This window comes from Hyaena hyaena, unplaced genomic scaffold (assembly GCF_003009895.1).
Source record: "Hyaena hyaena isolate Hyena2069 unplaced genomic scaffold, ASM300989v1 scaffold_19, whole genome shotgun sequence".
Lineage (NCBI taxonomy): Eukaryota > Metazoa > Chordata > Mammalia > Carnivora > Hyaenidae > Hyaena > Hyaena hyaena.
The window spans coordinates 6,534,654-6,606,742 of NW_024080651.1; the positions used below are offsets into that span (position 1 = coordinate 6,534,654).

General features: G+C 39.8%; 1 protein-coding gene and 1 pseudogene across 4 annotated transcripts; both read right to left on the reverse strand.

Moving 5' to 3' along the window:
• Positions 1-4,154: 4,154 nt before the first annotated feature.
• LOC120227871 (zinc finger protein 280B-like) lies at positions 4,155-55,525 on the reverse strand. 4 transcript variants are annotated; one of them, XR_005527358.1, is made up of 4 exons: positions 55,425-55,525; positions 54,546-54,603; positions 7,950-8,020; positions 4,155-4,336 (listed from the first exon to the last, which is right to left on the reverse strand). XR_005527358.1 is itself a non-coding variant. In XM_039225914.1 (4 exons), the coding sequence occupies exon 4, from the start codon at positions 35,992-35,994 to the stop codon at positions 34,366-34,368; it is 1,629 nt and encodes a 542-aa protein (XP_039081845.1). In that variant the 5' UTR covers positions 35,995-36,065; positions 37,205-37,344; positions 54,546-54,603; positions 55,425-55,525; the 3' UTR covers positions 33,638-34,365. The 4 variants fall into 4 exon arrangements, 2 of the variants coding, with proteins under 2 accessions (XP_039081845.1, XP_039081846.1); XM_039225914.1 differs by lacking the exons at positions 4,155-4,336; positions 7,950-8,020 and adding exons at positions 33,638-36,065; positions 37,205-37,344; XR_005527356.1 differs by lacking the exon at positions 7,950-8,020.
• Positions 55,526-60,311: 4,786 nt separating this feature from the next.
• LOC120227884 lies at positions 60,312-61,202 on the reverse strand (annotated as a pseudogene).
• Positions 61,203-72,089: the final 10,887 nt, after the last annotated feature.

Here is a 72,089-nt window from a genome sequence, read left to right on the forward strand (position 1 = left end):
TGTGATGTTGGCATCCCATGTCCAGACACCTGAGTTCTCAGGTTAGCCTAAATGTTGACCTTCATAGAGACAGTGATGCAGAGAGTCTGGATTGCTTCCCATTCCTGTTCGAGTCTTAAAGTGGAGCAAATATATGAATGGCTTGGGAGGAACTGGTCCACAAAAAGCAAGTTTCAATTATTTTGCATTAGATAAGGAACAGTATGTGCCTGGATCAGAACTAAAAACTGAGGCCAAACACATTTCCTCCTGAAAAAAAAAACAGTTCCAATATTCCTTGTTAGCTAAGAACAAACAGAGGAAACTCTCATTTTGTATATTTCCAAAGTTTATTGGGACACCTGTCTGGCTCAGTTGGCAGAGCATGTGACTCTTGATCTCAGGGTTGTAAATTTGACCCCCATGTTGGGTGTAGAGATTATGTAAATAAATAAACTTAAAAAGTTATTTCTAAATAAAGTTTATCATACTAGGTTGCATTTTAATGCAATGCAAGAATCTTGTATATTTTTTAATATTAAAAATTATAAATAATTTTTGCAAAGAATTATTTTTCCATAATATTCTGGGTCAAATTGTATCCTCCCAAAGAACATATATTGAAGTCGTAGCCCTTAGGACCTAGGAATATGATCTTATTTGAAAATAAGGTTGTCATAGATGTAATTAATTAAGATGAGATGATACTGGGGGAGGGTGGCCTCCTAGTCCAGTATGTCTGGTGTGCTTATAATAAGGTAGCCAGCAGAAGCCAAGGAGAGTACTGTGGGAAGCTGGAGGCAGAGTTTGGGGTTTGCGTTCACAACCAGGGAATTCCAAAAATGGTCTTCAAACCACTAGTAGTCATGGGGAGGCATGGAAGGGATCCCCTACTGGTTTCAAGGGGAATGTGGCCCCACCCTATGGACCTGGGGCTTTGGGCCTCCAGATCTGTGAAATAATAACTTCTTGTTGAAGCCACCCTGCTTATGATATTTTGTTCTGGCACCCCTAGTAACCTAATACATCAAACAGTATATTTCTGAATTTGAACAATTTCTCTCTAACTGGTTTTTATTAATTACTCAATTGTGATCATAGTTTCACTTATATTTCATATTTTTGTTCATGTTTCAAGCACTACTATTGACATTAAAGGCTAATATAAGTAAGTTATCCTGAGTTCAGAAGTCAACAATAATTGCTTAATATTTTAAAGCTAACAAGTTTACAATTATTAATAATTGTATTAAGAAGTTAACAATTATTGGTTAATATTTTAAAGTTACATTAAAAATAAAGATAGTCATTAAGTATTTCCAATTGTTTACCAGTTGTAAAGATTGTGGAGTTGTAAAGTTGTAAATATTATCTTGTTCATATTAAAACACATGTGGATCTAGTGAGAGAAAAGGTAGATGTCTATTATTTTCAATGGGAAGCCCTGAGTACATTATTCTGAACAAAAAATTCACAAATTGATAAAGCAGAGAGTTCATTTCCTGAAGAAGTTGGTTGGAAACAGAATAGAAACATGAGAAGTGATCAGTGACCAAAAACAAAACATGTCCTTCTGCATATGTTAGATCAGTTAGTCTCAAACTTCAATCTGCATATGAATCATATGGAATCTTATAAAATTTGGATTCTGATTCCTTGAGTATGGAGTGGGGCTTGAGATTCTGCATTTTATTCATTTATTCATTCATTCATTCATTCATTTAAATATAGTTTATTTTATTTTCAAGACAGAAAGAGACAGAGTATGAGCAGGGGAGGGACAGAGAGAGAGGGAGACACAGAATCTGTAACAGGCTCCAGGCTCTGAGCTGCCAGCACAGTACCCAATGCAGGGCTCGAACCCATGAACCGCGAGATCATGACCTGAGCCAAAGTTGGACGCTTAACCGACTGATCCACCCAGGCGCCCCAGATTCTGCATTTTAAATCTGTGAGAATGACGTAAGAGGGAAGTAATTTGCAAAGAGGAACCGAAGAATAATCTCTAACAGAACTAAAGTCTTTTGATTGAAGAAGAACCCCACAGTCCACATATCCCAGGTACAGATGCCTACTATTCAGACAGAAGCCTTGCTGTCTTTTCCATCTCTCTCTCTTCCAATGAATCATTTCTAGGACTTTCCCTTCTTAACTGACGCTTCTCATGCTCTGGCTCTGACCTCGTTTGGTACCTGACCATCCATAATATCCAGGAAGAAGATGATACTGACTCCAACTGTGGAGCAAACCATAGTAGTGGGAGCAGTTTTGTATATGCACAGTGTGACAGGTATGGGTAGTGAGACAAAACCTCACAGCTGATCCACCCTGGACCCATGTCCCTCCCCTTGGCTTGACTCACCATTCACCTCCTAACCCTGCTTTGAGAGTTTTCACTTTCTGAGGTATTTTGGCAATGAGCACCTATCTTTGACAATCCTATTTCTGCATACTCCACCTGGTCTTGGTCCACAGCAAATGTTGTCATGTATTGCAAAGTATTTTCTCAGACACTTCTTGAATCATGAGAAGTTAATACATGGACAGGTATGGCTGTTGCCACTCACCTGTTCCCTGATGGGTTTTTAGTTTCCAGGGTGTGTTGAGGCCTTTCACAGGTAGGCTCATAGTACAAACAGCATCATCAGCTCTTCTGTTCCCATTGACCTCATAGCTCAGTCATGTAGTTCTTAGTTGGCCCAGGCTAAGATAGAAGGATTCCATTACTGAATTGTTTTCTCTGATAGCAACAGGATCATATGATCCCAAAACATTAGAGGGCAGAGAAACCTCTTATTATTAGAATATGGTATGGGGCGCCTGGGTGGCTTGGTCTGTTAAACGTCCGACTTCGGCTCAGGTCATGATCTCATGGTTTGTGGGTTTGAGCCCCGTGTCGGGCTCTGTGCTGACAGCTAGCTCAGAGCCTGGAGACTGCTTCAGATTCTGTGTCTCCCTCTCTCTCTGACCCTCCCCTGCTCATGCTGTCTCTCTCTCTCTCTCAGAAATAAATAAAAACATTTTTTAAAAAAATTTAAAAAGAAGATGGTAGATTAAATTATGGCAAAGAGCAGCAGTCTGAGAATGCAGTGGGCATGGCTACCGGGGGACAGTATTCCAGGGGACAGGACACAAAGGAGCCACTGAGGATACTGTCCATATATACTACCAAAAGATAAAGAATGGATGTATAAGGGACTATATGCAACCACCCCAAATAAAATAATACATTTTATTGCTCACTAGCCATTTTTTAAGCCTTAAAACTTTTAACTGAAATTTAGGCTGGACTCTGTGAGGAAGTCACCTCTTGACTAATAGATATAGTAATGATTCCTTCACTGCTGTCCCAAAGTGACCTCTGGTCATTTAATGGACTATACCCTGGAGAAGAGGAAATATGAAAATATTCTGAATATTGTTGAACACATGGTTCAAGTGACATTCATATTCAAGAACCAAGATTATCACCATGCCCTCCATTACAGTGGGGATAACTGGATATTCCATCTAATAGAGGTATAGCTTACAGCTGATCTTTTGGGTCTATAGAATCACCCAATGGACTTATTCTCATAATTGTCAGGAGAATCTCCATACTTGTTTATTGGCCTAGTAAAATAGGCCAAGAAGTAAGAGTATTGGTCGTTTAGAAGACCAAGGGAAAGACTCTAGAACTGTGCCTTGCTGTATTTTCTTCAAGATGGAAATTTACAAAATAACATTATTGTGGGAAAATAGCAGAGATAACGTGTTACCCATAATGATGGAGTGGTGTTTGTCTCCAACATGTCGGCATTTAGTTCATCAATCTGGCTTCTAAACAAAAACAACCAACAGCAACAACCAAAACATATGGATCCTGCCAGATGAAGGTGGACTATTGTAAACTCAGACAAGTTGTACCCCAATCAAAGCTGCCTGATGTGCTATATCTTCTAGAGCATATTGCTTAACATCATTTCAGTTAAAAGGTATAGTCATAAAACTGGTGGATGCATACTTTTCCATACCTATCATATGGAAGTGTCAGGTGTTGTTGACACTCATGTAGAGTAGACAGTTGTACACTTAAAGTATTGCTCCAAGAATATTTTTACTCTTCTTCTTACCCAACATATGCCCAAGAAAACTGGACCATCTGCATGTTCTACAGAACTCACAATGATGCATTATATTGCTGACATTGATTTATTTGAACAAGATGAGTAGGAACTGGGAAGTACTTCAAAGTCCTTGGTAAGACACCAGGGCTCCTGAGGACGGGGAGCACACTCTATAAGGAATCAGGGGTCCATCACACCATTGAGTCCAGCAGTCCACTAGGGATTTCCCAGTCTGTAATATTTTTGGATACCTTTAAAAGTAAGAAATAAATTGTTATATCTCACAATTTTCATTCTCAAAAAGAAATCACAACACTTTACTAGGCCTATCCTGGATCTATAATCACATATTCTACAACTGGAAAAATTGCTGTGACCTATTTTCAGGGGACCAAGAAAGAAACTAGGTTTGAAAAAATCGGAGACAAACAAGTGTTCTGCACACACTGTATGAGGCAAGCACTCTGCCATTTGAGCCATACAACCCTGTGTTAGTAGAGCTGTCTGTCATGAGGAAAGGAGAATAATAAAAACATCATGTGGAATATTTGGCAAGTACTAATAAGATAGTTATCACATCATCTATTACAGTTCTAGAGCAATAGGAAACTATAAACTACTCAAATGTAACTTATGGAATGTTCCTGGGCTCTAGAAAAGACCTATATGGGACAGTTGACAGATAATGTGTCTAGGTATACACAGTGGGAGCTGTGTTTAAGGGGGACCTAAGTTGAGACACCAGTAGTACCCAAGATCCTGGCTCTTCCACTCATTAGAGATGGCTGCTGTGTATGATGTGCAATAAAGAAGAAAGGAAAGCAGTGGTGCATTTATTCCACCATATCCCCAGATTCCTTTGCCAGTTTCCTGTATATAGAACCCCAGGCACTGAAAGTCACATTCACAAGGAACTACAAAAGGCAGACCTGAGAATTAGAGGGGGAGAAGAAGGGAAAACCTGTAGGAGTGCATCCTTCCATCAACAATGAACACAATGATGGCTGGGAGGCAGATATGAGAGGAGGGCTAGCTGTGGGTCCTCCAGGCCTGGGATCCCACCGACATGCAACAGCTCAGTAGCTGTGACCTGTCACTACTGTTGCTGAGAACTCCTGGGAGGGAAGCTCATTTACATGAGAGTCCTGCCCCCACAGGTGGTAACAGTTATCATGAGAGCTGTGCAAACTGACTCTGCTGGGCTGTGCTGTGAAGCTCAACACTGGGGCATCTACACAATGGCCTGGACTCTTCTGTTCACAATTCTGGCTCACTGCACAGGTCAGGGGGACTTTCTGGACTGGGGGTGGGAGAGGCCACACTGAGCCTTCATGCCCCTGTCCTGTCTCCAGCTCTTTGGTCTCTCACCTATTTTCAGGGGCCACTTCCCAGGAAATAGTGACTCAGGAAGCTTCACTCTCAACAACTCCTGGAGGAACAGTCATACTCACCTGTGGCTCCAGCACTGGGGCCGTCACCACCAGTAATTATGCTGGCTGGGTCCAACAGAAGCCCTACCAGGTACCCCAGGGTCTGATAGGTGGTACCAGCTACTGGATCCCAGGGGTCCATGCCCGATTCTCTGGCTCCCTCCTTGGACAGAAGGCCATCCTCACCATCACAGGGGCCCAGATAGAGGATGAAGCTGAGTATTACTGTGTTCTGTGGTACAGCAACCATTACCACAGAGACACAGGCAGGTGGGGAAGTGAGACACAAACCCCTGGGCTCAGCCTCACTCTCTGCTCCCAATGTCACCCATCTTCTGTTCACAGATGCTGCATCTGGCTAATGTGGGCCCAGAGAGCTTGGTCTCCATGGTCACAGAGGAAGTAGTCAAATATATAGTTGTAAGCTTCAAAATGTTTCATTTTTAATCCACTATTTTTTATAATAGTTTACTCACAAAAGCCAGTACAAAGATATATATCATCAGCTGTCTGGTTATTGACAGAAATAGCAAAATAAAAACTTACACACACACACACACACACACACACACACACACACACACACACACTCACCATAGCAAGTCCTGATTCAGGCCAGCCAGCATTTAATTACCAAAAGAAAATTTTCATACTATACTGCTGTGATTCTATGTGTAAGGGCAAACTTATCAGGAAAATATATAAGGTGACACTTAAGGGAAACAGGGAAGTAATAACACCTCCCTCTTACTGACTTGTAGGAAAGTCTAAAGTAAAGTAAAATGAAAACAATCCAAAACAGTAGGGTCAATTCCAAAATATAGTAATAAATGCAAAATTTTAATGTAAATATGAGATGATTTATACTCTAGGGAATGCAGTTTCTTTCCCTATCTCTTAATCCAATTTACAAAACTGATCTCTGTGTCTTGGAGGTAGAAAAGAAGTTTAAAAAAGAAAAGCAGACCACTACTGGCCCCTCTGCCCTCTGTGCATGTTCCATACAGAGGCTCTGAAGGTCTCCGTGGTGTTTACTGCAGAGTTCTAATGAATAGGCAGAACAATGGGAAGTTTGGGGATTGGATTGACACAGGGCAAAAATCTACGGGGAAGATACATCACAGAGGCAAGCATCATTTTTCTCTAAATCCGGTCTACTTCCCCCATGATTGATCTTTATTTTTCCCCCAAAAACATCTTCAAAAAGAGCTACAAAGTAAGGTTTAAAATTATGAAGGAATAAGATATCAAGGAGTTTTGGATAAGTGAATAATTGCAGAATTGATATATCAAAACATTTTCACAATGGTAGCAGATAAGCAGGCCCTCATTGCAAATTGATATGACAGAATGGAAATTTTGAAATCTCTGTACCTGTCAAGGAGGATGCTCATGAGTTATGAGCCTGTATTCAACACAGAATCCCAGAAGAACACAGGGTTGAGGTTCCCAAAGGCTGGGTATAAATCATAAAGAAACAGGCCCCCTGGTCAAGAGTTTTAATAAGGATCAGTGGGAACTTTAGGTCCCTTGTCTAAATTAATATATTCTAGTGATTGTGCCTCACACACCACCCTGGGTGGAACCAGGTATGTTACACAGGTAACTCAGATCCCCTTTTATTGTGAGGCTTCAATGGTCGGCTTCAAGCTGTCAGCAGTTTAAGGGTTAGCTTCATCTGCAGAGTGACATGCTAATCCCAAAGAATTCCACATTCAATGACAGACTTGAAGGTATAAATGCCAGGTAAGCTGGCATTGAAGCAGAGAGATACCAACCCTAAGACACACTCTTTCTCCTGGAGAGCTATATTTGAGAATGCATATTCTCTAAAGCATAGTTATCACTCTAAATTTTTTTTAAATGTTTTATTTATTTCTAGGAGAGAGAGAGAGACAACGTGAGCAGGGGAGGGTCAGAGAGAGAGGGAGTCACAGACTGAAACAGGCTCCAGGCTCTGAGCTGGCAGTCAGCACAGAGCCCGACGCGGGGCTCGAACCCGCGAACTGTGAGATCATGACCTAAGTGAAAGTCGGACGCTTAACCGACTAAGCCACCCAGGCGCCCCCATAATTATCACTCTAAAGCATAATTAATTTATGATGTTTTGCCCTGAATTGAAAAAAATTATATGGTTTCTGGTGCTAGAGGGTACAAGAAGTCCCTGTATTCATTACAACTGGTGATCCACTTGGGGAGTATGTGTGTTCATTCCCTAAAACTCTGAGCTGTATGGGTTTGGAGGCCATGATTCCTACACATAAATGCATACATGAGAAGACATTGCAAGATTCCAATAAACTTTAAGGTCAGCCCTGGGTCACTTGACACCCTTTGTGACAACAGAACAATAGGCAAAGAGAGAAGCCACCAAATGGGAAGGAACAACTGAGCCTGATCATCAGGATACAGTAGAAAAAATTCTGTGACTCACATGAATGTTATCTATCAACATGTCTTCTCGGTCTAATTTGGGTGATAAGTGGATAGATCCAACAATGTAGCCTGAGAAAGACACAATGATTGAGTTCACACTCACGGATGAGAGTCTGGTTAACCCCACCAGGGAACACACCTGGACTAGCCCAGGTGCTCACCAAAGTTGAGGCCAATATAAGATGGGTAGTGGAGACAGAGGACAATTAGCATTGGCTATATTCTTGAAACCACCTTCAGCAGTAAGGTCTGCGTTTAATCCCACTGAATGACCTCTTTCAAGTTTCCATCTGAAAAAGAGACCAAAACATATCCAGGAGGAATTGTTCCCAAGACTCATTGTATGAAGACTGGGGATCTGAGCAAGGGCATGAGGTGAACCTGTAATGGCTGTAGTGAGGCCCTGCCATTACTCCCCATTCTAGGACTGAACCATGTCTTCTCCAGCAGTTGAGTGTAACCAGCCAACAGGTCTCAACTGAATCATGCTATGAGACTGAGCCTTGGACAGGTGATCACCCAAGGCCATTAACTCTTCTAGGTGCAGCTTGTATTCAAAGACTAATGGATGCATAGTTACCAGGTTCTACCCCTCTTATCCTACTTCAGGATCCTGGGGAGACTTCTCAACTCTAGAGCCCATTATAGTAGTGTCTGTGTTGTTGCAACTGCTTCACAACATTTGCCTCTAACCAATCATGTGTTCTTCACTTCTCCACATCTGGTTACCCTGGAAGAGTTCCCCATAATCTTTGTGGAAAAGCTTGCCATCTCAAAGTCAGGAAATTACTGGTAGTTTAGGAAATTTGGGCCAGAGAATGACTTCCACATGACTCTCCAACTGAGCGGAGGTGGAGATGAGAGTCCTAATGGACAAGGAGAATGGCATGTGCTAACCATTCCCCTGTGGATAGAAAATACTCAGCTTATTTATGGGAGGGTCACAAATGCCTATGAGACATATCTGCACTTAATAAAGGATAGAGGAATAACTTATTTTACTGCAGTTTGCTTTATTGTACTTCACAAATATTGCATTTGAAATTTTGTGGCACCCTGCACTCAGCAAGTTTATCAACACCATTTTGCCAACATTTGCTCGTTTCATGTCTTTGTGTCACATTTTGTTAATTCTCAGAATATTTCAAACTTGTTAATTATTATTTTAATGATTATTATCATAATTATTATGATGATGATCTGTGATTACTATTGTCACTGTCCTGGTGCACCACAAACCCTGCATGTATAAGATGGTAAACTTAATTGAAAAATTTATGTGTTCTGGCTGCTCCACCAATCAACCATTCCCCCATCTCTCTCACTCCCCTTGGGCCTCTCTATTTCCTGATTCACAACAATATTAAAATTAGGCCACTTAATAACTCTACAATGGCCTCATCATGTTCAAGTGAAAGTAAGAATTGCACATCTCTCACCTTAAATCAAAAACTAGGAATGATTAAACATAATGAGGAAGACATGTCAAAAGTCAAGATAGACTGAAAACTAGATCTCTTGTGCCAAACAGTTGGCCAAGTTGTGATGGGGGGGAGATGTCCTGAAGGAAATTAAAATTTCTACTCCAATGAATACACAAATGACAAGAAAGCAAAACAGCTTTATTATCATCTGGAGAAAATGTGAGTGGTCTGGATAGAAGATTGAACCAACCACAACATTCCTTTAAACTAAAGCCTAATCCAGGGGAAGGTCCTGAGTCTCTTCAATTCTGTGAAGGCTAAGAGAGGTAAGGAAACTGTAGAACAAAAGTTGAGATCGGTTCATAAGTTTAAGGAAAGAAGACATCTCCATAATATAAAAGTGCAAGGAAAAAGCACCAAGTGCTAATATATAAGCTGTAGTAAGTTATCCAGAAGATCTAGCCAAGACAATTCATGAAAGTGACTCCACTAAATGGTGATTTTCAATGTAGACAAAATAGCCTTCCATTGGAAGGAGATGATGTCCAGTATTTTCATAGTTAGAGAGGAGACGTGAATGCTTGACCTCAAAGTTTCAAAGGACAGGCTGACTGTCTCATTAGGGCTAATGCAACTTGTGACTTTAAATTGGAGCCAATGCTCATTAACTATTCCAAAACTCCTATGGCCCTTAAGAATTATGCTGAATATATTCTACTTGTGCTCTATAAATGGAACGTCAAATGGATGACAGCACATTTGTTTACAACATGATTTACTGAATATTTTCAACCTACTGTTGAGATCTACTGCTCAGAATAACAGATTCAAAATATTAATGCTTATTGACAATGTGGCTGGTCACCCAGGAGTTCCAATAGAGACGTACAATGAAATTAATGTTGTTTCATGCCTGCTAGCACAACATTCATTCTGTAGCCCATGGATCAAGAAGTAATTTTGACTTTCAAGTTGCATCATTGAAGAAATATTAAAGAAATCAAATAGATAATAGTGATTCCTCTGATGGATCTGGATGAAGTAAATGGACAGCTCTCTGGAAAGGATTCACCACTCTAGATGCTGTTGAAAACATTCAAGATTCATGGGAAGAGGTTAAAAGAGAACATTAACAGGAGTTTAGAAGGAGTAGATTCCAACCTTCACACATGACATTGAGGGATTCAAGACTTCAGTGGAGGAAATAATCGCAGATGTGGTAGCTATAATAACAGAACTAGAATTACAAGTGCATCCTGAAGATGTGACTGAAATTGTAACAATTTCTTATGGATGAGCAAAGAAATTATGGCTTTTGAGGTGGAATCTAGTCACGGTAAAGATCTGTGCAGCTTGTTGAGATGACAAGGATTTAAAACACTATACAGCTTACTTGTAAAGCAGCAGCAGGTTTTGAGAGGATTGGCTCCAACTTTGAAAGAAGTTCCACTGAAGGTAAAATGCTATCAAAACAGCATCACATGCTATAGAGAAATCATTCTTGAAAAAAGTCACTCGACAGGGCAAACTTAATTATTGTCTTATTTTAAGAAATTGCCACACCCCAACCTTTAGCAACCACCACCCTGATTGGTCAGCAGCCATTAACATTGAAGCAAGACCCTCCACCAGCAAAAAGATGATAGCTCGCCAAAAGCTCACATGATGGTTAGCACTTTTTAGCAATAATGTATTTTTTAATTAAGGCATGTACATTGTTTTTTAGGCATAATGCTATTGCATGTTTAATGCACTACAGTCTAGTATAAGCATAACTTTTATGTGTACTGGGAAACCAAAATTTTCACTTGACTCACTTCATTGGGATATTCACTTTACTGCTGTGGGAAAGAACTGAACTGGCAATATCTCTGAGATACGCCAATATTAGATTTGGCAATGATTTCTTAGATATGATACCAAAAAGAAAGGCAAAAAAAAAGAAAAAGATAAGACAATAGATAAGTTGGACTTTATCAAAAAATTTAAATGTATGTGCACCAAAGGACGCTAACAACAGAATGAAAAAGCAACTTACAGAATGGGAAAATATTTGTAAATCTTGTATCTGATTAGAGATCAGTAGCCAGGCTACATAAAGAACAACAAAATAAAAATGATTACAACATGGACAATGGACTTGAATGACATTTCTCCAAAGAAAATATACAAGTATCCAAGAAGCATTTGACAAGTTGCTCTATACCATTAAAGCATAATGGTATAAATCATTAACCATAAACCATGAGGGAAATGCAAATAAAAATCAAAGTGACCTATCACGTCACATCCATTATCATGTTATTGCCAAAGAATAGAAACTAACAAATGTTAGGAAGGATATGTAGAAATTGGAACCCATATATATTGCTGGTGGGAATATAAAATTGTGCAGTCACTGTGGAAGACAGTATGGCCATTCCTCAAAAAAACTAAACATAAAATTATCATATGATTCAGAAATTTCACTTGAGTACATACTCAAAAGAATTTTAAGCAGGGCCTTGTAGAGATATTTGTACACCCCTGCTCATAAGAGCATTATTCACAATAGCTAAAAGGTGGAAGCAATCCAAGTGTACATTAAAAGACGGATGGATTAACAAAATGTTGTATATACATTATACATACAATGGAGTATTTTTCTGCATTAAGAAGACAGGAAATTCTGATGCATGCTACAGTGTGAATAAGCATTGAAAACATTATGCTAAGTGAAATAAATCAGTCACAGAAGGATAAACACTATATCATTCTACATATATGAGGTTCTTAGAGTAGTCAAATTCATCAACACATAAAGTAGAGTGGTGGTTCCTAGGTACTGGAGGATGGGAGAATGGGCAGGCACTGTTTTATTGATATAGAATTTCATTTTCAAAGATAAAAAGTTCTGGAGCTGGATGGTAGTGATGGTAATAGAGTGCAACGAAGTGAATTTACTAATGCCACTGAACTGTGCACTTAAAAATTGTTAAAATTGTAAGTTTTATGTTATGAATGTTTCACCACAATAAACATGTGGTAAGAGGGAGATTTATAGTTGCTGCAATTTCTCTACTTCCAAAACTGTGGAAAAATACAGAACTAAGAAGGTATGCTTGAGTGTCCAGGATATCCTTCCATTTAGGCTGGTCCTGCAGCATCTTAACAGGCCAAGAGACTTGGAGTTGCCTCATAACAGGTGACTCAGAATAATATTATAGATGTCAGAAAACAAACTGATATGTCTGGACCCTGAAAAGTTCGAGGGTACCACAAAACATCCTTTATTCTGACACTAGTTGCAAATTCAGGAGTCCTCAAGGCCACCTCAATTTTGATAATTCCCCGGAAGGACTCAGATAATTCCCTAAAACCTATTGTACCCATAAATATGACTTATTACAACAAAAAGATACAGATTAAAATCAGCCAAAGGAAGAGGCACATGGACAGGGTCCAAGAGAACTCCAAGCAAAAGCTTCCAGTTGTCTACTCCCAGTGGAGTCATAGACCATGCTAACTTCTCCTGGTACGAATGTGTGATACTAATGCATGGAGAACTGCCAACCAGGAAAGCTTCCCCAGCCTCAGTATCCATAATTGGGTGGGGGGTGCCTAGTCCTGTAGAGTTGGTTGATCATTCAACATGTCTGACTTTAATCTCTACTGAATTCATGGTAAAAGCTTTAACACTCAGTATTTGGTGGCTTTCTTTTTTAAAGTTCTCTTAAGTAATTTATTAAAATAATTATGACTTAAACCAGCTGTTTATTCAATGTAAGGTTCAAATTAATAACTTCCTTAGAGTCACCTGGTCATGAAACAATTCCTTTAATCACTCTAAACACTCAGATAAGAAATTAAGACCATGTAACACTAAAATTGATACAGGGGGTGGAGGGGTGGGGGGTGCCTGGCTGGCTCAGTCGGCAGAGCATGTGACTCTTGATCTCCGGGTTGTGAGTTCAAGCCCCAGGTTGGGTATAGAGATTAGCTAAAAATAAAATCTTGCAGTCCCTGGGTGGTTCAGTCGGTTAAGTATTCTGCTCTTGATTTCAACTCAGGTAATGATCCCAGGGTCGTGGTATCAAGCCCTGTGTTGGGCTCTGCACTGAGCATGAAGCCTACTTAAGATTCCCTCTCTCTTTCTCTCTGCCCCTACCCAAACCCCAACTCTCTCTCGCACTCACTCTCTCTCAAATAAAATAAAATCTTTAAAAAAATAAATAATAAAATAGACACTGGGTGGGGTCTTCAACAACTGGAGAAAGAAATACAAACATGAATGACTGAAGAAGAGACAGCAATGAGTATGGAATGGATTGGCAAATACAGTTGCAATGTCAAAAAGTTAAATCAATAGTTATTTGTTAAATGAATGAGACCACACACCCTCAGCACAAGGAGGCCAGCAGGGGACACTGTGGATCTTCTCAGAGGACTGGCAGAAATTCAAGGTTTTCCAATTTAATGGACCCTGAACAGTTTCTCACTGGCCTGTGTAAAATCTCAGAGCAGCTGTTTCCTTCCAAGGAGTAAATCCACAACACACAACCACCCTTGGCCCTCACCCTAACCATGTAGTGTCAGGGCAGAGGAGGTAATAAACGGCTCAGATTTGCATAGTGCAACATTCAAACACCCCCTTCACACACCAACCTCAGTAGGGGATAAAGAACCATCAGAGAGTCCAGCCTTTGCTCTGGGGAAAGGGGTTCTTCACCAACATCTGCACCATGGTTTAGACTCCTCTCCTCCTCCTCCCCCTCGTCATCTACTGCTCAGGTTCATGGAGATTTCAGAGGCCAGACTTTGGAGGGATTCCTCTGCTTTTATTCTTCATTCCTAACATGTGTCTATTTTCATTTCAGGGACCAGTTCTCAGGTTGTGGTGACTCAGAAGCCCTCACTGACTGTGTTCCCAGGAGGGACAGTCACTCTCACCTGTGGCTCCAGCACTGGAGCAGTCACCGATGTTCACTATCCATACTGGTTTCAGCAGAAGCCTGGCCAAGCCCCCAGGACATTGATTTTCAACACAAACAGGAAACACTCCTGGACCTCCTCGTGGTTCTCAGGCTCCCTCCTTGGGGGCAAAGCTGCCCTGACCCCCACAGGGGCCTAGCCTGAGTACAGGCTGAGTACTATTGCTGGATGGTATACAATGGTATATTTACATAACAACTATATTCTAACAAGTAGAATTCAAAAGTGATGGGATGTGACTTCTGATACTAGGTTATAAAAAAAAAATAGTGGCCCATCTTGGTTGCTCTCTCTTCCTTTCTCTTAGATCATTGTCCAACAGGAAGATACTCTGCTCAACACAACCCCATGGAGAAGCCCACTTGGTAAGGAACCAAGGCTTGCCCATAGCTGGCCACAGGAGAAAGCAGACTCTACTGCTCCATGCAAGCCTTCAGTTGTCTATGGCTCCTGCTGACAGCTCACGTACAATTGAACAGTAAGCACTTTAGCAAGCTCTCAGGGGTTTGTGTGTGTGTGTGTGTGTGTGTGTGTGTGTGTATGTGTCTGTGTGTTTTTAAGTTTATTTATTTATTTTGAGCGGGGAGGGACAGAGAGAGAGGAAGAGAGAGAATCCCAAGCAGGCTCTGAGCTATCAATACAGAGCCCGACACAGGGCTCAATCTCATGAACCGTGAGATCGTGACCTGAGCAGAAATCAGGAGTTGGATGCCTAACTGACTAAGCCACCTAGGTGCCCCTCTCAGTTGTTTTTGGTTCCACTCCCAGTGCCCAATCCACACAACTTCACATGACAGGTATCATTTATTATTTTAGGTCCAGGTTGATATGTATATGTTCTTTAATTCTTCCCTCCCTTCCTTCTTCCCTTCCTCTCTCTCTCCCTTTCTATCTTCCTTCCTTCCTATTTACCTTTTGCCCTTGCTTTATTAGATAATAAATCCACAAACTAATTCGTTATCCTTAATTCCTATATCTCTTGCACTTCTTCATTTATTGATCTATTTCAATGAGTATTTATGAATACCCACTATGAATTAGGCCACGTTCTAGGTGCTGAGGATACAGACCAACGACATCATGAAAAATATGTTTTCAGAGAGAGCAGAGAAACAAATTGTGTAGTACGTTAGAAGGTAGTAAGTGCTGTGGATAAAAATAAAGCAGAGAATGGAAATAAAAAATGACATGGGAATATTTGTGCAAAACTTTGAGGAGGTTGGAGAGGAAGCTATGCAGGGCCCTGAGGATCACTGTAAGTCTTTTGATGCAACATATCTTCTTAATGTTTTGTTTCTATTATTTTTCCTAATTGTATCCTTGAGAACACTACACTTATTTTTAAAAGTTTATTTATTTACTTTGAGAGGAGCAGGGGAGGGACAGAGAAAGGGAGAGAATGAATCCCACTTCATGGTCAACACAGAGCCCAATGTGGGGCTCGAACTCACGAGCTCCAAGATCTTGACCTGAGCCAAAATCAAGAGTCAATCACTTAACCGACTAAACCTACAGGAGCCCTGAGAACATTACACTTATTTTAAATCTTGACATTCTAGGAGCACCTGACTGGTTCAGTTAGTAAAGCATGCAACTCTTGATCTCAGGGCCTTGAGTTCAAACCCCACATTGGGCATGGAACCTACTTTAAACAAACAAACAAATAATAAAAAAAAAACAAAAAAACAAATCTTGATGCTCTATTTCATTATTCTAATTCATGTTGTTATTCATGTTAAAATGTTGAGTTGATGCCTCTTTTTATATAGTGCGTATGTTTTTATAGATGTCTTTTTATTTTCGTGACCGTTCTACAAGCAATCATATCAGTTACTCAGATTAGAAAGGTATGAGGAGGGTGCCTAGGTAGCTCAGTCGTGAAGCATCTGACTTTGGCTCAGGTCATGATCTCATAGTTAGTGAATTTGAGTCCCACATGGGGTAAGCTGGCACCCCGCTTCAGGTGAGTACTAGCCTCACTTGGGGTAAAAACATAAGCCCTGCTTTGGATGAGCTCCGCTCTTCCTTCTCTTTTTCTTTCTCCTTCTCTTTCTCTTTCTCTCTTTCTCTTTCTCTTTCTCTTTCTCTTTCTCTTTCTCTTTCTCTTTCTCTTTCTCTTTCTCTTTCTCTTTCTCTTTCTCTTTCTCTTTCTCTTTCTCTTTCTCTTTCTCTTTCTCTTTCTCTTTCTCTTTCTCTTTCTCTTTCTCTTTCTCTTTCTCTTCTCTTCTCTTCTCTTCTCTTCTCTCTCTCTCTCTCTCTCTCTCCCTGTGCCCCCAATCACTTGTGCCCTTTCTCTCAAAAAGAAAAAAAAAAAAAAGAAAGAAAAGAAAGGTACAAGGAGAAGGCACTGAAGTCCAAGATGGTGTTACTTCTATGAATTTAAGGAGGAGTGGTCTGCTCAAGGACAGAACCAGGCAGGGTTTATAGTGCAGTAGAGTTGCTTTTGCCCCTCTAGGTGACTATTGACCCCACCCGCATCTCTCTTTCTCTCCTCTTTAGATTGATTTTTTACAATCAGTTCATCTTTTTTTTTTTTTCATGTAAATTTAGGGCCTAGAAGAGGATGAGTGTAGGAAGAAATACTTTGTTGCCCCATAGTTAGGTTGCAAATCCAGTTTGTTCTGAGCTGGGTTTGTTTTGTTTCGTTCTGTTCTGTTTTGTTTCTTAATTTCTCAGTGGTGAAGTACGGCCTGGCACCAACCCAGCCAGGGAAACTAGTGGGAGAAAAAAGAGCCTAACTCAAAAGCTGCTTTGCAAACTTTTGCTCTCACAAAGAAATCTGGCCCTCCAGCCCTATCCTCCAAGTTGCTGTTTTCTCTATGTAACCAAGGACTCTATGCCCTGATTCCCCACCTGGTCCCCCTTCCCTTTTAAAGCAAACAAAACAAAAATATTGTTTCCACAGATTGGTGCTGGGCAACTGGTGCTCTCTTCTGAGGTCTTTCCATGGAGAAGTAGGGGTTATGGTTTGATATTCTACCTCCTCCTCCCTCCCCACACCACCACTAACCCCCACCCACCCCATTATTCAGACCTTTGCAGAAGGATTTCCTTGTTTGTTATCTCCTCAAGTACTCTTGTTAATGTCAGGAAAGAGCTTCTAATTGGCAACTTCATGGATGTATTTTACTTTTCATCTAACTTGCTCCATCACCATCCATTAAAAATACTGACATCTTCCTTGTTGAAACATCATTTCCTTTAAGTCCCAAGACAGGACTCTATTCCTCCTTTCTCTCTGAACTCCCCTCACTCTTCTTTTCCTTTCCTTCTATCCAGCATCCCCCACATCCATATTTCATCTGTTTTCCTAAACTACAAGTATGCTCCTGACTTTTCTCCTAGCAAAAGTCACATACACAATCTAAGACATCACGTCCAAAATCCTAACTGAGATATCTTCAACCTTTTTCAGCATCTGTGATCCAACTTCTCAGTCCCACCTCTGGGTCCAGCCAAGTCAAGTTACTTGACTCCCCAGAAAATTTACCCCACTTACTCATGTGTTACAATAACCTATTTTCTGAGCTATATGTTTTCCCATGTCTTCTCAAATAGACTCTAAATTTCAGGAGGGTAGAATTTGTTTTCAATTCATCTTCTGTTTGTAATAAAAATTTTATGAAGCTGAATGAATGGATGAATGAATATTTAAATCATTTCATTTCTAAAGGCTCTATCTTATTAGCATCTCCATGACTAGAATAATCCTGATGTAACCCAGGAAAATCCAAACAATCATAACCTCTAATTTCAGAGATGGTCTAGAGGTGGTTGTGCTGTTAGGCCCTAACTCCCTGCATGACAGATCTGTTGCCATTCTGCTCTATGATATATTCTTTCTGGTACCTGGAAGAATATCTCCAGTACAGGAGCTGATGAATTTTCATCTAAGTGAGTGAACTCAGACATGAATGTATTCTTTAATGGAAAGTTCCACCCTCAAGGTACACCGATTGTTTTAGTAGGCAACTTTGCTGAGAAGGGTGAAGAAAGAGTCCAGGACTAGGTATGTGAATCCTGGGTCTAGGGAAAAACATTTTTTTTTGTGCCATCCTCAAAATATCTTAACACCCAACTCTTAAAAATGTCTCATTAGAAGTGGCAGTAGTCAGAGCCTGTGAATGGCTTCAAGTGTTTATATCAGTTCTTTAATCTTTCTGTATTTCCATCACTGTCAGCAATTAACATGTTTCTACCATGACAAAAAGTTTTTGACAAAGTGATTGAGATGAAAGCCACATTAAGGTTGCCAGGGAACAAGGAGTAGCATGAGGTGATTCCTTTGTCATGCTGGAACAGTTCTGTATCTTGACTGTGATGGTAGTTACACAAATGGAGACACAGGAAAAACTGTGTAGAAATACTAACACACAAATGAATACATATAAAATATGGTGAAAAGTAGATCAGGTCTATAGTCTAGTTAACAATACTGTACCAATATCAAGTTCCTGGTTTTGATATTATTTCATATATATGTCACCAATGTGGGAAGCTGAATAAGGGTACACAGTACTCCATGTACTATTTTTGCAACATCTTATGAGTATATGATTATTTTATTTGTTTTCAAGTAGGTTCCATGCTCAACGTGGGGCTTGAACTTACAACCTTGGGATTAAGAGTTGGATGATCTACTAACTGAGCCAGCCAGCCACCCCAGTGTATTATTTTAAAATAATTAATTTTATATAATAATTACTTTAAAATAATTTTTTAATAAATGTTTTTCAAGAAAATATAATCCAAAATTTGGAAATACAACAAAAAGTTAATTGTATGATCCTGGGATGTCACAGTAGAGATTTTTTTTCAATGGTCCCATATGCAGCCTAGAACATCTCCAAGACAATTGCCACATTACAGAACCATAATCTATCTCACTGCTGACAATCCTGTTCTGAACCTACAGAATGAAAGTTTTACCTGGGGCAGTGACAGCCTCATGAAGGCTAAGAAATGAGCTAGTGAGCAGCAACTCCATCCCCAGAGAATAAGTGGATCTGTTTCTCCCCTGGTTTTTGAGGAGTCAGTTTAGAGTTCAGCAGTCCCCTATTCCACACACCCCCCCCACCCCACCCCACCCCCGGTGTTATGGGATAGTCTCTTCTGCATCAGTCCTCGCAACACTTCTTGGATTAACAAAGCCTGACCAATGTTGGGGAGAATGATTTTCTTCCTTCCTGTGTTGGCCAGAGGTGTTGGGACAGTGTAATTTTAGAGTTTGATTTCCTACAGTGTTGGTTCCTCCCTCCAGGCCAGGAGGCGATAACTACCATCCCAGGGGTTCTCAATGAATTTTTATTACTTAAAGCAAATGAATGAATGATCCCATCTAACCTTAAAAGATTTTTAAAATTTTTTCGTCTAAGAATTGATTAGAGTCCAGGGCACCAAGGTGGCTCAGTCGGTTGAGCATCTGTCTTCAACCCAGGTCATGATCTCGTGGTTTGTGAGTTCAAACTCAGTGTCAGGCTCTGTGCTGACAGCTCAGAGCCTGGATCCTGCTTCGTATTCTGTGTCTACCCCTCCCCCACTGGTGCTCTGTCTGTCTCTCTCTCTCAAAAATAAATAAACATTAAAAATTTTAAAAAATGATTAGGGTTCAGATATTTTATAACACAAATTTAAATTAGCATGAAAATAGATTAGAAGTAAAATAGAAAGGATAATCCCAAGGGTTACCGTTTTAGGATTTTTAACCATCTTTGTATTTAATTTAGCAAACATACTTTAGCTATCTTATTTCAACAGCCCTCCCTCCTCCACACACACTCCGAGAATGTAAATCCTACTTCTGTATGTCCTTATTGAATCAGCTTTACCATTCTGGTTGCTCCTTCATTAATGGGATACTTATATTAGGCATGTGCTCACTGTTTATGTGATAACTATGCTCTCAGTAATATAAGAATTGTGCTTTCACAGTACTTGAAGGTACCAATGAAATGTGCTCACTTCATGAAAAATCACTGGAATAGACCCTATGTCAAGGAACAACATGACAATAATGCTCTCAAGATCCTTTTTATTTCCCTGAACTTGATGATTCATGAGGTTTTAACTGATACATAGTAAATAGTATTCATAGGGCATCTGGGTGGCTCAGTTGGTTAAGTGTCCAACTCTTGGTTTCAGCTCAGGTCATAGTCTCACATTTCAGGAGTTCAAGCCTGGCATTACAGCTCAGCGTTGCTGGTGTGGAGCCTGCTTGGGACTTTCTCTCTCTCCCTCTCTCTCTGCCCCTACCTTGCTCTCTCTCTCTCAAAATAAATAAACTTTAAAAAAATTTTTTAAAGAAAAAGTATTCATTTTCAGAGCTTATATATGCCTGATTACTTAACACATACCTACTGTTCCCACACAAATATGTATCCTCACCCAGAAATTGCTGGCTTGTGCTATCATATTTTAATGACTTATTATTGCATAAAAAGTAAAATATATGTTACAGGAAACTTTCTCCTTGAAAATTAATTAAAATGTTACCAACAAAAGTCCGTGGAACATTTTTATGGAAGGGACCAATTTGACCTATGTTCCTCATCAAAGTGAACCCTGAGTTAAATCAGAGATTTAATTTTGGTTCCAAAATAAAGCGAGGAGGACATAAAAATTGGAAAGGAGAAAGTAAAAACTATCTCAATGTTTTTAAGATATTAAATATCTTCAAATTGGTATTGACATTCAAAGCAATCCCACAATTCCATTGAGTTGGCAGAAATTATTAAATTACTTTAAAGTTACATGGATATCTGAAAGGCCTAGAATAGCCCTAAAAATTTTGAAACTTTCTAGACGGTGGAGTCTGTCGAGTTTTCTATGTAGAGTATCATGTCGTCTGCTAAAAGTGAAAGTTTGACTTCCTCTTTGCCAATTCTGATGCGCTTTATCTCCTTTTGTTGTCTGATGGCTGATCTAGGACTTCCAGCACTATGTTAAACAACAGCGGTGAGAGTGGACATCCCGGTCGTGTTCCTGATCTCAAGGGGAAAGCTCTCAGTTTTTCCCCGTTGAGGATGATGTTAGCTGAAGGCTTCTTATAGATGGCTTTTATGATGTTTAAGTAGGTTCCTTCTATCCCAACTTTCTCTAAGGTCTTTATTAAGAGATGCTGTTTTTGTCAAATGCTTTTTCTGCATCTATCGCCAGGATCATATGGTTTTTATCTTTTCTTTTGTTGATGTGATGGATCACATTGATGGATTGGTGAATATTGAACCAGCCCTGTAACCCAGGAATGAATCCCACTTGATCTTGGTGGATAATTCCTTTTATGTGCTGCTGGATTCGATTTGCAAGGATCTTGTTGAGAATTTTTGCATCCGTATTCATCAAGGATATTGGCCTGTAGTTCTCTTTTTTTGCTGGGTCTGTGTCTGGCTTGGGAATCAGAGTGATGCTGGCTTCATAAAATGAGTCTGGGAGTATTCCTTCGATTTCTATTTTTTGGAATAGCTTGAGGAGAATTGGTATGAAGTCTGTTTTAAACGTCTGGTAGAATTCCCCAGGGAAGCCATCAGGTACAGAGCTCTTATTTGTTGGGAGATTTTTTTTTTTGCATTTGGTTGCTGTTTCTTTTTTTCTTTTTTTACAAATAGTTTATTGTCAAATTAGTTTCCACATAACACTCAGTGCTCATCCCCACAAGTGTCCTCCTCCATGCCCATCCCCCCCTCCCCCCTGTTGGGAGATTTTTGATAACTGAATCGATTTCTTCACTCGTTATGGGTCTATTCAGATTTTCTATCTCTTCCCATGTGAATTTTGGTAGTGGGTGTGTGTTTAGGAATTTGTCCATTTCTTCTAAGTTGTCCAGTTTGTTGCCATATAGTTTTTCATAGTTTTCCCTGATATTTGGTTGTATTTCTTAGGGGCTGGTTGTAATCAAGCCATTTTCACTCATGATTTTGTCTATTTGAGTGCTCTCTCTTTTCTTTTTGAGAAACCTGGCTAGAGGTTTATCAATTTTGTTTATTTTCTAAAAAAAAAACACCTGAACTCTTGGTTTCATTAATTTGTTCAACTATTTCTTTGGTTTCTATATTGTTTATTTCTGCCCTGAAATTTATTATTTCTCTTCTTCTGCTGGGTTTGTGGTGCTCTTTTTGCTCTCCCTCTAGTTGCTTTAGGTGCGCTGTTAGATTTTGCATTTGTGCTTTTTCTAATATCTTGAAATAGGCCTGGAGTGCAATGTACTTTCCTCTTAGGACTGCTTTCACCGCATCCCATAGAGTTTGGATTGTTGTATTCTCATTTTCATTTGTTTCCATGTATTTGCAATTTCTTCTCTAAATGCCTGATTGGCCCATTCGTTCTTTAATAGGGTGTTCTTCAACCTCCATGTTTTTGGAGGTTTTCCAGACTTCTTCCTGTGGTTGATTTAGAGTTTCATAGCATTGTGATCTGAAAGTGTGTATGGTATGATCTCAATTCTTTTCTATTTATTGAGGGCTGCTTTATGTCCCAGAATGTGATGTATCTTGGAGAATGTGTCATGCGCACTTGAGAAGAAAGTGAATTCCATGGCCTCAGGATGTAGAGTCTTAAATATGTCTGTCAAATCCATCTGGTCCAATGTGTCATTAACTCCATTGTGTCTTTATTGATTTTCTGTCTAGTTGATCTATCCATTGCTGTAAGTGGAGTATTAAAGTCCCCAGCTATTAGCACATTCTTATCGATAAGAGTGTTTCTGTTTGTGATTGTTTTATGTATTTAGGTGCTCCCATATTTGGTGTGTAGACATTTATAATTGTTAGCTCTTCCTGATGGATAGACCCTGTAATTATTATATAATGCCCTTCTTCATCCCTTGTTAGTGTCTTTACTTTAAAGTCCAGTTTGTCTGATATAAGTATAGCTACTCCAGCTTTTTTTTTTTTTACTTCCAGTAGCATGATAGATATTTCTCCATCCCCTTACTTTCAATCTGAAGGTGTCCTCCGGTCTAAAATGAGTTTCTTGTAGACAGCAAACAGTTGGATTTTTTTTTTTAATCCATTCTACCCTATGTCTTTTGATTGGGGCATTTAGTCCATTTACATTCTGTGTTATTACTGAAAAATATGGGTTTAGAATCATCGTGCCCTTTGTGGGGTTTAAGCTTGTGATGGTGTCTCTGGTATCTTGCGTTCCTTAAACATTTCCCTCAGTGGATCTCCCTCAGGATTTCTTGTAGGGCTGGTTTAGTGGTGATGAATTCTTTCAATTTTTGTTTATTTGGAAAGACTTTTATGTCTCCTTCTATTCTGAATGACAGGCTTGCTGGATAGAGGATTCTTGGCTGCATATTATTTCTGTTCATCACATTGAAGATTTCCTGCCATTCCTTTCTGGCCTGCCAAGTTTCAGTAGATAGGTCTGTCACCACTTTGATAGGTTTCCCTTTGTATGTTATGGCGCTTTTATCCCTAGCTGCTTTCAGAATTCTCTTTGTTCTTATATTTTGCCAGTTTCACTATGGTATGTTGTGCAGAAGATCGATTCAATTGAGGGGAGTTCTCTGTGTCTCTTGAATGTCAACATCTACTTCCCTCTCCAGGTTGGGGAAGTTCTCTGCTATAATTTGTTCCAGGACTCCTTCAGCACCTTTCCCTCTCTATTCCTCTTCTAGGATTCCTATGATACGGATATTGTTCCATTTGATTGCATTGCTGAGCTCTCCAACCCTTCTTTCATGTTCCTGGATCAGTTTATCTCTCTTTTTCTCAGTTTCTTCTTTTTCTATAATTGTGTCTTCTAAATCACTTATTCTCCTTTCTGACTCTTCAATCAATGCATTGGAAGCCTCCAGTTTATTATGTATCTCATTTATCGCATTTTTTAATTCATCATAACTATTTTTAAGCTCCATGGTGTTTGTAGCAGTAGTTTCTCTGATGTCCTTCATGCTTTTTCAAGCCCAGAAATTAATTTTATGATTATTGTTCTAAAATCTTGTTCAGTTATGTTGCTTATATCTGTTCTGAGCAGTTCTTTAGCTGTCAATTCTTCCTGGAATTTCTTTGGAGGAGAGCTCTTTCCTTTTGTCATTTTGGTTAGCTTTCTATCTCTTGTTAGTTTTAAAAGCTTGTTATGCACTATGCACCTGTGGGTGCTGCTGTACCAGAGAAGGCTCTTTGACTGTCCAGGGTCTGTCCGTTCAGAAAATGGTCTTTGAGTGGTATCTTTTGGTCTCTTTTGTTGAGAGCTTGGTTATTTTATTTTCCTACTCGTAGTGGTATTTGGGACTCTCCATCATATGTACTTTGTCTTGTTTCTTGAGGTAGCCCTGGGAAAGAAAACAGTCAAACACACAGGGAACAAAGGCACACAAACACACAGACAAATCCAACAAACATGCAAATCGAAAGGGAAAACGAAAAAGAAAAGAGAAAAGGGGAAGGAGGTAAGATGAATAATAAGAAATAAAAATACATAAAAAAGAAAAAAAGAAGAAAAGAAAAGGAAAAAAGAAGAAACCCTATAGACAAAGAAAAGTTTAAAGCATGTAACCAGATTTCCCAGCTACAAATAAATAGCCAAGTGTGTGCAGTGCTGGTGGAAGAGCATAGAGAAAGAGAGAAATGACGGCGGGGATGAAGAGAAATTGGAAATGAAATGAGCAGGCAGAAGGAATTAGAGGCTTTTTTCAAAGAATGAAAGAGTGGAATATGGTGGGAGAAGAGGTGAAAGAAATGGCGATGATGCTATCCAGAGAAACTATATAGTCTGATTACTCCAGAGAGACAGAGATGAAAAGGTAGGTAGGTGTACAATTTACATCTAGAGAATGGATTAAATGTGACTGTTTAAGCAAGCCAGTGACCAGAATTAATCAGTGCAGTGCGTCCATGTTGGTCTTACCCGACTCTGGTTAAAAAAAGGGACGCCTGGGTGGCTTAGTCGGTTAAGCGTCCGACTTTCGCTTAGGTCATGATCTCGCGGTTCGTGGGTTCGAGCCCTGCGTCGGGCTCTGTGCTGACTGCCAGCTCAGAGCCTGGAGCCTATTTCAGAGTCTATGTCTCCCTCTCTCTCTCTCTGACCTTCCCCTGCTCACGCTGTCTCTCTCTCCCTCTCTCTCCTAGAAATAAATAAAAATATTTTAAAAAAAGAGAAAAGAAAAAAAGAAAAAAAAAAGAGCAGCAGCAGCAGCTCTCTAGCAGGGATGGGCATGGTTTGATCCAGTGGGTCCCGCGGGAGTCCTGCCTTGGCGGTTGTGGGAAGAAGAGTGGCGGCACCCCAGTCCCTTCTTGAACCAAGGGTTGCAACTCACTTTTTTGGGTGTGTAAACTCCCTGTGCTGGGGGCGTAGCCATGGTGGGCTGTGCTCTATATCCCAGGCCAGGCCTTGTTTCCAGATCTCAGTCAGCACGCCCCATTGAAAATGCCCGAAATATAAACTCGCAGGCGAGCCCCTCAGAGCAGTTTCAAGGCTTCGCCTTCCCCCTGGGGATCGAACCAGAAGCCGCTGCTCCTGTCTCCTCCAGGTCGGGCTGGCAAGCAAGGAGCAGTTTCATCAGGGGGTCGCCTGGGACGAGTGCAACCCGCCTAGGGTCAGCTAGAGAGCAGGAAACCAGGTCCCTCTGTGTCCCCTCACCCAAAATATAAACTCGCGGGCAAATCTCTCTCTCAGAAATTTTAAGCCTTTCGCCTCCCCCCTAGGGATCCAGCCGAGCCAGAAGCACAAAGACGGGGCCACTGCGCATACCCTCCAGGTCGAGCTGGCGAGCGGGGAGCAGTTCCGCAGGGGGTCGCCTGGCACGAGTGCGTCCCGCCTAGGGTCAGCTGGAGAGCAGGAAACTGGATCCCTCTGTGTCCCGAGAGAAGGTTTTTCTTTTCTCCAGCGACAGGGACAGTGTCTTGAGCAGTTTCGGCCACTCTTTTTCCCCTCTAGACTCACTGCGTCTCCCCGCAGAGGGGGATCTCCCCCTCCCTCTGTGTCTCTGGTCCTGGCCCGATTTTATCTTCCCCAGTTCGTACTCACGCTATAAGGTTTTCTCAGTGTACTCTGTATCCTTTTCCTCCCAAACTCCTGGATTCTGTAAGGGTTCCTATGGCTTCAGGCCTTCTCCATGTGAGATATGGGGGCGAGTGAAATGTATGGAGCTCCCTACTTCTCTGCCATCTTGCCCTTTCCTCCATGTTGCAAAAATTTCTAATGTTCATTCTCCCTGAGGCACCAAGAAAGCCACCAAAGAAATCCCACTCCCTGGTATTTCTGTCTACATGTGGTCAACTTGAATATTATATTAAGATTGGTTTGTATGACCAATAGTATATGACAGAAGTGATGGTATTTCATCTCCAAGCTATGTGGGCAGCTTCTTCCTTGCTGTCCTTGGATCACTCACTCTGCTAGAAGCCAGCTCACAGGACACGAGGAACATGTGACAAGGAATTAGGCCTCCTACCAACAGCCATGTAAATTTAGAAGCTGATTGTCTTAGTCCATTCAAGCTACTATAATAAAATACCACAGACTGGGTAGGTAATAAAAGAGAAATGTATTGCTCACAGTTCTGTAGGCTGGAAGTCCAAGATCAGGGTGCCAACATGGTCAGGTGAGGGACCTCTTCCAGGTCACAGGCTTCTTGTATCCTGGCATAGTGGAAGGAGCCAGAAAGCTTTGTGGAATCTCTTTTATAAAAGCACAATCCCACTCATGAGGGGTCTATCCTCATGTTCCAGGCATTTCCCAAAGGTCCCATATTAGTATGCCATCACATTTGGGGTTTAGGATTTCAACATGAGTTCAGGGGTACAAAAACACTGTTTCTCAAGCACCAGTTAAGCCTTCAGATGCTGGAGCTCCAGCAAACACCTCAACTGCAGCCTCAGAAAAGAAGCTGAGCTGGAACCACTCAGCTAAGCAGATTCCAAATTCTTGACTCTTGATAACCATAAATTGTTTTAAACTGGCCAAGTCTAGGGGCACCTGAGTGGCTCAGTCGGTTAAGCACCCGACTTTGGCTCAGGTCATAATCTCGCAATTCATGGGTTCAAGGCCTGGATTGGGTTCTGTGCAGGCAGCTCAGAGCCTGGAGACTGTTTCAGATTCTGTGTCTCCCTCTCTCTCTGCCCCTCTTCTGCTCATGCTCTGTTTCCCTGTCTCAAAAATAAAAACTATGAAAAAAAATTAAACTGGTAAGTCTACACTGATATTTAATATAGTAACAGATAATTAACACAGTTTGGGTACCTGGAAGGGAAATGCTACTATAGCAAATACTTAAAATATGGCTTTGGAACTGGGCAGCGGGCTAAAGCTAGAAGGACTTAGAGGAGAGTGTTAGTATAAGACTTAGAAAAAACAGGGGCGCCTGGGTGGCTTAGTCGGTTAAGCGTCCGACTTTCGCTTGGGTCGTGATCTCCCGGTTCGTGGGTCCGAGCCCCGTGTCGGGCTCTGTGCTGACTGCCAGCTCAAAGCCTGGAGCCTGTTTCAGTCTGTGACTCCCTCTCTCTCTGACCCTCCCCTGCTCATGCTGTCTCTCTCTCTCTCTCCTAGAAATAAATAAAACATAAAAAAAAAAAAGACTTAGAAAAAACAAAAACTGGACTTTGAGAAAGCTCCAGTGTGGCTTAAAAGGAAGGAACATGCTATTAGAAAAACTGAGAAACGGTTTATGTATTGACAGAGTGTTTGGTAACACCATCACCTTCAGTTCATATGAAAAGTATAAAACGTACCTAATTAATTGACTCATCTAGCTAAGGAGATTTCCAGCCAAAGAGCTGGAAGTACTGCCTAGCTTCTTGTTGCTTGTAGTACAAATGAAGGGAAATTTAAAAAGTTGAGGGAAGAACTGTTACACAAAACAGGAGCCAGAACTTGTAGGTTTTGAAAATTTCCAGCTCGCAAAAGATGCTGAAATTAATGGCAACCAAGCAAAGATTATAACCCAGGGCACTGTAGAAAAGTGGTCTAAAGATGAGAGTGAGGCTGTAAAATTCTTTGTTAAGGCACCATTCAGGCAGGTCAAAGCCCTCTAAAGAGTTTAAGGGTGTGGCTCAAAGATCATCTCAAATCAGACAATGGGGCTTCTACTAAGCTTATGGGTGTTGTCCCTCAACTATCTCAGCAGAAAACCAAGAGTCCTCCATATCTTGAAGAGATGAGTGGTTGTGGTTTTGGAGTGGAGTTCTTTGGCATGAATACCAAGAAGCTTAACAGGAGACACACATAGTTTTCAGTTTAGCTATAACCTTCCTTTCATAAAAACAAGTATGTCATAGGGCAGAATCAAGAATCCTGACATCAAAGCCAAGAGAATTTCCAGGCCTTGAGTCCTAATCAATGAATTGCCAACATATTATACCTGGGGGGATTTCAGAATTGCCACCAACAAGTGACTCCCATCTCCTCTTCCAAAGCCTTTCTAAACATGGATGTCTATGAAAGTTGTTCTATGCCTGTCCTATTGCTATTGGGTGGGGATGTAGGTGAGCAGGTAACTTATCTCTTTTGTTCACACATCTTCAAATTCAGGGGAATTATACTTGAGATACTGCAAATAAGGAATACCACCCAAGGACTTGATCTACAACTAGACCTGATTTGGATGATGAGATTCTAGACTTCAACTTTTGTAGGCCTTCTGAGGTGAATTTATTTTGCACATAGGAAGTATGTAAACCTGATGGTTTAAAATTATACCCATAAATTCTTCTCTTCAAAGGTAAAGCTTAATTACCCTCCCCTTGATATGTGCTAGATTTAGTGGCTCATTTCTAATGAACAGAATATTGTAGAAACAAAAGAGTAAAATGTCTGATACTAGGTCATAAAAGACAGTCTAGCTTCCTTTCTCACTTCCTTGGAATATTTGTCAAAGCCACCTAGGCATGTGTTGAGAATACTTAGGTAACCCAGTAGAGAGGCTCATATGGAGGACTGAGGTTTTCTCCCAATAGTGAGCAAGGAACTGGAGTTTTCTGTTAATAAGCATGTGAGGAAGCCATCTGGGAAGAAACTCTTCCAGTATCATTCAGGTGACTGCAACCTCATGGAACTCCCAGAACATGGAATTTCCAGAACAACCCAACTGAGTTACTCCCAGATTTCCAACTATCAGAAACAGTGGAAGATTAAAAAATAAAATCAAGTCATTAGTTTTGTGGTAACTTGTTATACAGGACTAGATAAAGAATATAACCCCAAATTTGGGCTCTGCCTTCACTCCAGTTTTGACAAGAATCTTGCTGGGTCAGTTTAGGGAAAATTCCCCACCCTTGATATCGGATCAAATTTCTTATTCTCTACCCTCAACATCATAAATAATTTTTCTTCAACATTCCCAAGTTTTATTATTAGGAATTTCTTTCAAATGAGTATTTTCATACTTTTACCTTTTATAGTATATTCATTTTGGGGAGACAGATTTCTAGAATTAAGTTTATTATTTTTACCATATCCTTTTTTAATAACCCATGTTGTGATTTGAAAAGGATGTATATAAAGTCATTTAGTATATACCCACACACATACCCTGAAAATTCCAAGGAAAACTTAATTCACAGTAAACTATAAATTAGACTAAAACATTCAGTCTGTAAATTTTCATATCTTTGGAACTTACCAAAAAAGGTATACAGAATGAAAACTAATAAAAATGAAAATATGAATATTTAAGATTCAAACATGTAAACAAAGGTAGGCAAAGTTTAAATCCTTTAATAAACAAAAATAAAGCTTTTAAAATAAAAGGTCTTTAGGGGTGCCTGGGTGACTCAGTTGGTTAAGCATCCGACTTCGGCTCAGGTCATGATCTCACGGTTCGTGGGTTCGAGCCCTGCATCAGGCTCTGTGCTGACAGCTAGCTCAGAGTCTGGAGCCTGTTTCGGATTCTGTGTCTCCCTCTCTCTCTGATCCTCCCCTACTCATTCTGTCTCTCTCTCTCTCTCACTCTCAGAAATAAATAAATTTTAAAAAGCCCTTAGAAAAAAAAGAAGTCCTTAAGAAAATTGAGGGGTATAATGAATCAAGACAAAAATTGAGAACAAAAAAATTAGTTGACATAATAAATCAAGGGTTGATCCTTGGAAAAAGTAAATCAGAAACATTGATAAAACTGTGGCAAATCTAATGAGGGGAAAAGGAAATACATTTTAATATTAGAAATGAGAAAAGGAATAGGATTCTGAGGGTATAATATTCAGTCCCAAGTGGAAATATTACTTCAGGAAAGGAAGGTTTCTAATAGAGAAGTATGAATCAGGCTGAACAAATCCTTGAGCAGTTTCAGTCTCTTTCCCCTCTCACTCCCCGCAGAGGGGGATCGTCCCAGTCCCTCTGATCCCGGCCTGATTTTATCTTCCCCAGTTCAAACTCACATTAGAAGGCTTTCTCAGTGGACTCTGCGTCCTTCTTCTCCCAATCTCTTGGATTTTGTAAGGTTTCCTATGGCTTCGGATCTTCTCCATGCTAGATATGGGGGCGAGTGCAATGTACGGAGCTCCCTACTTCTCCGCCACCTTGCCCCCTCCAGTCTGAACAAATCCTTTCTGATAGAAAAGAGTCAGGTGGAGCAAAGCCTTTCTGATAGAAAAGTGTGAATCAGGCTGAGCAAAATCTTAGAAGAGTAAAGAAAATGTGAAAGACTGCCTCCACAGATATTCTTAGCTACTCAATAAAACTAAGCAATTTTCTTTAAAACTTCTAAAGACAGAAATTAATTAAGTAGTATGTGCATTACCTTTACTAGTAAAGCATTTCTCACTAAAACCAAAAACAAGAAAGCTCATTCATATATCACTGTTTGGAAGTTCTGGCCAATGCAGTATGATTAAAAATAAGTAAAATTGGCAGGAAGGCAGATTGTGCATAGATACCAAATAAAAATTAACTTAAACTAAAAGTATGCCATGTTATTAGTGAAAAGATAAATAACAAAAATATTTTTTTTCAAAACAGCATTTTATTACTATAATTGCTATTTTACTTACAATTTTTGGCAACATTAACAAAATAATAAATTTTATCTGAAAGAACAAGCAAGCAAAATAGACATGGAAATTCACAAAAGGCAATAACAAAATAGTAATTTTGACAGATATTCAATATATTTGTAAACGAAACAAAGTGACATTGCCTTAAAAAAATAGAGAGGTATCAATAGAAAAACAGAGAAAGCTCCTGAAAGAACTCACTATATTCATTTTCTTTTGGTTGCAGGCACAGAAACTGACTCAAGCTAGCTCAATTCTAAGATAAGCAAAGCTTTTAATGATTATCTCTTCCTAGCTTTTTGTGAAAACCTAGGAAATTTAACCGGATTGGAGAGGATAGAAAGGAGTGGGGAGGCTTAAAGTGCCATTAAGGGGGAAGAGGAAAAAGGTAGGGGGAGATTTCATTGTCAGTATCTTTTAAGAGCATTGGTGAAGCTCAATAAACCAAAGGAAGTGTTGAACAATTAAGCGAGGTAGCAAACCATGCAGGCCTAGATGAGCATTCTAAGAAAGAAAACAGAAGTTGCAAAGTCTTTGGAACAGGAAAAAATATGATTTACTTAAAAAATTAAAAAGTGAGGCCAATGCATCAAAAACAGTGCACTAGTGGGGAAAATGGTGGAGTAACATGGCAGAGAATGGAAGAGCAAGAGGAGGTAGACAAGGGTCATATCACTAGAACCTGTAGTCAGCAATAAATAACAATTTGTACTCCTTTGGGGCATACTTTAAATAGCAAACAACAGTTATAAGTGTTGATAATACCAAGCAACCACAAAAACAAAGAGCTAAGACATTTCATATTTTTACTGTTTTCAGAAACAGACACTGTCACATGAACAGAATAAAGGAGAGAAGTATGCAGTAGTCTGCATATCTATTTTTACACAGAAGTTTCCACCTGAGACTAGAACAAGAGAGCGTGTGCACATATGCACATGCGTGTGCACACACACACACAGACACACACACACACACTCACTCACTCAAACTCTCACTCTCTTTCTCTCTCCACCTAAAACAGGTTCAGGCTGAAATATTAACAAAGTGCCTTGGCCCAAGCAAACTAACTGAAAAGGCCTAGTAAAATGTTCAAAGTGCATATAAATCAATCGAACACTGAGCAAATAAATATAACAGAATCTACATTCAGGAAATTCTTTAAAACACGGACAATATATTCACAACTACTTTGTTATCTGTCATCCTTCCTCCCCAATTCTAGAAGGGATGCTAAGCCCCTGATGACTAACCCTTCCCAGCTTTTTGTGAAAGCTTAGGAAATTTAACAAGGCTGAGGAGGGAAGAGAGAAGTGGGGAGAGGGAAGATGCCTTGAAAGAAGAGAAAGCAAGGGAAAACAGGAGATTTCTCCTGGCTCAGGTCTATAGACAGCATCCCAGGTTCCTTAAGTGGTGCACAGAGGCTTGTAGGTACCTGGGTCAGAGGTGGAAGAAGAAGGGACAGCACTGGAAAATGCCCAGGGACACTCAATCCTGGGAATCCACAGAAGCAGCCAAGGGTATTGATGTTCAGGAACCAACATTCAGAGGGCACTGCAGTTATATGAGAGTCCTTGGAAATGGCAAAGGGAAAAGGTTCCCTGTACAGTCACAGATTAGGCAGTTGGACAGATTAGGTGAAGGACAGGAACTCTAAAATGTAATACTTAATGAAATAAATGGGACATTTCTTCCACATTAAGAGTGTGTCAAGAAAGACCCAAAATCACATTAGTTTTATAAGAAGGGAAACTATACACACAAGAGAGTAACTGTTAGATGTAATACATTCATGTCCAAGGCAAGTTACAAACTTGCAAATTTTACATGTTCAACTGGGGTAAGACACATGTACATGGGAAAATATCAGGAAAAGCCCTACAGTGAGTTTCATTTTATTCAGTCACCATGGGTTATTACTTTCATCCACTGTACCTACTATTCTTGGGCAACTCCCATTCTAACTTATTAGCAATAGAGCTAAATTTAGCCCAGTCCTTGAACTGAACAGATACCACTTGTTTAGCCCTTTTCAGTTCAAACTATGGGTCCAGTGCAGTTCAAACTAGGGATGTCAGGGCTCCTTTCCCTGGGGAAACTTTACTTGCTTTACTGCTGCAGCTGAGAGGTATATGGCTAATTCATTCTGACCAAAGGCCAGCTAGGCAAGAACAAACCAAATTCCTCTTTGGATCGCTCAACAAGAACCTCAGACTCCAGGCCCCATTCTATTGTTACCCCTGCTTCTCCATTTGAAGCCAATTGATACACAGTGATTATTTCATGTCTGCAGGGGCCCCTTGCCAAACACGAACCTTTTATTTTGAATACTTTTGCTTCCTCGAAACTTTTATTTTGAATACTTTTGCTTCCTCGGCTATTCTTTTGCTAGGAAGACACTCTGAGACACTGTTCTTTCTGCCTTGGCTCCTAGAGAGAGAGAGAGAGAGAGAGAGAGCGCGCGCATAGACACCCCTCTCCCTCCACCAGAACAAGGAGTCTCCACTGACTAATCTCCCAGTTTCTGATTCTCATCCATGACATACCTTCTCCCTCAACTTCACACTCATGCTCTCAGAGAGATTATTTTAAACCATCATAAGAGAGACGCTTCTAGGGACTCAGCAGCAAATGGGACCATGTTGTGTTGTACAAAGTCCTTCCAGTCTGACTAGAGTTAATATTGAAATCTTCAAGACATGGAAAAAGTTGAAAATAAAATTAAGTACTTAAAAAACTCTAGATTCTATATGCAGAAATTAGAGCTTTCAAACTTACAAATAACATGAAATATCAAAATAATAAATAGGCTTCTACTTTTTTTCTCTCACACACACATACACACACAAAACACCTTTTATATGTTAAGCCAGATACAGTTACATGAAAGTCAGGTAATATACTTTAAATAACATATCAGATTCAGATCAGACAGTACTGTATTTCATGAATTTAAAAAGAAACTCATAAATGACTTATTGGTTTCACTGTGTGACCTTACTAAATAATGTATAGTTTGTATTTTTTTATTTTTATGGGGTTTTTTATTTCGATTGAAATACCTGCGTTAGATTTACTGAAAGTAGAATTAACGAGGTTTTTTTGAAACTTTACTCTTAGACCTGGGAGGTGATGGTTCAGAATCTGACGTGCTCACAGTAACGGATGCTACATCCACTGATCCTGGTTGAAGAGGTCCCAGTGACACTTGAATAACAACTTTTGTTTCAGGAGGCAATCCTTCCAGTTGCTTAGGCTTCTTAAACATTTGATGACACTGGGTCTTGTGCTCCATTTTCTCCTTGAAAGTTAAAAACTGTAGGCGGCATTTGGAACAGTGGTGAACACTCTTTTCCCAGTGTCCCCTATAATGACACATGTATGGTGTTGCAGTTTTGAAAATTTTGAGACAAAATGGACAGAGCAAATTCTTAGTGTTTTCATGGCATGTTCTGAAATGTGTTTCCACATCAGCAAAGGCTGATGATCTGTAATTGCAAACTTGGCACACATAGGGCATTTCACCAGGCTTATGATTGTCCTTCATGTGCTGTAAGAGAATCTGATCTGTTTTGAATGATAATTCACAAATTCTACAGATAGTAGAGGGCTCCTGGGTAGTGTGTACACTTTCAATATGACATTGCAGCTGGAAGGGAGTGGGAAACTGTCGGTGGCAGTGCTGGCAGGTGGTGTAACTTTCCCAGCTGTCACCCCTCTGCTTCTCAAGTTCCAAATGGTGTTTCATGTGATTCATAAACTTGACATTTTTTAGAACTTTCAAGCAGCTAAGGCATTTAAAGGTTGTGTGAGTCTTCTGTTCTGGCTGTCCATCTCCTTTATGCTGCCCATAATAAAAGTCATGAAGTAATATGACCAGACTTTCTTTCTTGGGATCAACAGCCTGGTTTTCACCTGCTAGTCTCAAAAAATCTGTTTTTGCCTGTCTATTTTCCTTAACAGGATTTGTAAGCTTGAAATGAACACTGTCCTTTGGAAAAGCTGTTGGGAAAGGTGCTCCATTCTGAACATGGCTTAATGAGGTATGAACACTGTTTGAGGGTGTGCTTTGCTGAGCAGTCACTGTATGAAAGATACCTGAAGGGGACAATGCTGAAGCATGTCCCCCTATGATTCCATCACTGAGTTTAAGCCTTTTGGGATTTACACTGTTTACTTCAGCAGTAGAAAGTTGCTTTGATATGCAAGGAGTTTTATTCATACCTCCAACAGGAAGTGCAGCTCTTCCTGGATGCTGCAATGAATTTGTGAATGTAATCAAAGGAGAACATAACTCTGAAGAGCTATTAGGCACGATTTGTGGTGAATTATTTTTATAATCAGGTTTAGACAAAGGCTCAATAATAATAGGACTATCTGTTGATCTTGATTCAGAAACAGGCAAGGTAGTCACTGCTTCTGATATAGGGGTCACATGACTTATAGGCTGTAATTTGTGAGTAGTATCTTTTCTGAGGTGACCATACTTTTTCCTCCTTGAACATGAACCTGGGGTGACTCTGTTCAAAATGTTTGAAACGACTGGTTTTGAATTTGAAGTCACCCCAACAAAGATCAGCTCAGCATCATCATTTACATGTTCTACCCCAACAAAGATCAGCTCAGCATCTTCATCATCTACTTGTTTGGTTTCTTCTATGTTCTGCTGTGGTTCTGGCTCTTGTTCTTCCTCACATAATATACATGGTTGTTCCATTGTCTAATTTTTTTTTTTATTCTTGAAGGTATGGCCACAAGTCCCAGTGTGTTCTTTATATAAATTGTCACCTAAGTACAAACACACTACACATCAGTAAGTACAGAAAAATGCATTACCTTATTTCTCTCCAAAACCCTAAGGTAAACACCCTTATTTTATAGATAAGGACATTAAGAACCTAAGAGGATAAATTACAGCTTAAAATCTACTGTTGTAAGTCTGTGCAACTCCAGAATCTAGCTTTGCTGATCATGATTACTTCTATTTAGAAAAGAGGAAAAATGTCTAATAACCAATCTCTAGGTGAAATCACATGCAAAGGATATATTCTTTTATAAAGGAACCACTATGCAGTGTTTAGAAACATAGGCTTTGGAGTCAGAAAAAATTAGACTGAAATTCTAAGTCACACATAAACCAGCTGCATCTTTCTTTGGCAAGTTCAAAACTTTTAACTGTGTTTCTGTATCTCAAAGGCAAAGGTTCTTATTTCTGGGGTGCCTGGCTGGCTCAGTCAGAGGAGCACACGACTTGATCCTGGGGTTATGAGTTCTAGTCCCCCACTGGGTATAGAGATTACCAAAAAACTAAATAAAAAAAAAACTTTAAAAAGAAAGTTCTTATTTCTCAGACTTAAGGTAATAGCTCTCTTTAAAAAGCACCAACTATTCAATGGTATCTTTTTCTGTAGTAGAATTGAAGAAAACTTTATATTAAATGAACATCTCAATTGATTCATACATACTAACTTCATAAATATTAATATAGAAGTGTCAAATTCAAAGAACAAAGTAAGAGTTCCTAGACACAATCAACAAATAGTATAATTCAATGTCAAATGCTTATCACATGCCTAGTAAATTAGGAATGAACTCTCTTGATAATCTCATCCCACCTCAAATCCTTATAGTCCATTCACTGATGTCTCCTAAATTTCTCCCTCTAATCCTCATTTTCCCACTGAGATCTCTTCTCCACATGGCAGAATAATGGTTCTGTTCAATCAGATTATATCACTGCTCAGCTCAAAACACTCCAATGGCTTTCTGGTTCACTCAGTAATAGGCCAAATGCTTCCAATGCCTGTAAGATCAGCTTCCAATCCTATGTACTGCCCCCGTAGTTATGTCCTATTCCTCTCCCCTATCCACCTCACTCTAGCCACACTAACCATCTTACTTTTTCTTAAATACATTAAACACTTTACCTTGCTTAGACTTTGTATTTGCTGTCCTTCTAATATGCATGCTCATCACCCAGATACCTGCATGGCTTGCTCTGCACCATATTCAGACTTTTGTTCCAAGTCTTCTCAAAGAGATTCTCCACACCATACACAAAAATAAACTAAAAATGGATAAAGGACCTGAATGTGAGACAGGAAACCATCAAAACCTAGAGGAGAAAGCAGGAAACAACCTCCTTGACCTCAACTGCAGCACTTTCTTACTTGACCCATCCCCAAAGCCAAGGGAATCAAGAGCAAAAATGAACTACTGGGACTTCATCAAGATTAAAAGCTTCTACACAGCAATGGAAACAATCCATAAAACTAATAGGCAACTGATGGAATGGGAAAAGATAGCAGCAAATGACATATCAGATAAAGGGCTAGTATCCAAAGTCTATAAGGAACTCACCCAACTCCACACCTGAAAAACAAACAACCCAGTGAAGAAATGGGCAGAAGATATGAACAGACTTCTCCAAAGAGGATATCCAGATGGCCAACAAACACATGAAACAATGCTCAGCGTCCCTCCTCATGAGGGAAATACAAACCAAAACCACACTGAGATACCACCTCACGCTGGTCAGAGTGGCTAAAATGAGAAAATCAGAGGACTCTAGATGCTGGCGAGGATGTGGAGAAACGGAGACCCTCCTACACTGTTGGTTGGAATGTAAACTGGTGCAGCCCTTCTGGAAAAGTGTGGAGGTTCCTCAAAAAATTAGCAATAGAACTTCCTTATGACCCAGCAACAGCACTCCTAGGAATTTACCCGAGGGATACAAGAGTGCTGATGCATAGGGGCACATGGACCCCAACGTTCATAGCAGCACTCACAACAATAGCCAAAACATGGAAAGAACCTAAGTGTCCATCAACTGACGAATGGATCAAGAAGATGTGGTTTATCTATACAATGGAATACTACACGGAAATGAGAAAGAACAAAATCTGGCCATGTGTAGCAACATGTGTGGAACTTGACAGTGTTATGCTGAGCGAAGTAAGTCAGGCAGAGAAGGACAGATACCACGTTTGCACATATAGGTGGATTAGGAGGAACTTAACGGAGGACCATGGGGGAGGAGAAGGGGGAAAATAGTGGGGGAGAGGGAGGGAGGCAAACCATGAGAGACTCTTGAATGCCGAGAACAAACTGGGGGTTGATGGGGGGAGGGGGGAGGGAAAGGAGGGTGGTAGGCATGGAGGAGGGCACTTGTAGGGATGAGCACTGCATGTTATATGGAAACCAACTTGACAATAAACTATTAAAAAAAAAGAGGTTCTCAAATACTCCAATCTACTACTAATTCACATTCTCTCTTCCATTCCCCTCACCTTCAAGTCCTCATCACCATCTAACACAATGTGAACTTTACCCATCTTGATTATTTTCTACTGACTACCCAGTAGAATGTAAACACCAAAGGACAGGGATGGTCTTTTGTTGACTACTGTACCCCCAGCAAAATGAATAGTACCTGGTACAACATAGGAGCTCAACAAATACAGAATTTGTTAAATAAATTAATGCTAACTTTCATTAATAAGAAATGTTTTTTGTAGAACAGACTAATCCATTACTTTCATTTTCTATGATTTAGTTTAGGAGCCCTGTCCATGTCAGGTATTCTGTGGGCCAATGAAGGACTGAAAACTGCTAGCTTTTTACAAACATTTTTTCTCACAACCTATAGTAAACAAAACAAACCAAACAAACAACAATGTATACAGAGTCTCACTACAAAAAGACATAAATAATAATTGCTTTACTACATGGGAGGCTTATTCTAATATTTTCTTAGTTTTTTAATTGACCATGACCCACAAAATCAATTATGACTCATCAATGGTTCACTACTAGTGGTTTGAAAAACACGGATTTTAAATTGATTCATAACTCACCAATTTTTGAAAACATATTACAATTCATTGTAGCCCAATGTGGACACTTCAAATCCAAACTATAAAAATTAAACTGGCATTTAATAGATGTCACGTACCTCTCATTAACAACTTACTTAGCACATGATCATATAATTTTGGAACACATAGATATTTAACCCTGAACTGTGTACACTAACTTGGAAATAAGCCAAAAAAGCAGAATATTAAGCAGAATAAAAATTATTTATTCTTTTCCTCACTTATTTCACAATTATATTTTGCTTGCCCAACTTGGTCTGACACTACCAAGTACTAGGAAGAAAGTGGTGAATGCATGAAGCATACAGTCTAGTGTGTCATAATAGTGACTACAACTTCTTAATTTCATTTTTTTTTACTTTTTAAATGTTTATTTATTTTTGAGAGAGACAGAGTGCAAGTGGGGGAGGGACAGAGAAAGAGAGGGATAGAGAGGATCCAAAGCAGGCTCTGTGCTGTCAGAGAGCTGTCACAGAGAAGCTGTCATAGAGCCTGATGTAGGGCTCGAACCCACGAGCCATGAGATCATGACCTGTGCCGAAGTCAGACTCTCAACCCACTGAGCCATCCAGGCTCCCCATAACTTCTTATTTTCTCAAAACTAAGTATATAATTAGGAGATATGCTAATGTAAGAAAACATAAGGCAAGTTTAAAAACACTGCTCTTTAGAGTCAATGAAAATTGGTTTGGTATGTCTATATACAACTTCAATCATCTAAACTCCAGGATGATGCCGCCTAATCCAGTGTTGCTCAACCTAAGTACCACTAACCTGTCTGGACCAGATAATTCTTTATTGGGGGAGCGGGAGTGCTGTTACATGCATTTAGGATGTTTAGTAGTATCCCTGACCTTTACTTACTAGATGACAGTAGTAATCCCCTACATGTCCAATCAAAAATGTTCTGTGGGAGGGGTGCCTGGATGGCTCAGTTGGTTAAGCATCCAACTTTGGCTCTGGACATGATTGCACCATTCATGAGTTCTAGCCCCGCGTTGGGCTCTGTGCTGACACCTCAGAGTCTGGAGCCTGCTTCGGATTCTATGTGTGTGTGTCTCTCTCTCTGTCTCTCTCTGCCCTTCTCCCCTGCCCCCATCTCAAAACATAAAATAAAAAAACATTTAAAAAAATTTTTTTAAAAAGTTCTATGGGAAAACTTCGGCCCTAATCCATCCTTCTTCTGAGTATAATTTCCACATTTCTATTAACTATCTTCTAGGTAATTCTACATGTATGCTCTAATACCCTCTCTAAAGAAATAATTCTAAATCGAAATTATTAATATATCCTTAATATCATACAAATCAGAATAAAACAAAATTTAAATTTAGAGTTAGAAAATAAATAAAAACAAAAATTTTAAAGAAAAAATAGAATAAAAATTTAATCTGACAACTAATATGACCATCAGAATTATCTGAGGATAGTGTTTTAAAGCCTAGGAAAGTTTATGGGGGGCTTGGGTGGCTCAGTCAGGTAAGAGGCCAACTTCAGCTCAGGTCATGATCTCACCATTCGTGAGTTTGAGTCCCATGTAGGGCTCTCTGCTGATAGCTCAGAGCCTGGAACTTGCTTCAGATTCTATATCTCCCCCTCTCTCTCTCTCTCTGCCCCTCCCTGGCTTTCACTCTGCAGCTCTCTCTCTCAAAATAAATAAATAAAAATTAAATAAATACAAAAAAAATAAAGCATAGAAAAGTTTATAATTTTACTTAAAATTATATGTAAGGCCTGGAGACAGATTTAGTACTCAAATTCACGATTTCTGATTCTAGTTCTGTATTCTCCCCACAAGAACTCTGACTTAATGCATGTCTAAATTTCTGGTAATGTTGCTATTAATTGCTTTGTCTCTAAAAATCAGAGTCTCAATGGATTCATTTTATTCTCTTTGTATTTCATAAAAATCTGTTCAAAGCTCCCCTACCCTCTATCAAATTACTCAAAGAAACTTCTAAGTGGTTCTAAATAACTTTTAAATCATTAGTCATTCTAACTACCTTTCATTTCCATTCGTATTAAAGCACCTCCCCACAATTTCTAGGTTTAGATTCACTGGTTACTTCATGTTTTTAAATCTGTACTATGTTCCAAATTGTCTGGTCTCTCTGTTCTTCAAATTATGATCAACTCCATACCACCACTAGTTGAATCCTAAAACACCTCTGTAATTATATCACTCCATTATTCCTACATGTTAAATGATTCCTCCAATTCTAGAGAATACATTTTAGGTTATGCTACATGCTGAACTGTGTCCCTCCAAAATTCCTATGTTGAAGTCTTAACCCCCAGTGTGATGGTTTCTGGAGATGTGAACTTCTGGAGATAATTAAGTGTAGATAAATCATGAGGGTGGAGCCCTTGTAATGAGATTGGTGCCAAGAAGAGATATCAGAGAACTTGCTTCTTCTTTATCTCCCATCCACTATGTGAAGACAGAATGAGAAGGTAGCCATCTTCAAGCCAGAAAGAAGGGAGCAAATCAGCAGGCACTTTGATCCTGAATTCTCCAGCCTCCAAAACTATGAGAAATCAAATCCTGTTGTTTAAAAGAAGTGAAAATAAACTAAGTTCCAGTAACATTGCCAGACTTTTCACTCAGCTGATCTTGGAAGGAGTTTTAGCTATTGACCATGCTGATTAACTTTCCATCCTACCATTCGAGATAAAAAGTTAAGAGTAGAGAAAAGAATCAGACCTAAAGCGAATAAACTAATGAACGAGTTCATTTAGAACAAGAATAACATTAGACCACAGGAATTTTCTTATCATTTCTCCTCTGGTGTCCTTATTTTCTACTATTTAACAGAAACTTATACTGGGGTAGGGAAGTTGGACATCCCAAAGACCTACTACATTGAAGGAGTTAATCCTCAAAAATCACTTCATATCCCCCATGAAGGAAGCCACCAAAGGCTGTAAGAAGAGTTAATGAGAAAATGTCATGTAAAAGATAGTAGAGAAAGCAGTGAGTAATATATAACTCATCTTCTAGGTTACTCCTATGAATTTAAGCAACAGCCCTTTTAGTGGGTCTTTGTTATAGCCACACACCAGCTTTTCTCAGGCACCAGTCTTTTATGAGTAGCTTCTTGAGATCAGACTAACAGGACTCTTCTGTCACCTATCCTCACCACCTTCCCTTGCCTTGGACTCTCTTCAACCCACTAGTGCTCCTCCAGATTCCTGTCCCTGCTCTTTCACTATTTCCCCACCCACAGCACTCATGTCTCTTTCCCACCAATCTTCTTTCCTTCTCTTCCATTGATCCCACACATCTGCTGCCTTAAAATGTAATGCCCATTAAGCACAGATCCTTGGGAAAAATGAGAGCCTCAAAGGATCTTTAAAACTGCAGTAAACATTTACATTTCACTTTAGAGCAACAAAGAAAAATAAAAATAAGTATTCTCATACATATTTATTCATAAATAAGCTTACAATAGTTGGAAGAGTGCAAAAATGGGGTCTAACCTGGCCTTAGAGTCCAGGGAGGGAACAACTATTAAGCCAGGTTGTTCTTTATCAAAAGACATGATTATTGCTATAGATTGGACTAAGAAAAATCAACAATTTATAGACCCTCACTACTAATTTACACTCTTGCTACCTCTCTGACCTCTTTTCTCATTATTCTAACACACATTCACTCCAATCCAGCCACAGTGGCTTCTCTGCTGCTCCCTTCAGTCTCTGCCTGAAACCCTCCAAGATATCCTCATGCCTAACACTTCTTTTTTTCTTTTTCTTAAATAGTTTATTGTCAAGTTGGTTTCCATATAACACCCAGTGCTCATCCCAACAAGATCCCTTCCCCATGCCCATCACACCCCTTTCCCTCTCTCCCACCCCCATCCACCCTCAGTTTGCTCTCAACATTCAAGAGTCTCTCATGGTTTGCCTCCCTCCCTCCCCCCAACTATTTTTCCCCTTCTTCTCCCCCATGGTCCTCGGTTAAGTTCCTCCTAATCCACCTATATGTGCAAACATATGGTATCTGTCCTCCTCTGCCTGACTTATTTCGCTCAGCATAACACCCTCAAGTTCCATCCATATTGCTACACATGGCCAGATTTCATTATTTCTCATTGCCATGTAGTATTCCATTGCATAAATATACCACATCTTCTTGATTCATTCATCAGTTGATGGACACTTACGGCTAACACTTCTATCTCCTTTAACTCCATGTCCAAACTTACCTTTACCGTAAGACTTTGTTCTGATCACCCAATCTAAAAGTACAACCCTCCTACCTACCCAACATTTGATCCTATGACCTTGCTCTATTATATTCTTCCTAATTTCATACTATCACCTTCTATATCATCAAAAAATGTACTTATTATATTTACCACCTTTATTTCTCCACTGGACAAGCAGTTCTTTCCACTAGAAAAGTCTGTTTTGTTTTTTAGCTTGTTTTGTTTTTATCTGTTTGTTCACTGATTTCTCTCAAAGTCCTAGAACAGTCCTGACACATAAGTCTTAAGTATTCATTGAAGGGAAATGATTTTCTTGGAGTTAGAAATAAATTCAACAAAGGATGGTGGGCTGAGGGAAGGTGTAGAAAATGTTCAAATGTGAGGAGCAGCTAATTTTCTTCAAGTCTGGGAACTACTGAAGTGTACTATTTTTTTTAATGTTTGGGTTTTTTTTTGAGTGAGAGAGAGACAGACAGAACATGAGTTTGGGAAGGGCAGAGAGAGAAGGAGACAAAGAATCTGAAGCAGGCTCCAGGCTCTAAGCTATCAGCACAGAGCCTGACACAGGGGGTTCATGAATGGTGAGATCATGTCCTGGGCCAAAGTCAGATGCTTAAATGACTGAACCACCCAGGAGTCCCTGAAGTATACTATTATGGTAAATGTGAGAACCCTGAAATCCTGGAACTCAGGAGAATGACTATGGTCAGGCACTTTTAGTCATCTTCCCTTTTTCTTCCTTTCATCCCAAGAGCACCATCTTAGTCAGAAAAATCCACAAAGTAGATAGAAGCACAGTGGCAGTTCAACCTAAAAGTGGCTGATTAGTTCAGAAGTTGTTCTTTCTCTAAGACGGAGTGTTTAGAAAGGGTTTGGAAGTTTCAGATGAGTGGTGAATGATTTAAATAGAAGTTGCAGAGAGCCACGAAAAAAGAGGACTTAAAAAAAAAGACAATGTTAATTTGTTAAATGCCAGCAACAAAGTGAAGCTATAGGAAATGGTGGAATAAGAAACTACAAATATTTCCTCTATCATAAAATCAAAGAGAATAGCAAAAATTGTCAAAATCAAGTTTTTTGGATCATAGAAATTAACCAAAAGCTTACAAAAATCAGAGAATTTTTGTGGAAATCAGTTTGGCAGTTCCTCAAAAACTTAAACATGTAATTATCATATGACCCCACAAGTCCACCTCTAGGTATATATCCAGGACAACTTTTGAAAAGAGGTACTCAAACACATGTACAGTACATGCATGCTTAGAGTAGCATGATTCACAATAACTTAATAGTGGAAATAATACAAATGTGGTATATACAAACACTGGAATATTAAAATCATAAAGGGAATAAGGACACCTCCAGGTTCACTGCCCTTTATTTACAACAGCCAAGACTGTAAGTGTCCAAGACACTGTAAGACAACCTAAGTGTCCAATATGGATGGATTAAAAAAATGTGGTATATACAAACAATGGAATATTATTCAGCCATAAAAAATGAATGAAATCTTGCCATTTGTGACATGATGGACCTGAGGGCATTATACTAAGTGAAATAATTCAAAGAGAGAAAGATAAATATTATATTATCTCACTGATATGTGGGGTCTTAACAACAACAAGCTCATAGATACAGAGAACAGACTGGTAATTACTAGAGGCAAGGGAGAGAGGCAAAACGGGTGAAGGGGATCAAAGGGTATAAACTTCCAGTTATAAAATAAATATGTCATGGAGATGTAATGTACAACATGGTGACTACAGTTAGTAATACTATATTACATATTTAAAAGTTATCACAAGACAGAAAATTTTAACTACGTATGGTAACAGATGTTAACTATACTTATTATGGGCATCATTTCACAATTTATACAAGTATCAAATCATGTTGTATACCTGAGACATAACATACAATATTAGGTGTTAATTATACCCCAGTAAGTGGAATTTAGTATTGATACATGGTGAATAAACCCTAAAAACATGCAAAGTGAAAGAAGTCAGACAGAAAAGTTCACATATTGTATGATTTCATCTACAAGAAATATCCAGAATAAGTAAGGCCACAGAATCAAAAAACAGATTGGTGACTGCCAGGGGACAGGAGAGGGGAAATGGACAGAAAATGTTTATGATAAAAAACTTTTACTTTGAAATGGGCACCCTTCTACACTGCTGCTGGGAATGTAGACTGGTGCAGCCCCTCTGGAAAACAGTGTGGAGGTTCCTCAAAAACATCAACAATAGAACTCCCCTATGACCCAGCAATAGCACTGCTAGGAATTTACCCAAGGGATACAGTAGTGCTGATGCATAGGGGCACATGGACCCCAATGTTCATAGCAGCACTCTCCACAATAGCCAAAACATGGAAAGAACCTAAGTGTCCATCAACAAATGAATGGATCAAGAAGATGTGGTTTATCTATACCATGGAATACTACATGGCAATGAGAAATAATGAAATCTGGCCATGTGTCACAGAATGGATGGAACTTGAGGGTGTTATGCTGAGCGAAGTAAGTCAGGCAGAGAAGGACAGCTACCATATGTTTGCACATTTAGGTGGATTAGGAGGAACTTAATGGAGGACCGTGGGGGAGAAGAAGGGGGAAAATGGGGGTGTAGAGGGAGGGAGGCAAACCATGAGAGACTCTTGAATGCTGAGAGCAAACTGAGGGTGGATGGGGGTGGGGGAGAGAGGAAGGGGGGTGATGGGCATGGGGAAGGGCACTTGTTGGGATGAGCACTGGGTGTTATATGGAAACCAACTTGACATAAACTATTTTAAAAAAAAGTTTTACTTTGTAATGTTTGAGATGTTTTGGAACTAGACAGGAGCAGCAGATGCACAACACTGAGTAGTCTAAATGTCACTCAGTCTTTCACGTTAAAATATTGATTTTGTTATTGAAATTTCACTTCAACATATTATTTTTTAAGTTTTGACTATTTTTGAGAGAGACAGAGCGAGAGCATGAGTGTAAGAAGGGCTGAGACACAGGGGGAGAGTGAGAATCCCAAGCAGGCTCTGTGCTGATGCGGGGCTCAAACTCACAAACCATGAGCCAAAATCAAGAGTCAGACATTTAACCAACTGAGGCACCCAGGTGCCCCTCAATATATTATCTTTTTTTAATGAGGACAAGATATTACTATCAACCACATAGAAATTAAAAAAAAGAAATCTAAGGGAACATATAAACAATTCTATTCCAACAATTAGATAACCTGATGAAATGTGCAAATTCGTAGAAAGACATAAATTACCAAGCTGACTCCAAAAGCACGAACTGACCCAGAATATATGACTCCAAAAATATGGACTGATCCAGAATATATGAATAGATCCAAAATAAATAAAGAGATTGAGTTAGTAATAAAAAAAAAATCCCCAAAGAAAAATCCACGATCAGATGACTATCCTGGTAAATTCTACCAAAACAATTCAAGAAAAATTAACACTAATCCTTCCAAAATTAACACAACTCTTCCAAAATTTAGAAGGGGAGAGAAAATCCTCCAGCTCATTCTATGAGGCCAGTACTACTCATACCAAAATTAGACAAAGATATCACACACCAAAAAAAACTATACACCCAATCTCTTATAAACAGAGGCAAAACTCCTTAACAAAATACTATCAAACACAATTCAATAACCTATAAAAAGGACTATGACCATGACCAAGTGAGATTTATGTAAGAAGTGCAAAGTTGGTTCATTATATGAAAATCAATCAACATTATACCATTTTAATAGAAAAAGGGCAAAAACCCCACAACTACCTGCAAAAAAAGCACTATACAAAATCTAGCACCCTTTCATGAGGGGGAAAAAAAACCACTTAACAATTGGAAAGAGAAGGGAACTTTCTCACTCAGACAAATGGCATCTGTAAGAAACCCACAGCTAGCATCATACTTCATGGTAAAAAGACTGAAAGTTTCTACTGTCAGATCAGGAACAAGACGAGGATGTCCACTTCTACCATTCTGGCTCAATATGATATTGGAGATTCTTTAACCAGGACAATCAGGCAAGAAAAAAAAAGTAAAAAAGCATTCAGACTGGAAAAAGAAGTAAAACTATATGGAGAAGACATGATTTTATATACATAGAAAATCCTGAGGAAATCTACAAAACAAGTATTAGAACTAATAAACAGGTTCAACAAGCTGGTAGAACACAAGATAAATAAAAAAATCAATTATATTTCTATACACTAGCAATAAACACCTTGAAAATGAAATTAGGTAAACAATTTTATGTACACTACCATTAAAAAGAATAAAATTCTTAAGAATAAGTTTACCAAAAAAATTTCAAGACTTTCATAATGAAAACACTGAATTATACTGAATAGATTACTGAGGTTATTAAAGAAGATCTAAGTAAATGCACACCTCCCATGTTCATGGATAATATTTAACATTGTTAAGATGGAAAGACTACTGATCTATCAAAGCCCCATCTGGCTTTTTCACAGAAATTGAAACTCATATAAAAATGCAAAAGACTCAGAAGAGCCAAAACAATCTTGAAAAAAGAACTGAAACTTTCACATTAATTTCAAAATTTACTACAAAGCTACCATAATCAATAATGTGGTACTGACAGAAAGATAGAAACATAGATTAACAGAATACAATTTGGAGTCCAGAAATAAACCTATACACTAATGGTCAACTGGTATTAGCGAGAATACCAAAATAATTAAGTGCAAAACAGATAAGTCTTTTCAACAAATGTCAGAACAACTACACAACCACAAGCAAAAGAATGAAGTTGGACCTCTGCTCACACTATATACAAAAAATAAAACAAATTAGAACTAAATGTAAATTCTGCCCACAGAATGGTAGAAAATAGGGGCACCTGGGTGGCTCATCTAACTTTGATGGTTAAGCATCTAACTTTGGCTCAGGCCATGATCTCACAGTTCATGAGTCTGAGCCCCACATAGGGCTCTGTGGTAACAACTCAGAACCTGGAGCCTGCTTCAGATTTTGTGTATCCTTCTCTCTCTTCCTTTCCACCACTCACGCTCTGTTTCTCTCGCAAAAATAAATAAAAATTTTTAAAAAGTATGCAAGAAAATATTTGTAAATCATATATGTGACAAGGGACTTATATCCACAATACATAAAGACTTCTTATATCATTAGAGTAAAAAGACAACTCAATTTAAAAAATGGGCAGGGGAATTAAATAGAAATTTCTCCAAAAATCATAAACAAATGGCCAAGTATATGAAAAGATGTTCAACATACTAATAATCAGAGGAATGTGAATCAAAACCACAATGATATATCATTTCACACCCCTTAGGATGCCTACTATCAATCAATCAATCAATCAATATATAAAGACACCAAAAAATAATAACTGCTGGGCCCCTGGGTGGCTTACTTAGTTAAGCGTCTGATTTCGGCTCAGGTCATGATCTTGTGGTTCAAGACTTTGAGCCCCGCATAGGACTCTATACTGATAGCTCGGAACCTGATTCAGATTCTGTGTTTCCTTCTCTCTCTGCCTCTCCCCCGCATTCACTCTGTCTCTTTCTCTCAAAAATAAATAAACATTAATAAAAGAAAAAAAATAACAACTGTTGTCAAGGATGCAAAGAAAATAGAATCCTTATATGCTGTGATTGGAATGTAAAATAGCACAACTGCTATTGAAAACAACAGAGGTTCCTCAAAAAATTACCATATGATATGATCCAGCAATCCCAGCACTGTTCATGATAACCAAGAGGCAGAAGCAGCCCAAATGTCCATCAACTGATGAATGAATTTTAAAAACGTGATACATACACACTACGGGATATTATCCAGCCATAAAAAGGAAGTCCTTCACACACAACACCCATGGATCTTGAGAACATTATTCTAAATGAAAAAAGCTAGTCACAAAGAAGACAAATACTATATTAACTCCACCTCTATGAAGTATCTAAAGTAGCCAAAGCAACAGAAAAGAAACAAAAGTGAAATGGTAAATACCAGGGTCTAGGGATAGAGGGGAAAAAAGGAGCATGTTGTTTAATGGGATATAGAGTTTCAATTTTGTAAGATGGAAAATTCTAGAGATCTGTTTTAAAATAATATGGAAAAAACAGAATGCGAATATATTTAACACTTAAATGGTTGAGACGGTAAACTATATGTTACCTGTTTTATAATAAAAACATTTATTTTAAAAAATGAGTAAAAAATATGAATAGACACTTCTTTAAAGAAGATATACAAATGGCCAATAAGCACAAGAAATGCTGTTCTACACAATTAGTCATTAGGGAAATGTAAAATCAAAATCATGATGAGCTACAACTTCACATCCACTAGGTTGATTATAATCAAAAAGAGGAACACTAACAAGTGTTGCAGAGACAGTGGAGAAATTGGAATCCTCATGTATTGCTGGTACAACTGCTATAAAATGGTTAGCCACTTTGGAAAACAGTTTAACAGCACCTCAAAAATTAATATAGAGTTATATGATTCAACAATTTGAATCTAGGTATATACCCTAAAGAGTTGAAAACGTAAATCCACACAAAAATTTGCACAACAATGTTCACAGCAGCATTAAAACTAAAAGCCAAAGTGCAAACAATCCAAATGTCCATTAACTGATATATGGATAAACTGTGGTATAACCATACAATGGAATGTTATTCAACCATGAAAACAAATAAAGTACTGCTGTATATGTATGACATGGATGAACCTTGAAAACATGCTAAGCAAATAAAGCCAGACACAGAAAGGCCACATATTGTATGACTCCTCTCATAAAATGTCTGTAGCAAATCTATAGAGACAGAAATAAACTAGAGGTTTCCACAGGCTGGGAGGAGAAAACAATGAGGAGTGTAGGAGGCTGAATAATGACTCACCAAAATATCAGATCCTAATCCCTGAAACATATATGTTACCTAATTTGGGAAAAGAGTCTTTACAGATGTGATTAAGAATCTTGAGATGGGGAGATTATCCTGGATTATACAAATGGGCCCAAAAAACATCACAAGTATCCTTATAAGAGAAGCAGAAGGAGATTTCATACATACAACAGGAGAAAGCATTGTAAAAAGACTGGAGCGACATGGCCACAAGCCAAAGACTTCCAGCTGGAGGGAAGCACTGGATTCTCCCCTAGAGGGTTGAGGGTAGTGTGGCCCTGCCAACACCTTGATTTAGGCCTCCAGAACTGAGAGGGAATAAGTTTTTGTTGTTTTAATCCACCAAGCTTGTGGTAGTTTGTTATAGTAGTCACAGGAAACTAATACAGAGTTTTAGGGTTGATAAAATGTTCTGGAATTAGATAGTGGTAAACACTGCACGATTTTGTGAGTTTACCAAAAAGCACTCAATTTTGCACTCTACAGGGTGAATTGTATAGTACGTGAATTATATTTCAATTAAAGAAAAAAACTTCCTAGGAGCGCCAGGGTGGCTCAGTCAGTTAAGCGCCCAACTTCAGCTCAGGTCATGATCTCATGGTTCATGAGTTCGAGCCCTACATCAGGCTCTGTGCTGACAGCTAGCTCAGAGCCTGGAGCCTGTTTCAGATTCTATATCTCCCTCTCTCTCTGACCCTCCCCTGTTCATGCGGTCTCTCTTTCTCTCTCTCTCAGAAATAAATAAAACATAAAAAAAAAAAGAAAGAAAAAAAAATACTGCCTAGCAATAGGCTGCTGTGACCCCCACATCCTAACAAGTGACACTGAATTTTCAAAGCCCCTAACCACACTCCATTCATGTAATAAGAGTTAGTTAATTAGGATTATGGTAACAATGCAAAGTAATCTAGCCAAGAAAGAGTTAAACTAGTGGCCAAAGTACAAATTTGTAGTAGGAGACATACCTTCCCAAGGATGAATGGATATCTCCTTGTACAGTGGACATTACTCTGATACTAAGGGCTTGGAACACTAACTTAATTATTATTAGGGCTGCTAAATATCCTGATTTGACCAGGGCAATCCAGTTTGACCTGCTGTCCCTATGTATTTTTTAATAGTGCCACTTTTCATTGTTAAAAATATGCTGATTTGGGTGATAAATCAGTCAACCTAATTATAAGGAATCTGGAAGTTGTGAAAGTAGAGAGCATATTCTATGCAGGCCAGACGAGCCCTGTCATGAATCTCTGTATAACATATATCTCCCTACTACTGGGAAGCTCCCAAGGAAAACAATGCTGGTAAGACTTCCACAGAGCATCCATATTTTGTTTTCAAATGTATACAATATTAATGCTTAAGCTGAACTCTCAGAACTCTACTATTCAGTGTTACTCAAATGACTGATTTATACATTTAAAGGAAAAAATAAGGAATGAACCTAGGAATACTTGTCGTTGACAAGTATAAGGAACTTCCAAAGGATAAGGTTAAGATAGCTTGTATTCAAATTTTTTAAGTTATGAACGAAAAGATGAAGAAGGCTGCTATTATTTTTTTCATATCAAATTGACCTTAACATAATATTGCTGTGTTAGAACTCCTAGGTCCAAAGAAAGAAAGAGGGAGGATTCTTCTTTTTTCTTTCTTTCTTTCTTTTTTTCTGAGAAATTAGGGAAAAATTATTATTCTATAGAAAGATCATTAGAGGTTCTATGTGTGATCATAAATGTAAGGTTGTCAATGTTCCGATGTTCACAATTTTGGATGAACTAAAACTATAAAATATACCAAATCAGTAGAATTAGAACATAGCCCTGTTCACAAAAGACTGAGAAGCAAAGAAACGACACAGGAAGAATGGTAACTCCACAGTTCTGACAGCCTCCTAACCACAGAGAAAGGGGGAGGGAGAATGATCAAGATAGTGTTTGTGAGGAATTTGAGTACTAGTGAGTGTTTGGTGAGCCTACCATGGGCCAGGTACTGGCCTCAGTACTGGAGATACATTAGTGATTGAAACAAAGATCCGTTCTTCAGGGAACTGACACAGACTTTAAAAATATATGCATATAATGTTATCATATGTACTATTATAATATCACATGCTACATTTTTGATATGTAAATAATGTAACAAAAACATATAAAATGTTTTTAGACATGTGTATACATTTATATACAATTTCAAATGGCTATAAATGCTATAGAGAAAATAAAGCAGGAAATAGGCCAGGTAGTTTGGAGGCAGGCTGATATTTGTATGGCATGGTTATGGAGATCTGCAGAAGAATTTTCCAGCAGAAGGAAGAGCAAATGCAAAGGTTCTGAGACTGGAGTATGTTTATCAAATTTAAGGACCAGTCAAGGGGCTAACATAAGCAAACCAATATAAAGGAGATGAGATCAAAGAATGAGTTCGTTGTAGTACCTTAATGTAGGCCATTCTAAGTTCTTTGGTTTTTACTCTAAGTATGACAAGTCAGTGGGAGGTTTTGAGCGAGGATCACTCTGCTGCTGTGTGAAGAAGTAAATAAGACTTTAGAAGGTATTACTGGAAGAAGGAAAGCATGTTAAGAGGCTACTGAAATAGAAACAAAAAAATGACTGTAGTAGGAGACAAAGGTACTGAGATGGGGTCAGATTCTAGATCAAGATCTTGAAAGTCCACAAGATTTATTGGTAGATTGATTGGATCTGAGATGTGAAGAAGAGGATGACACATATAAGGGGTGATACTGAGCAGGTAAATAGGAGACCAGAGCTCAGGCTGGGTAAATATGAGACCAGACCTGGGCTAAGTACACCAATTTTGGAGTCTTTGGCATGTAAAGTTATTTAAAACACAAGACTGAATGAGATCATCTAGGGAAAGAGGTCTGATATCTAAGCCCTTAGGCATTCCATTAGTTAGAGGTCAGGAACATGAGAAGAAACCAGAAAAGGATATGTAAGAGGGAACAGTTACTTACAGCCAACTATGGGGGCGGGGGGGAGAGAGGTTGTAAAGGAGAATGGAGAAAAAGAAGGATGCTGCAATCCAAAGGAAAAATTATTTTCAAGGAAGAGGAAATGAACAACTCTGATAAATGCTGCCAACAGATCACATAAATTAAAATCTAAAAACTGACCACTGGATTAAGCAATATGAAATTCACTGGTGATCCTGACAAGAGAGGATTTAGAGAAGAATGGGAAAATTGGAGGAAGCAAATATGGACAACTCTAGAGAAATCTTCCTGTAACGAAAAGAAAACATAAAATAAAATAAGCAGATGAGGGATGTACAATCAAAAGATGAATTTTTAAATGAGAGGTGACATTACAATCAGTCTATTGGCTGATGAGAATGATTCAGAGAAACAGGAAACTTAATCCAGGACAAAGAGGAGACTTGATGGAACAATATTCCTGAATAAACAAAAATTGCTTGGATTTAGTATACAAGGGGAGGTTTTGCTCTTAGCCTGGAGCTAGATAATCCACTCATAATAATAATCAATATGAAGAAGAGCCAGAATGGTGGGTAAACAGGTGTGGGAGCCAGTCTCAAGATGGCCCCAAGTGAATCTTGCCTCCTGTTATTTATTCACACTCTTGTGTAGTACTCTTCCACACTATCTATCATAGGGTTAGTCTATGTGACTAAGCAAATACAGAAGTAATAGTATGTAACTTCTGAAAATGGCACTTCATCTTAGGTGGACGGTCTCTCTTGAATCACTCACTCTAAGGGAAGCCAGCTGCCATGACATGAGCAGCTCCATAGAAAGATCCAGAGTGAAGAACTGATTCCCTTGCTAAAAGTCAAGTGAGAAAGCTTAGAGAGACACTGATCATCCAACAAAAGTCAAGTCTTGAGAGACTGCCAATCCATCCAAAAGCTACACTACAACCTCCTAATATACCCTGAGCCAGAATAACCCAGCTAAGCCAGTCCTACATCCAAAGCTATGACAAACTGTGAAATAAACATTTAAATTATTTCAATTATTACCCTTTAAATTACTAAAGGGTATAGAAATGAACAAAACTAACTCTACGTTATCATTCTTAACCAATACACACTTACCCTGAATGAACCACTTTAATACATTAGCTGAAATCTTAGTTATGTGTATCAGCCCATTTTAGCCTCCTACCATAGTAAAAAAAAAAAAAAGAAAAGAAAAAAAAAGTCGGTTTTACATAGCTCAAAATCTATGAACCTGAAAAAAAAAAAGACACAATCTTGACCCTTATTACAAAGACCTTTCATCTTACCTCAGGCGTGCACTGAAACTTCTAAGAACTTGAGCTACTGCAGGGAGGAGGTCACATCCTTGAGGCAACCAGAAGGGAAGATTAGAGTTACTTCCATGTTACAGGAATATTTTAGGTCCCGCTGCCTATCTGATACTGCCATCTGGATGTTTATGAAGCATCTCACACTGAACCAGAAAAGAAAACTGGATTCCTTTCCCCCACACCTGTTCCTCCCATCTACCCTCTCTCAGTAAAGAAAACACTGCGACTGCCAACTGCCCAAATCCTGAGCCTGGAAACTACCCTGGGTCCCGGCTGTCCAAGGGCCTTCATTAGTGTGGAAGGGTCTCAGGTAGAAGTCCAGGCAGAGAGAGAGACAGCAAACAAGGAAAATAAGGCGCTGCGGTAGGCATGAGAGCAGTATGGACTTTAAAATGCTGGACCCCCCCTGGGCCACAGACGTCCAGAACCGGGAGAGAACCTGCTTGCGAGGTTGAAACGCGTTAAGTTCCACAAGAGACCCCAGCGGGGCGGGCGAGAAGTGGGCCGCGGTAGGGAGGCTGTCAGGAACCAGGGTAGGCCCCTTCTTCAGGAGGCGTAGGTTGGGCCCAGGCCTGGGGTTGAGGGCGCCCCGCCAGGGGGGGGTGGGGGGGGTGGGAGAGGAGAGGCTTCCTGAAAGGCGCCCACCAAGATTAGGGAAGAGGGTGAGTGCAAAAGGGGTTCGCAGGACCAGCTGGGGGCCGCTTACCCGACACTCCCTTCAGAGGCCACGGCGCAGGGACAGGCCTCTCAGGCAGGGCAAGACCGGGAGCTGAGTGGCCCGCGAGACTGGGGCCGCGGAATCCCTCCCATCTCCCTTCTAGGAACGCTAGAGCCGCGCCACGCCCTCGTCCTTACCAGCCCCGGCTGCGGCGGTCCGGAGCAGCCAGAGGCGCACCGCCCTGAGGTACTCCCCAGGCGAAGCCCGAGGGAACGACGCCTCCTCAGGCCCCAGGCGCCGCCGCCGCTGCCGCCGCCGCCGCCGCCGCCCTTCCACACGCGCGCCCGCTGCGATCTGTGATTGGCCGCCAGGTGCGGGGCCGAGGCCGGCGCAGCTCTGGGTGCTGCGATCTGATTGGCGGCGAGGCCGGGTCCGGCGCCTGCGCGCGCTGTGGAGCCTCTGGTGGTGATCCCTGGGCGCGAGGTTAGGGTGAGTGGATGAGTGCCGCAATAATCACCCTGAGGCCCTGGAAATGTCTTGGGAAGTCAAGGTTAAGGAGCAGGCCAGGGTTCAAGATCAAGGGCGGGCTCCCAATCCGTCAGGGGATACTTTCGTCAACCTGGACTTTAGCTCTCATAATCCTCTCAGGTGTGGTACCTTTTTCATATAAGCACCAGCCCCCAGCCCGTGTTTAAAGGACCTTGACCACACAACTGGTTTTTGATGCTCACACTCCTGAGGTTGCATATAGGGCCAATCCAGTCCAGGCTGGCACCTAATTTTGTATAGTTTGCAGCGACCTAAGAATGAACTTAACATTTATTAATGGCTTGAAAAAAGCACAAAGAGAATATTACTTTGTGACATCTGAAAAATTATATAAAATTCAAATTTCAGTGTCCATAAATAAAGTTTTATTGGATCACAGACATACCATTCCTTTAGGTATTGTCTATGGCTGCTTTCCTGTTAAAATAGCAGTTGATTAGTTTCCAGAAATCATATTCAAAAGTCTAAAATATTTACTGTCTGGCCCTTTATAGAATTGTCTTAAATTGTCCATTTCTGCCAGAAAGTCTATCTAGGTTAGTAATCTCTTGAAAGGAAAAAGAAAGACAGCTTTTGGTTTTCTTAATTAACAATGCTATATTCATCTCTAGCTCCTTTATATTTTCCACTCATTGTTTCCTTTCTTATTATCTTGAAAGGTTCTGTTGTTCCTCTTACAATATTCTTAAATGTTTAATTGTATTGTAGTTGACATACAATATTATATTAGTTTCAAGTGTACAATGTAATGATTTTCCAATTCTATACATTATGCGGTGCTCACCATGATAAGTGTAGTTAGCATCTGTTAGAGCTAACACCATGGCTAATGATGAACTATTGTATATGATTCTGAGAACAAGACAAGGACTTCCATTGCAACCACTTCAACAAAACACCGGAATAGCCAAGACAACTTTTTTTTCTTAAATAGTTTATTGTCAAGTTGGTTTCCATATAACACCCAGTGCTCATCCGAACAAGTGCCCTCCCCCATGCCCATCACTTCCCTTCCCCTCCCCCCCACCCCTATCAGCCCTCAGTTTGTTCTCAACATTCAAGAGTCTCTCATGGTTTGCCTCCCTCCCTCTCCCCAACGATTTTTCCCCTTTTTCTCCCCCATGGTCCTCCATTAAGTTCCTCCTAATCCTCCTATATGTGCAAACATATGGTATCTGTCCTTCTCTGCCTGACATTTCACTCAGCATAACTCTCTCAAGTTCTATCCATGTTGCTACACATGGCCAGATTTCATTCTTTCTCATTGTCATGTAGTATTCCATTGTATAAATATACCACATCTTCTTGATCCATTCATACATTGATAGACACTTAGGTTCTTTCCATGTTTTGGCTATTGTTGAGAGTGCTGCTATGAACATTGGGGTCCATATGCCCCTATGCATCAGCTCCTGTATCCCATGGGTAAATTCCTAGCAGTGCTACTGCTGGGTCATAGGGGAGTTCTACTGTTAATTTTTTTTTAATTTTTTTTTTTATTTATTTCTAGGAGAGAGAGAGAGAGAGACAGCATGAGCAGGGGAGGGTCAGAGAGAGAGGGAGTCACAGATTGAAACAGACTCCAGGCTCTGAGCCGGCAGTCAGCACAGAGCCCGATGCGGGGCTCGAACCCACGAACCGCGAGATCATGACCTAAGCGAAAGTCGGACACTTAACCGACTAAGCCACCCAGGCGCCCCAACTACTGTTAATTTTTTGAGGAACCTCCACACTGTTTTCCAGAGGAACTGCACCAGTTTACATTCCCACCAACAGTGTAGGAGGGTGCTCCTTTCTCCACATCCTCACCAGCATCTAGAATCCTCTGATTTTCTCATTTTAGCTACTCTGACCAGCATGAGGTGGTATCTCAGTGTGGTTTTGATTTGTATTTCCCTGATGATGAGGGAGGCTGAGCATCATTTCATGTGTCTGTTGGCCATCTGGATGTCTTCTTTGGAGAAGTGTCTGTTCATGTCTTCTGCCCAGTTCTTCACTGGATTGTTTGTTTTTTGGGTGTGGAGTTGGGTGAGTTCCTTATAGATTTTGGATACTAGCCCTTTATCTGATATGTCATTTGCAACTATCTTTTTCCATTCTGTCGATTGCCTATTAGTTTTGTGGATTGTTTCCTTTGCCATTCAGAAGCATTTAATCTTGATGAGGTCCCAATAGTTCATTTTCGCTCTTGATTCCCTTGCCTTTGGGGATGTGTCAAGTAAGAAATTGCTGCAGTTGAGGTCAAGGAGGTTGTTTCCTGCTTCCTCTAGGGTTTTGATGGTTTCCTGTCTCACATTCAGGTCCTTTATCCATTTTTAGTTTATTTTTGTGTATGGTGTGAGAAAATGATCTAGTTTCATTATTCTGCATGTTGTTGTCCAGTTCTCCCAGCACCATCTGTTAAAGAGGCTGTCTTTTTTCCATTGGAAACTCTTTCTTCCTTTGTCAAAGATTAGTTGGCCATACATTTGTGGGTCCAATTCTGAGTTCTCTATTCTATTCCATTGGTCTATGTGTCTGTTTTTGTACCAATACCATACTGAATCAAGACAACTTTAAACATCAACACTGGAGAACTTAAACTCTCAGATATCTGTATTATTCATGGTTCTCCAGAAAGAAAGAACCAATAAGATAAAAAGAGATATATAGGTTTTCTGCAATTATGAAGACAGAGAAGATCCACCATATGCTATCTGTAAGCTAGAGACGCAAGAAAGCTACTGGCATAAATCAGTCAGAGTCTGAAGGCCCAAGAACGAGCTGCTCTGATATCCAAAGGCAGAAGAGATGGATGTCCCATCTCAAGAAAAGAGAGGGAGAGATTTCTCTTCTTTTACTTGTGTTCCTTAGGGGTCTTAATGCATTGGATTGGATAATGCTCATCCACATTGCTAAGGGCTTATCTTACTTACTCAGTCTGCTGATTCAAATGCTAATCTCTTCCAAAAACACCCTCACAGACACAGCAGAAATAATGTGTTACTAGTTATCTAAGCATCCCTTAGCCCAGTCAAGTTGACACATAAAATTGACCATCACATAAACTTAAGCAGAAATACAGTATTTGAAATAGTATGGCATTACCACAAGATTAGAGAACCAAAGAAATGGAATGGAATGGAGTCCAGAAATACATATACAGTCACCTACCAGATTTACACAAAGGTTCCTCTGCAATACATTGAGAAAAGAGTGGTCTTAGTGCTGATTTGAATAAGCACATGAAAAAATAAACCTGGATATCCTGACTTACCACACCATAAACAAAAAAATAATAATAAATTTGAGATGGATCACAGACCTAAAGGCTAAACAGTAAAGCTTCTAAAAGAAAGCAGGAGGAATATATTTATCTCCTTGGTAGACAATAATTTCTTAAATATGATGCACCATGAAGTACCAACCCTAATGTACGTATATACACCCATGAAATCACCATTCAGGTCAAACTATAGGACATTTCCAGCACTCCTGCAGTTCCTTCATGCCCTTCCCAATTGACAGTCTAGTTTAAAAAAGAAAAAGGAAAAAAAGAAAGAAAGCAAGACTTGAGTAGATACTTAATAAAAGAGGATTGTATTCAAGTGGCCAATAATCGTATGAAAAAAATATTCTCCAGATCATTACTCATTAGGGAAATGTAGATAAGAACAATAATGTGGGACCATTACAACTCCAAGAGAATGGCACGAATGGAAAGGATTGACAGTATGGAAGTATTGTATCTGTAGAATTCTTAATGTTGGTGGAAATGTAAATTATTTCAATCACTCCGAAAAAGTATTTGGCAGAATCTGCACTAAAAATCTAAATCGAGTAGTTCCAGCACATTTCATAAGTATACATATATTCTAGAGGAATGACTAGATAAATCGACCAAAAAGCACCACAATCTTATGGCAGTTTTATTCCAAATAGCAAAAGAATCAGCCTCAAAGTTCATCAGGAGTAAAATGGACACATAAAACTCTACTATATTCATTCAGTGGGATTCTATCCAGCAATAAAAAAGAATGTGCTATGGCTGCATACAGCAAGAATGCATCCCACTTAAAGGAAGACAAAGACAAAATATTCTGTGATCCCATTTACTCAAAGCTTAAAAAAAGAATCTATGGTGTTAGAAGACAAAATAATGGTTACTTTGTAGAGAAAGGTTGACTGGGAAGGAGCATAAAGAACCCTTCTGAGCTTCTTCTTGATAATAGGGAGCTAAAGAATTGTCACTGTAGGGTCACCTGGGAGGCTCAGTCGGTTAAGCGTCCAACTTCGGCTCAGGTCATGATCTCACGGGTTCGTGGGTTCAAGCCCTATGTCGGGCTCTGTGCTGACAGCTAGCTCAGAGCCTGGAGCCTTTTTCAAATTCTGTACCTCCCTCTCTCTCTGACCCTCCCCTGTTCACGCTGTGTGTGTCTCTCACTTTCTCTCTCAGAAATAAATAAATACATTAAAAACATTTAAAAAAAGAATTGTCATTGTAAAACCTGACTAGAATTCCTGGAGGTGGGTAGAACATAATTTTAGCTATAATGCTACCTGTGGTAATGTCTGGAATACCTAGAATTCATGGCAATCCTCTTTTTAGATTTTATGGGTGACAGCCAGGGGTTAGTGTTGCTCACAATAATGGATGCTGCACTTCTTGATCCTGGTTGAACTTAAGTGTGAGTCAGAACCTCTGTTTCAGGAGGCAACCCTTACAGTAGCGTTGGTTTTTTAAAAGCTTGATGATTCTTGGTTTGATGCTATTTTCTCTCTTGAAGTCAAAAACTATAGCCAGCATTTGGAACACTCTTGTTCCAGTGCCTCCAACAATGATTCACATAAAGTATGATAGCTCTGAAAATGTTGGGACAAAATGGACAAAGCAAATTTTTAATGTTTTCATGGCACTTTCTGAAATGTCTCCACATCGGCAAAGGCTGACAATCTATAACTGCAAACCTGGCACACACAGGTCATTTTTCCAGTCTTATGATTGCCCTTCTTGTACTGTTAAGAGACTCAGATCTGTTTTGAATGACAATTAGAAAATTTTACAGAGAAAGGAGGGCTCCTGGGTTGTGTGTATATTTCCAAAGTGACGTTGCAGCTGGAACGGAGTGGGAAATTGCGGGTGACAGTGCTGGCAGGTGCTGTGGATTTCCCAGCTGTCACCCCTCTGCTTCTCAACTTCCAAATGGCTCCTCAAATAGCTCATAAACTTGACTTTCTTTAGGACTTTCAAGCAGCTGAGGCATTTAAAAGTTCTGTGAGTCTTCTGTTCTGGCTGCCTGTCTCCTTTATGGTGCCCATAGTTAAAGTCATGAAATAACATAATCAGATTTTCTTTCTTGGGATCACCAGTCTAGTTTTTGACTTGCTAGATTTGAAAAGTCTGTTTTTACCAGCCTTTCCAAGCTATTTTTTGTGTCTGGATCCATAAGATTGAAATGTGCCCTGTCATTTGCATTAGCCCAAGAAAATAATGCTCCATTCTAAACATGGCTTGATGAGGATGGGACACCTTTTGAGTTTGTGCTCACTGTAGGAGAGAAATCTGAAGGGGCCACAACTGAGGAATGTGCTCCTGGAATTCCATCACTGAATTTAGGTCTTTTGGGATTTCTACTGTTTATATTGGAAGCAGGAAGTCGCTTTGAATTTCAAGGACTTTCACCTTGCCTCCTACAGAAAGTATAGCGCCAAGTAGACACTGAGATATTTAAGACAGCAAAAGCCTGAGGGACTGTGAGGCATGACTTGTGATTAGTTCCTTTTATAATCTGGTTTAGATAGATTATAAAGCCTCACAATAATAGGACTATCTGGGGCATCTGGATGGCTCAGTTGGGTAAGCATCTGACTCTTGCTTTCAGCTCAGTTCATGATCTCAGGGTTCCTGAGCTGAGTTTTAGCCCTGCAGAGGGCACTCTGTTGTTAACAAAGTTTGGATCCTCTGTGGCCCCTCCATCAGCCCCTCCCCCACTCTCTCAAAAATAAATAAACATTAAAAATGTTTTTTTTAAATAATAGGACTATCTATTACCCTCCTTTCAGATTGAGGTGGCCACTTGAGTGCAGCGTGCATCACATGGTTTGCAGGCTGCAATGCACAAGGAGGATCTTGACTCAAGTGGTCTTCCTTTTTTTTTTTTTTTTGGAGTATCATTCTGGGGTCACTCTGTTCTTTGCCATTTCACCACTACTTTTTTGCTTGAAGAGGTCCCTTCAACTTCTAGTGCTTTCTTTTTGTAAATTACCACCTAAGTACAACATATTCTTAGTATTTATTTCAAAAAACGAAAATTATTGTCTTATTTAATTCTCCCCTGTAACACTGAGATAACTATTAGCATCCTTACTTTACACCTGAGGAAAAGGGCTCAAACTATTTAGGTGAGAAGATAGTCCTAGAGTTAACCTCTCCAGCCCCCAGGTCTCCAGCAACTACGAGTTCAACATGCCCTGTTGCAGAGCCATGCATGACTACCGTGAGGCAAGTGAGACATTAAAACACAAGATTTTTTTTTTAAGTTTATTTACTTATTTTGAGAGAAAGAGCAAGAGAAAACCAGGAAGAGGCAGAGAGGGAGAGACAGAATCTCAAGCAGGCTCCGCACTATCAGCACAGAGCCAGATGTGGGGTTCAAACTCAAAACTGTGAGATCATGACCTGAGCTGAAATCAAGAGTGAGACACTTAGGGGCGCCTGGGTGGCTTAGTCGGTTAAGCGTCCGACTTTCGCTTAGGTCATGATCTTGCGGTTCGTGGGTTCGAGCCCCGCGTCGGGCTCTGTGCTGACTGACAGCTCAGAGCCTGGAGCCTGTTTCAGAGTCTGTCACTCCCTCTCTCTCTGACCCTCCCCTGCTCACGCTGTCTCTCTCTCTCTCTCTCTCCCTCTCTCCTAGAAATAAATAAAACATTTAAAAAATTTATTAAAAAAAAAGAAAAGAAAAGAGTGAGACACTTAACCAACTGAGCCACCCCATGGGCACAAGATTTAAAGAGGCACAGGTTCAGCATCTCAGAGCAACTGCCCTCTTCATTTTAATACCATGGGCATATTACTAGCCTCCTCTTACTCCCAGGTGTACCCTCTAGGATATCCAAGATCTCAACCAATCTTACCAAAACCTAGCTCTTTTTAAAGTCCCTTAAAAAATTGCTCTTCCTACAGTGTTCCTTTACTGTGTAAACACTTGTAGTCTCTTTGTTCACAAACTTGGGAGACTTCCTTTGCCAGTCTTTCTCCCATACCCCACAGCCAATCAATTACCAAACCTTGCCTGCTCTGTTTTCCAAAGATATCCAGAACCTGACCACTCCCTTCTACCTCTACTGCCCACTCCCTGATCCAAGACACTATGTTCTCTCCTTGGATCATTACCAAAGGCACATGTTTTTGCCTGGATCATGACTGAAGGCATCATATTCTCTCTCTGGATGATGTTCGAAAATGCCATGTTCTTGCCCCCAGAGCACTGCAGAAGTTTCCAGCCTCACACCCCTTTTGTCATATCTCCCTATGGCATTCCCAGTGCTCCTGTTAAAATATGTAAAAAGGCTGGCAGGCAGTCTTTTGCTTATAGGTCTCCAGTGACTTCCCAACTCACTCAGAAGAAAGGCCAATGAACACACACACACACAAAAGGAGCCCTAGACCTTCAGCCCATATCAACCAATCTTTGTCCTTTCTGCCTCTCCCTCCCTCCACTGCAGCTACTCCATGAGTCTGGAAGACACCAGAGGCTGTACTTCTTCAGGGCTTTTGTTGCTCCCCCTCCCTGAATACTCTTTCCTCAGATATACCCTCCCGGTCTGCTTTAGATCCACCACTTCTCAGCAAGGCTTCCCTAACCATGCTATCAAAAACCACCACCTCCCCCAACTCACTCACACCCACCACTATTTTTCAACTTAGTATTTATCACCTGCCTAACACCCAATCCAGTTGACCCTGAACAACATGGGTTTGAATTGCACAAATCCATTTACATGCAAATTTCCTTTAAATAAATATGGTACAGTGCTATAAATGAATTTTCTCTTCCTACAATTTTCTGTCTCTTGTTAAAAAAAGCAATCTCCACAGCCAAAGCAGAGCTCAAATTTACAACCCTGTGATTAACAGTCACATGCTCTACCAACTGGGCCAATCAGGTGCCCCTCTTTGCAATTTTCTTGATAACGTTTTCTTTTTTTTATAGCTTACTGTATTGTAAGAATTCAGTATATAATACAAGAAACATAGAAAATATGTGTGAATTGACTGTTTATGTTATCAGTGAGGCATCCAGTCAACAGTAGGCTAATCATAGTTAAATTTGGGGGCTTTACACAGATTTTCTACTGCACAGTGGGTCAGTGCTCCTAACCCCTGTGCTGTTCAAGGGTCAACTCTACATAAATGTAACTTGCTTTTGTTTTCTATCTCCACCCACTAGACTGTAAACTAAGTGAGCAAAGGTGTGTGTGTTTCCTTTACTGTTGTATTGTAAGTTCCTAGAGCAATGTCCGGTATACTGTCAAAGCTAAATCTTTGCTACACAACTAATTGGTGGCTGTTATTAATATCATTTGTGTATACAACAGACCCAAACCCAGTAATTCCAGACTCTCCAAGCATTTAATGAAATCCAAATCCAAGTGATTTAACACTAGCATATGCAAGGGAGAAATTCAGCCAATATGTAAGGGTAGGTATGTATAATTGAAGCAAAAGTTTTGTGAAAGAATAACCTGCCTACAATGGAAATGCTGCAACCTTCTATGCCATTCAGAAATTTCACTGATGCTAAGGAACAGTTAGTGTTAAAAAAAAAAAGGAACAGTTAGTGTTTACATTTTACTATTTAAGAAATGATTGCATTTCATTCATAACATTTCATAGTTTATTTGGCAACATATTTTCTTTTTTTATTGTGTAGTGATATCAGAATAATGTTGTATCTTACAGTGGATGGCATCTTAGATTCAATAAAAACTTCTATTTTTTCCATAAGCTGATTACAACCCATTACATTTATTTCACGATTCACTAATGGGATGTTAGCTGCATTTTGGCAAATGGTTTAAGATAAGGATTGGCCTGCCCTCTGTTTTTGCACAGCCAAATAATATACATATATATAATAGTTATTATGTATATATTACATTTTTTAAAATTTGGGTTGGAAAAACCCAAAAGGATATTTTGTGACATGTGAAAATTATGACATTCAAATTTCACTGTCCATAAATAAAGTTTTATTGGGACACATCAGTGATCACTGGTAAGGCTATTGTTGGGGGCTGCTTTGACATTACTATGGCAGAGTCAAGCCCTGCGACAGAGCCTGCAAGTCCCCTAATACCTAAAATATTTACTATTTTACAGAAAAAGTTTGTCCACTGATGGTTTAAGAGAAGCAAAATGGAAAATACCAAACTTAGTAGCTCACCAATCCCTGGAGTGTTCCAGATGATTTAGTGGGCCTCAATATGTCCCACCCTGGGCAGCAAGGGAGGAAGAAGCTGGAGTATCCTTGTTTCTGAGTTCTGGAGAAATTTCTCTCCACTTCAGCTGCACGGTGTTCTGCATCAGTAGAGTACCTTGCTTTCTAAATGTTTTTGGAATGAGGTCTGACCAGAAGATCCCACCCCTTTTATAAGACCATTATAATCCAATCTATAATATCCAAGTGGTCTCCAATCAGTTTTCTCAACAAGTTTATCCTCCTTGGATTTTCAGCTGTTGTCCTGAATGACTGCCAAAACCCTCCTTTCAAATGCCCCCACCAAGGAAAGAATGTGGTTGGGGCTTCAGGGCCAGGCCCAGGGGCTGCATGCCTGGTTGGGGGCCTGTGATGGATATGCCCCTCCTCTCTCTGCTGTCCAGAGCCCCACCACCATATTTCCAGTTTAGCTGGGTCTTGAGCTATTGGGGGTCAGCAGAGTCAAGGGGAGGGGGTCCACAGAGCTATTCCCACAGAGCTCAAGCTGAGGTTAAGGAAACTAAAAGGGCACACATCTTCTTCCAGATGCTAGGAAGTCCTCACAGGTCATAATTCTCCAGCTACAGAGAACAAAAACCTTCTCTTCCTATCTCCGCAGGTAGTGAAGTGGGCTGGTTTCACTCCCCAATTGGCCAGGTGGTCTGAACTGGAAGACTCAGCTCCCAGGGGCTTCCCAGGGGGCCACACTTTAATCCCAAGAGCTTTTTCTAGACATCAGCTCACTCTTTTCTGAATCTGTTTCAAAGGGTCAAAGGTCATATGCTGGTTTGCTCTGGCTACCTCTCACACTCTCCCCTCCCCCTTTCACATGCCTTTTCATTAGCAACTTCTAAATTGAGTCCCAGGCTTTCCCTCCCAGTGCTCGTAAGGCCCTCTTTGCATATGGATTCTTGGGGAAAGGGAGGGCTTCAAGCTCCCCTGACAGGCAAAAAATATTTGTATTCCCACTCCCTTCAGTGTATCCAAGTCACAGAATTAGAACAGAAATCCAATTTGTTAATTAAAATGTTCTAAAGTGCCATAACCTGATATGACTTTAAAAATACCTTTTTGCCAAACCAACATGTTGTGTACCTTAAACTTGCAGTTTTATATGTCAATTATGTCTCAATAAAGCTGGATACATAGATAAATAAATAAACACATAAATAAAATGTCATTCTCTGTAAACCTGACAAATGAAGCTCAAAGTGGTTTATGACAGAGGATCTTTAATCTTTTCTGGAAACTATGGAAGAGCTGCCTTTGCCTCTGGGTCTTTCAGGTAGTCCTGGGCATTTTCTGTAGGAAAGCAGGGTTAAATGAAGTAACAGATTTCCATAGTAGAAAGTCCTAATGGTGAGAAAGTCCTCCTGGATCCCCATGGATTCCTAGTACTTTCCCACTCTTTTCCAGCCACACTGCAACTTCTTGTACTAGGACCTTTTTCACCTGTTCCTGATTTCTGGAATTATATTTCATACAGACATCCTCATGGTTCTTTTCCCATAAAATCTTCCTGGCAAAGCTGCTTCTCAATGGAACCCACACTGACCACCCTATTTAAGATGCCCACTTTCCCCCTCCTAGAATCCTTTGCCCTCTTGCCCTGCTACATGTCCTGTTTAATTTTCCATGGTTCTGACCCCCTTCTAATAGATTATATGATAACTAATTTATTATGCTTATTGCCTGCCTCCCTTGCTAGAATTTGAGTCCCGTGAAGAGAGTGACTTTTTGTCTATTTCATTCACTGACATATATCAAAGTTCTGGACCACAGCAGACGTTCAAGAATATTTGTTGAATAAATGTACATGGAAGGATTTAGAAATATAATCAGCCATTCAAAAGGATTAGTGGTACTAAGTTTCACATGATTTCTGCCTGATGGAAATGCTGGTGGTTGCCAATCTTTTTTCTAAGCACAGCATTGAAATTCAAAATTTTTATATTGTCTCCTTATTTTTAAAATGTTGGAAAGTAATTTTTAAAGTTGTAAAATGAGATGAAGCCAAGTAAAGCACATCTGTGTGGTTATTTGGCTGTGAATTGTCAGTTAGGCATTTTAAGTTTAGAGACATGTTAATTTAATTTAATTTAATTTTACTTTTTAAAAAGATTTTATTTTTAAGTAATTTCTACATCCAACATGGGACTCAAACCTATAACCCTGAGATCAAGAGTCATATGCTCCACCAACTGAACCAGCCAGGTACCCCAAGATATATTAATTTTATAATTTACTAGTTCCTAACCTGGTCAGTGGTACCAGGTAAAGTGGGATGATGTGGAATACAGTGATCTTTCTGATGATTTCAGTAATAGCTCAATCTTGGAATCAGCCCAAATCCCACCTCCCATGTCCCACCTTTAAAAGTGATAATTTAGGTTATCATTTTTGTAAATAATTTAATCTATAAGGCCTAAGCCTATGGTTTTCATCCTGTTAGTTATTATGATTATGATTGCCCAGGAATCCTTTAGGAGCCCACCTGCCCAATCTCACTGCTGGCCAATTAGATTAAAACTTATGAGAGTTCCTTGATAAATCCTCACCAGCCATGTGCTCTCCACCTGAGAAAACACCAGTGATTTGGGGACTTCCTCTTCCCACTTCCACCTGACAGGAGAAAGGATTTCCCTTCACTTTTTCGGATTCATTTTAGCATGCATGGCCCAGGCCATAAAATCCTCCACAGGCACAGAACAATGGGACAATTTGAAATAGAGGCAAGAACAGGAATGCCACCTCTAATGACTACATAATAATCCTTTTGATTTGGGGCGTATTACCCAGAAGACATTCAAAGGAGTAAGTGAAGCTGTTATAAGAAAACCACTTCTGTTCTTATGGGCTTTATTATATATTTTTCAGCATTTCCATCCAGAAAACTCAAAGTAGAATCCATGCCAAAGCCTGTCTCATTCTAGAGTGGTGATTCTCAGCAGGGGACAATTTTACCCCTATGGACATTTGACAATGTCTGGAAATGTTTTTTTATTGTCAAGATACTTCGTTTGTCACTATTAGCATCTAGAGTGTAGAGATTAAGCATGTTGTTAAACATTGTACAATACACAGAATGCCACCCACCACCACAAAGAATTATCCATCCTAAAATGTCAATAGTGCCTGGGTTGAGAAATCCTGGTCCAGAGTAAAAGAAACTGTCGCACTCCCCTGCAGGATGCCCTTGGCAACCTCCTTGCCAGAAGGAGTTAGCATTTCTGACAAACTGCTTACATAGTTATCTGATAAACTTAATAGGACCATAATTTATTTTTGAAAATTAGTCATCCTTCCCCTGAGATGACTGCCAGTGAAGTAACTGACATTTAATCTTTTCCTTTTAGATTTGGTGTCAATGACGGTGATGACTAACTATTCTATTTTCCTTCAGAATGTTCCTAACACGAGAGAATCTTTGATTTGGCTTGCTTGAAACTTTTCCCTTTGCAACCAGACTGTAATAAAATTTAAGTGCTTATAACTAAATCATATTGAGATAGTTTCTCTCTCTCTTTTTTTAACAGTAGAAATAAGAAATGTTTTTCCAATAAGATTTTATTCTATCTAAAAATTACCTTTAGGGGCACCTGGGTGGCTCAGGTTATGATCTCATCATTTCATGAGTTCCAGCCCAGTGTCCGGATTCTCTGCTGACAGTGCAGAGTCTGCTTGGGATTCTCTTGCCTTCTCTCTCTGCCCCTCCCGCACTCATACTCTGTCTCTAAATAAATAAATAAACTTAAAATGTTTTTAATTACCCATAAAAATGTGTAATATATTTACATTGTTTTATCAATTCTATATTACTAATCATTATAAAGATAATTCAATCTAGAAAAAATCCTTGAGCCTTATGCTTCTAGGAAATTATTTTTTAAATTTCAGTATCAGTAGGGGCACCTGTGTGGCTCAGTCAGTTCAGCATCCAACTTCGGCTCAGGTGGTGATCTCATGGCTTGTGAGTTTGAGCCCCATGTTCCTCTCTGTGCTGACAGCTCAGAGCCTGGAGCTGCTTCAGATTCTGTGTCTCCCTCTCTTTCTGCGCCTCTCCTGCTTGCACTCTGTCTCTGTCTCTCTCAAAAATAAATAAGCATTAAAAATTGTTTTAATTTCAATATCAATTTATAAATATAAGAAATAGGAGAATATAGAGAATAGGAAATGGTAAACAATAAAAAGGTTTTCACCCATAAAAAAGATCACATTCTATAAAATCATGTGGGGAAAGTGGAATTAGAAAGGAAGATTAAATGACTAAAACAAATAGTGTAAATGTCCTGGCCATTACTAAGAGCTCATTTTACATTTTTTTAAGTGGATAATGCTGAGTATCAAAACCCTATGTTATTTACTTTCTTTTGGATACATTTAAAAGAGTGCTATTAACAGTTTTACTTACTTCAAGTGTCCATTTTTTATTTTATGCCAGAAATTACAACCTTTACAGGGTTTACACTAATGATGAAAACTTTTTTGATGTCTACTTAAAAGTGTCTGATGATGAATACAGATTTGCAAAAAATAGTGTAAGGGGAAAGAAGAAATTTGACTGCTTACAGATATAAATCCATGCCTGTAACAGATTGCTCGACCTTAGATTCACCTGGGACACTGTCGCACATTCAGATTCCAAAGCTGCATCTCACACCAGGGAAATGCATTTGGGCAGGGGAGAGGTCTGGGCATCTGAACATTCAGTGTTTGCTCCATTTGATTTTTAAGTGAGAATACTTTGGGCATCTTTGATCTCTCCAGCATGATTAAAATATCCATGCACCCACTCCTTCAAGGGAAGTCCAAGGCTGTGTCAGGAATTCATTTCTTTCCTTCATTTATCTGACACACTGAGTATCTATTGCAGGACACATTGTTGGGTGACACAATAGATAATTTGAGGTAAGAGTTTGAGCTAGAACTTCTCCTCTCCCTCTTAGAGTCTCCAGGACCCTCACCTTCTTTTCAGGGGCTTCTGGGCATTCTGCAATGTTCAAGAAAGTTGGGATATGTAAGCAAAATCCAGAGATCTAGATCCCAGCTTCTCAATTTGAGAAGTACTTTTGAATCACCTGGGCTGTTCTTCTTTTCTTTCTTTTTTCTTTTTTAATGTTTGTTTATTTATTTACTTTTGAGAGAGAGAGCACGCGAAAGAGAGAAAGAGCAGGGGAGTGGCAGAGAGAGGGAGAACAGGGAATCCCAAGCAGGTTCCTCACTGTCAATGCAGAGCCCAACTCAAGGCTCAAACCCACAAACACTGAGATCATGACCTAAGCCAAAACCAAGAGTCAGATGTTAACCAACTGAGCCACCCATGTGCCCCTGGGCTATGCTTCTTAAGTGTCAGTGAATCTAAGGAATCACCTATAGATCTTGTGAAAGTGTAGGTTCTGGTTCAGTAGTTCTGGATGGAGCCCGAGAGTCTCAATTTCTAACAAGCTCCCAGGTGAGGCCCATACCTCTTGACTGCAGACCAAATATTGAACAGCAAGGACTAGGGAGCTTTGAAAAAGTACTGATGCCCTGATTGATTCTGTTACTCCTACTCCACACCAACAGGGTCAGTGTCTCTAGGGTTAGGACCAGGGAGTCTATATTACTACAGCTCTCAGGTATTTCTAAAGAGTAGCCAATTAGAAAACCACTGCTCCAGATGGTAATGGTCCCTGCTCAACATTCACCAGTAAAGCACCCTGTATGAATAAAGCCCTCACTATCACTTCCTGTTAGGAGCTTAATTCCGTCCCTCCAAATTTATATGATGAAATCCTAACCCCACACTACCTCAGAATGTAATCATATTTGGAGATAAGACCTTTAGGGTGACTAATTGAAAATAAGGTGATTAGCGGGGCGCCTGGGTGGCTTAGTCGGTTAAGCGTCCGACTTTCGCTTAGGTCATGATCTCGCGGTTCGTGGGTTCGAGCCCCGCGTTGGGCTCTGTGCTGACTGCCGGCTCAGAGCCTGGAGCCTGTTTCAATCTGTGACTCCCTCTCTCTCTGACCCTCCCCTGCTCATGCTGTCTCTGTCTCTCTCTCCTAGAAATAAATAAAACATTAAAAAAAATTAAAAAAAAAAAAGAAAATAAGGTGATTAGGGTGGACCCTAACCCAAAGGAAATCTGAACACATAGACACCAGGGATGCTTGTGCATATAGGAAAAAACATATGAGGACATAAGAAAGGAATGTGACCATCTGGGGGCACTTGAGGTGGCTCATTGGTTAAATGTCGACTTCAGCTCAGGTCATGATCTCACAGTTCGTGAGTTTGAGCCCTGCATCAGGCTCTGTGCTGACAGCTCAGAGCCTGGAGCCTGCTTTGAATCTGTCTCTTTCTCTCTCTGCCCTCCCTGACTTGTGCTCTCTCTCTCTGTCTCTCTCTCAAAAATAAATAAACATTTTTTTTTAAATGTGGCCATTTTGAAGCCTAGGGAAGAAGCCTCAAAAGACGCAGAACCTGCTAACACTTTCATCTTGGACTTTATCCTCTGGAAGTATGAGAAAATAATTTTCTGTTGTTGAAGCCACCCAGCCTGCAGCCCTAGAAAACTAACACACTCTCTGGAACAGAAGTCAGTGGAGAGGGCTCATGTCAGGGACAGGTAGGGGGTATATAGGTGATAGCTCAGCTCCTGAAGGACTCCTGCTCACAAACAAATGCTTGTCTTCCCTGATTTTCCAGGAAGCAGCCTGCTCCTCCTTTGGACTATTTCATGGACGCCACTGCTGGTAGGGACTCCCACTCAACTCTCTTTCTGGTCCCAACTCCTTTTCTTTGTCTCCTAGATTGTGAAGAACAGAACCTTAAGGATACAGAGTTCCATTTTTATACCATCCCAGATGTGAG

Coding starts and splice junctions, on each gene's coding strand:
- LOC120227871 (XM_039225915.1), bottom strand. CDS start 35,994: ATGGAACAACCATGTATATTATGTGAGGAAGAACAAGAGCCAGAACCA.